Source organism: Pygocentrus nattereri, chromosome 2 (genome assembly GCF_015220715.1).
Source record: "Pygocentrus nattereri isolate fPygNat1 chromosome 2, fPygNat1.pri, whole genome shotgun sequence".
NCBI classification, from domain to species: domain Eukaryota; kingdom Metazoa; phylum Chordata; class Actinopteri; order Characiformes; family Serrasalmidae; genus Pygocentrus; species Pygocentrus nattereri.
This window is the reverse complement of record NC_051212.1, coordinates 32,960,630-33,014,010: the sequence shown is the minus strand read 5'-3', so window position 1 is coordinate 33,014,010 and position 53,381 is coordinate 32,960,630. Positions and strand designations below refer to the sequence as shown.

At 36.9% G+C, this 53,381-nt stretch overlaps 4 protein-coding genes, 1 long non-coding RNA gene and 1 gene segment (V, D, J or C); all 6 read left to right on the top strand.

Moving 5' to 3' along the window:
- Positions 1-10,302: 10,302 nt before the first annotated feature.
- On the top strand, positions 10,303-10,615 carry LOC108414663. Its single transcript, XR_001856896.1, has 3 exons — positions 10,303-10,333; positions 10,422-10,474; positions 10,592-10,615. It is a non-coding gene; the product is annotated as an uncharacterized LOC108414663 (long non-coding RNA).
- Positions 10,614-13,244, top strand: LOC119264817. The segment is given in 5 exon segments: positions 10,614-10,631; positions 11,070-11,388; positions 12,416-12,523; positions 12,654-12,688; positions 12,867-13,244. Coding segments are annotated over 5 exon segments (612 nt in total).
- Positions 13,245-16,567: 3,323 nt separating this feature from the next.
- On the top strand, positions 16,568-27,043 carry LOC119262224. Its single transcript, XM_037533299.1, has 7 exons — positions 16,568-16,705; positions 16,860-17,210; positions 17,313-17,663; positions 18,556-18,663; positions 18,782-18,816; positions 19,331-19,438; positions 26,973-27,043. The coding sequence occupies exons 1-7, from the start codon at positions 16,639-16,641 to the stop codon at positions 27,000-27,002; spliced, it is 1,050 nt and encodes a 349-aa protein (XP_037389196.1). The 5' UTR covers positions 16,568-16,638; the 3' UTR covers positions 27,003-27,043.
- A 281-nt stretch (positions 27,044-27,324) lies between these two features.
- LOC108414665 lies at positions 27,325-30,416 on the top strand. Its single transcript, XM_017687562.2, has 7 exons — positions 27,325-27,485; positions 27,570-27,633; positions 27,751-28,098; positions 28,202-28,552; positions 28,702-28,809; positions 28,926-28,954; positions 30,129-30,416. The coding sequence occupies exons 1-7, from the start codon at positions 27,333-27,335 to the stop codon at positions 30,252-30,254; spliced, it is 1,179 nt and encodes a 392-aa protein (XP_017543051.1). The 5' UTR covers positions 27,325-27,332; the 3' UTR covers positions 30,255-30,416.
- A 4,012-nt stretch (positions 30,417-34,428) lies between these two features.
- LOC119264816 lies at positions 34,429-40,028 on the top strand. The gene is made up of 6 exons (XM_037543828.1): positions 34,429-34,442; positions 34,783-35,014; positions 37,524-37,842; positions 38,154-38,261; positions 38,378-38,406; positions 39,898-40,028. The coding sequence occupies exons 1-6, from the start codon at positions 34,429-34,431 to the stop codon at positions 40,021-40,023; spliced, it is 828 nt and encodes a 275-aa protein (XP_037399725.1). The 3' UTR covers positions 40,024-40,028.
- A 6,397-nt stretch (positions 40,029-46,425) lies between these two features.
- Positions 46,426-48,892, top strand: LOC108414666. The gene is made up of 6 exons (XM_017687563.1): positions 46,426-46,489; positions 46,599-46,952; positions 47,083-47,433; positions 47,752-47,859; positions 47,978-48,012; positions 48,618-48,892. The coding sequence occupies exons 1-6, from the start codon at positions 46,447-46,449 to the stop codon at positions 48,741-48,743; spliced, it is 1,017 nt and encodes a 338-aa protein (XP_017543052.1). The 5' UTR covers positions 46,426-46,446; the 3' UTR covers positions 48,744-48,892.
- Positions 48,893-53,381: the final 4,489 nt, after the last annotated feature.

Here is a 53,381-nt window from a genome sequence, read left to right as displayed (position 1 = left end):
TGCCATCCTGAAAATTACTTTTGTGTTGCAGTGCTCAATCCAAATAGACTGTAGCAAAGAAATGTCTAGTGGGCTTTAACTGTATTTTGTCTGACCAAATAACATTTTTTCAAAAGAGTTCTGATTTGTCTAAATGATTGTGAGCAAGTTTTAGATGCACTTGTTTTTTTGACATGTTTCATTGACAGGGAAGTTTAAGGTCTTTGCTAAGACTCTGTAGCTATTTCTATTGGAATGCTGCTTTATAATGTTAAGAACATCAGAAAGCCCTTTCAGATGCACCAGCAGCTGTCACACTTCTCAGGCACTGGCTTCTCCCACACATGATACACAGCATCTTCTGGTGTATCCAGAGTCTGTTGCACCTGGTGCTATTGCAGTCCACGGCAGTTGGGGATCCATCCACAGGCACTGGCACTTCACTCACGAAAGCTGTTAACTCGACAGCACACAGCACACCCTGCTGGCAGCTTCTCCCATGGGGAACAAAGGCCACACTGCCAGGGAGGTCTGGCTCTCTGCCTCAGCTCTGCAGCGAGCACTTGGCTCAGGCCCCCTGCCATGACTAGGATAATTAAGGTAAGATAAGATAAGATAATCCTTTATTAGTCCCACAGCGGGGAAATTCACAGTATTACAGCAGCAGCAGAGTAACAGGAGTAAGGCACTCAGTAGTAGAAACGGGAAACAGTGTAAACCTTATCAACATTATAAATAATAAAAATTAAAGCTAAATCTCTAGACTATTTACAACAAAATAAGGATAGTAATAAAATAAAATAAGAGTTGCATAGGAATCTGTATTGCACTTAGCCTATTGCACAATGAAGAATGTTCGCATTCTGAATGTAAGTGTATATTGTATTGTATGTGGTCTACTGGGAGCAGTGCTGGTTGTACAGTCTCAAAGCAGCAGGAAGGAAGGACCTGCGATAGCGCTCCTTCACACACTTGGGGTGAAGGAGCCGGTCACTAAAGGAGCTGCCCAGTGCTATCAGAGTCTCACGCATGGGGTGGGAGTCGTTCTCCAGCATGGATGCTAGCTTGTTCAGCATCCTCCTTTCTCCCACCGCCTGCACTGGGTCTAGAGGAGTCCCTAGGACCGAGCCGGCCCTCCGGATCAGTTTGTTCAGTTTCTTCCTGTCTGCAGTGGAGATGCTGCCGCCCCAGCAGACCACTCCACAGAAGATGGCTGATGCCACCACTGTGTCAAAAAAGGTCCTCAGGAGTGGCCCCTGCACTCCAAATGACCTCAGTCTCCTGAGCAGGTAGAGTCTGCTCTGTCCCTTCCTGTTAGGTGCAGCTGTGTTGTCGCATTGATCTGTAGGTGATTCCGCAGACACCAGTCCACAAAGTCCTGAATCAGTTCTCTGTACTCTCCGTCGTCCTCATTTGTGATGCGGCCGACGATCGCTGAGTCATCAGAGAACTTCTGTAGGTGGCAGTTTGGTGAGTTGTACATGAAGTCTGCAGTGTACAGGGTGAAGAGGAACAGTGCTAACACTGTCCCCTGTGGGGCCCCTGTGTTACTGACCACCATGTCAGACACACAGTCCCTTGTCCTCACATACTGTGGATGGTTGGTGAGGTAGTCCAGGATCCAGTGTGTTAGGTGATGGCCCACCCCTTCCTGTTCCAGCTTGTCCTTCAGGAGCCCAGGCTGTATGGTGTTGAAAGCACTGGAGAAATCAAAGAACATGATTCTTACAGTGCCCCCAGGCTTCTCCAGGTGAGAAAGAGAAAGAGCTCCATAATTAAAAACAACATTAAAATCATAATTAAAACAATAAATGAAAGAGAGTAAATTATTAAATCAATTAGAAATTAGGATAGTTAAATAATCAAATTATAAACCAAAAGTTAGATTAGGATTGAAGAGTGCTGTTACAGAGGAAAAAGGGGCTAGAAACACTAACAGTGCTTAAACTGCTTTAAGTGCTTTAAGCTTCCTCTCTTCTTCGCCGCACACCTTTGAGTTTGTTAAAGTGTTACAAGATTTCATCAAACCTGGTGTCCACATCCCACTTCTGACACCAGTGTAGTGGAGGGCGCAGAAGACATGGAAAAATTGTGCATACAGGTTAATGCTCTTTTATTTTGAAGAGACAGAGAAATGCCCAGCCCAGCACTACCCCTACACAAAACACAAGAAGGGGGTAATGCAGAAGGCCACAATATACTTACTGAATTGAACTTATTTCAACGTGTCAAACATATGTAGTTTTATTTGCATTTGTAGTAATTATAACATTAATATTACATTTTTTTAAATTAAAACAATCAGGTGATACAATCTACTCTCTACCTGCACTGTACACTTTATATATAGATCACTGTTTACATCTCTTTTTGCACCACTAGTACTTCTGCATTTACTGTACTGTACTGCAATTCACCAGCACATTTCTGTCTATATATTTGATACACTTGAATATCTGACTGCACATTTTGTCTAGTCTTTTACTGTCTTTTGTCTTTGCACTGTTTGCTATTTATCTTTTATTACTGCATTGGAAAAGTAGTAACACCCGATAGTGTTCTGTTATACTGTACTACCCTGTATTGTATAATGACAATAAAGTTGATTTGAATTGAATTGAATGCAACCAATGCTTCATAGTAACCCATCATAATTTTTCGTTTTTGTTACAAATGCTAATCATTCTGATTGAGCACTGGACTGAATTTTATGTCCTTTTTCAAAAGTTTAAGATCATGACTAAATCAAACTATAATATGTATCATTGCATGACCAGTCACATCACAGATTTCCATGAGAAAATTCAAAGAAAAAAATCTGACATAGTATGTGTTCCCATAAAAAAGTTTTGTTTGCATTTATTAACTATTAACTAAACTACTTCTAAACTAAACTATTACCTAAAATGAGATATTGTTAGTAATGTTGTAATGTTGTATTTATACACATTTCAGCTGGGTCAATAGGGTTAGAGTTAGGGTTATCAGTCAATTTGTAAACAGTTAAACTCAGTATTTCAAATAAAATATGAATTAGAACACAATGGAGCAACTTTTAACATTAAAAAGTAATAAGAAACAAAGTGTTGCAGAGCTTTGCAATTTTTCTGAGATTAACAAAGCTGTATAATCTGTTTACTTGCTACATTTTACAATTGGAAATAAAATGCTTAAAATGTCAATAAGTCAGAAAAAAAATTTTTTTTTCATTCTTTTTCCAACAATATACACTCATTGGGCACTTTATTCAGTACACCTCCTTGTCTCTACATTCACTGCCCACTTTAGCATTTGGTCTTACCATATGCAGTTTGTAGTACTACAGTTACAGACTGTAGTCCATCTGTTTCTATGCATACTTTTAACCCAGTTTTACTCTGCTGTTCAATGGCGAGAACAAGTTTGAAATTGCAAATAACCCTTTAATTATGCGAAGGGTTCTTTGAAATTTCATGGTTTTATATAGTACTTTTTTTTCCTAAATAACCTTGAAGAAACACATTTTAAAGGGAGTAGTATAAAACAGTACAATACTATATCGTGAAATAGATACAATTAAACTCAATATATATAGAACTCAATATATATAAGGTCAGTCTGGAAGACATTATTCAAAAACCAGAGTGATACTATAAACTACACAGCAGTAGAGTCCTCATGGCCTGTGGACAGAAGCTGGTTTTAAAGCAGGTGGTGTACACTGTGAAGCTATGAAAATGTTTAGGAGAGAGTGGAGAACAATGCAGTGCAGATACCTTTTGAAGTTGTTGTAACGGTGTTTATGCAGAAGTCTAAGATCCTTGATAGGTTGCCAAACCACACTTTGATGAATCCAGTCAGAACACTATCTATGGTGCAGCAGTAAAACACTATCATAGCTGTTGCTGTCATTTTGAAGATGGGTCTACTTTTGGCATCCAATAGCCTTTTTTCTAAGAGGTTTTGATATCCTGTTTGTATTGTTGTTTTTGTTATTGAAACCCTGAAGCAGTGAAATGAAATGATTGCCAAATGTAACAAAAATTTCATTTCCAAATTGATTTGAGTGGTTTGTTTGGATAAGCCAGGTGTGTAACCCAACAGTAGTGATTTGCACAATAAGCTCTATTTTTACACACTGATGTGAATGGACAGGTCCCAGTTCAACTTCCTGTTATGGGAGCCCGTTAGCTTTCAGCAGAGAGTTATAAAGCTGCTCTTGAAGAGGTTTAAGTACAGAGTGATGCATGCATCTCAAATGACTACTTCCTACAAAAACTGTAAGTGAAAAAAACAAATCAATATATATGTATGTATAAAACTGAACATATAACTGAATCCTAATCCTAAAACTAATACTTTTTATGTTTTTCATCAGGTGAAATTTGGCAATGATTCAAATTTTTGTAAGAGTTTTGCTCTCTACCGCATTAGGTACTGCTTAAATGTGTTTTGTTATTTGTTTGTTTGTTATTTAAGTTCATTTTCTGTGGTTTACTTGAAAAGGACACAGATGCATAACAGTAAAGATTCTAACTTTATTTTATTTATTTTTTAGGATGTACATCAAATGTAGACATTTCTTCCTGTCTAGATGGGCTGAAGGTTATTCAGAGTGGGGAAAATATTAGAATAACTTGTGCTTCTTCAAATTCCTATGTGACAGCGATTGCCTGGTTCAAACAGACTCCAGGAGAAAAAGCTCTTCTCATTGCTTCTGCTCTTGATTCTACTCCACAATATCACAATGATTTTGACAAGAGTGGACGCTTTATTGCAGCGAGAGAACAAAGCAGTTTTACTCTGAATATCTCAAATGCAGAACCATCTGATTCAGCCACATATTACTGTTCTGTTATGTATTACACAGATGTTGCATTATTAGGCTGCACAGTCTTAGTCCTCAAAGGTAGGTGTTAGTCTACTACGATCCACTTTTAAGTAACATCATTTTGAAATCTACATTTTTCTACAATTCAAACATTAGTGTACACCTCATTCAGCATCAATCATCAATTACTTTCATCTTTTTAGGTTCATCTTTAAGTGTCTCTGCTGTTCTCCAGCCTCCTGTATCAGATCCTGTTGAACTGGGAGGAGATACAACTTTGCAGTGTTCAATACTCACAGATGTGTCTGCAGGAGAACACAGTGTGTACTGGTTCAGACATGGATCAGGAGAATCTCATCCAGGAATCATTTACACTCATGGAAACAGCAGTGATGAGTGTGAGAAAAGCTCTGAGACTGATTCTCCTACACAGAGCTGCGTCTACAAACTCCCCAAGAGAAACCTCAGCCTCTCTGATGCTGGAACTTACTACTGTGCTGTGCTCATGTGTGGAGAGATCATCTTTGGGAACGGAACTAAACTGGACTTTGAAGGTAAGAACAGATACTTCCAATCCCCTAAAACAGCATCAAGATAAAAAAACATATACGAATCTTTTTTGGAAAATGTCTGAGAAAACGTAATTTCTATTGAAAATGAATTACCACATACAGAATACAATTGATGTCGATGTAGATTTACGAAGCGTTGTGTGTAAAAGTTATTCTGGTAAGAGACGGGACAATGTAAGGGGACGAAGAATAGTGTCCTGTGCTCTGTGATATATATTCAGTATAGAATTAGTTAGAAGAGCAAGTAAAAATCAGCTTCCCACTGCAAAGACAGGTTTGTTCTGTTGTCTGTCATTGAAACACATTGAAATTATTTTTATCATTTTTGTTCTTAACCACATACATTATATTGCCAAACATATTCGCTTGTCTGCCTTCAGATGCATATGCAGTTGAGTGACATCAAATTCTTAATCCATAGGGTTTAAAATGACGTTGGCCCACAAGTCGGCGACCTCTGCGCAGTACGCGCCTCAGCATCCACTGACCATGCTCTATCCTTTTTCGTGGCCTACCAGTTAGTGGCTGAATTACTGTTGTTCCCAATCACTTCCACTTTGTTATAATACCACTGACAGTTGACTGTGGAATATTTAGTAGAGAGGAAATTTCACAACTGGACTTGCTGCACAGGTGGCATCTTATCATGGTACCACGCTGGAATTCACTGAGCTCCTGAGAGCGACCCATTCTTTCTCTAATGTTTGTAGAAGCAGTCTGCAGGCCTAGGTGCTTGGTTTTATACACCTGTGGCCATGGAAGTGATTGGAACACCTGATTTTAATGGTTTGGATGGGTGAGTGAATACATTTGGAAATATAGTGTATATTCCATAGTATATTACAGTAATGTTGTGGTAGACTTCGTGGTAAAAATACAGAAAACAATTTATAAATGATGAAAAATTTCCGAGCAGGCAGAGCAGGCGGCACGATGGCGTGGTGGGTAGGGTCCTCTCTGTGTGGAGTTTGCATGTTCTCCCTGTGTCTGCGTGGGTTTCCTCCCACAGTCCAAAGACATGCAGTCAGGCCAATTGGACGTGCTAAATTGCCCATAGGTGTGAGTGACTGTCTGTGTCTGTCTGCCCTGTGATGGACTGGTGACCTGTCCAGGGTGTATCCTTCCTTCCACCTGAAGACTGCTGGGATAGGCTCCAGCATCCCCCCGTGACCCTGACGGAGAAGCGGCTTAGAAAATGGATGGATGGATGGAAAAGCAGAGCAGGACAGAACTTTATTATAAGTGATAAATAAGCGATTATAATATTTTCTAAACTAATACTTAGAGACAGTTCCTCTTTAGGAGGTAACTGAATGGTCTGCTGTAGATGGTAGACTTTCTTGACTAGCCGGTGCTCCAAATGGGAATATTTTGTAGAATATTAATGTCAGAACTGCATACGTTGATAAATCTTTGGTGCAATTCTGTGTATGTGGCACACTTCTTCACTTGTATGCCCCCCTCACTTACAACAATAATGCAAAATCAGTGATAACAGTGTGTCATCAGTAATGTAGGATTTGTAACTTTATTAGTGGCTCAAAAATGATTGATTGATTTCAGAAAGTAGGAGGGGCATGCTAACTCCCCCAGTTTTGTGGAACAAAAATGTTGTTTTGTCTTCACATCACTTCACATAAACGTTTGAGGTCTATGATGTGGCCATTTAGTTTTATTTGATTTGGGATACTAGATTATTATATTTTCTTAAATTACTTTTAATGCTCAGTACATTTTTTCAACACCACATTCAAGAAAAAAAATTGATTAAATTACAATGATCTGCTTTCTTACTATAGAAAAAGGTGTTTTGGTGCCAGTCATTCTTGGTTTAGCAGCATTAAACATCATCTCCATGGCTGTGGTTTTATTTCTGTACAGAAAATTACACAACAGTCATCAGAAAGGTAAAAAACTGATATGATTGTTCAGTTTTCATTGTTAATTAATGATTAAGTTCATTATAATCTCCATGATCTAATAGCTGTGAATGATTTACTTTGTTTCTTTCTTGTTTCTTGAAGATGCTGCTAAAGGTCACACAGTCCAAGTAAATCAGGTGAATAATCAGGTGAATAATTATCTTTGAAAACTTTCAACTGTTGAATAGTAAAACCTCCACTTTTGCAGTTAAACGTGTTAAACACTGTTTTGTTTTTCAGGGTGAATGGGATGAAGCTTTGAACTACGCAGCACTGATGAGTTTCACTAATAAACCATCTAGAAGACAACAGAAGCTGAAAGACACTGCAGTTTACTCGCAGATCAAACATCCCCAATAAGCTGAATTACTGAACTGAAAAGAATCTTCTGACCCTTTGCTGATGTTTACTCATAACATCACCTGATGGTAGTTGGACATTTGGGTTGATGATAATGAGAATGTAATTAATGATAAATTAATTGGCCCCTTTGCTTTTCTGTGATTTGCATTTAATCACCCTTCATTCTTATTAACATTAAAGGTAACTTAAAGCATTTCCGACAACTGAATGGTCTGCTGTAGATGGTGGATTTTTTGACAAGCCAGTGCTCCAAATGGGAATATACTGTTAATGTATGTAAGAACCACATACAATGAGAAAGTTTTGGTGCAATTCTGTGTATGTGGTGCGTGTCTTCACTTGTACGGCCACCCTCACCTACAGAGGCAATGCAAAATCAGTGATAATGTGTCATCAATAATACAGGAGTGGTGCCTTTATTAGCAGCCCAAAAATGTTGATTGATTTCAGAAAGTAGGAGGGAACTCCCCTGATTTTGTGGAACAAACATTTTGTTTTGTCTTCACATCACTTCACATAAACATTTGAGGTCTATGATGTAGCCAATTAGTTTTATTTGATTTGGGATACTAGATTTATTCCTTATAGATATAGATTTATTTCCTTAATTGTATTTCCTCTTTTTTACTTGTTTGGAGCATTTTATATATATATATATATATATATATATATCGCTGTTATCGGAAGAAAACCCAGTATCTCCATTTTTAGTTTTTTCTGTTTTTGACGATTTTTTTCTTCAGTTTAGACAAATATTTTCCTTGTCCTATAAAGTTACCATTTTGGAGATCTGAGGTTTTGTTCCTATCTATCTATCTATCTATCTATGTATCTATCTATCTATCTATCTATCTATACTTCAAAACATGTCAGTTATAAAAGAAGTATAAAGGCTGTCATCTCCGAGTTGTGAGACAACTGAACCCCTCCCAACACTGTGACAACACCTCCCCCTGCTCTTCTGAAAATGAGAAAGAGACCACCCCCTGGACTGCTGCCATTTAACACATACAGAGCTGCTCTTTTAATTCAGGTCCTGATATGAGTTTCTCTTATGACTTCTGCAGTCTGTTTTGCTGGACCAGCATGTCTAGATATTTAACTTAAATAAAGCTTAATAAGACACCAATAAATAAAGCACCAGTTTGGTTGATCTATACTTCACCTCCTTAAACATTGTTTTGCCACAATGTATTACATCAAGCATTCCCTGCCCTGGTCCTGGAGCAGACACTGCCCTGCACACCTGTGATTTCTCAGAGCAGCCACAAAATCATATCCCTACAGCGCCCCCTAATCAGCCAGTCTTCTACAAAGTGGAGCTTCATCCTGCCTGTATGGGTGATTCCACCCTCACCATCACACGGCTTCTATTCTAGAGGTCAGTTTCCTGCATCTGGAGAATCTGCTTTTATCACGTATAAGAGGTTTAAATAATAAATAAATAAATGAATAAACTAATTTATGTTGACATATACATTACAACTAAACTAAATAGAATTGTGTTTCATTGAATATGAAGTGCAGCATGTTAATGAAAAGGCTTCAGTTAAAGATTAGTTCAGATGAAAGTTTTCACATATTCAACTTTCACATGACAACGTTTAGTTATTAATCTTAAGGCTTCACTAGTCGGTCACTACAGTGAAATATTTAGTAACTACTAAGAATCTAAAATGTAAGTGTATGGTTAGTTTATACGTGCAGTAATGAGAGCAGGACGGGCTGTTCAGCCACATCTCACTTCAGACTTTGGAGTTTTTTTAAAAGAATAGTTGTTAAGGTTCTGTTTAATCTTTTGATGTGGTTGGAAGTTTCAGCAGTTCATCCTCTACTGCAGGACATATGTGCCATCTACACTGTGGTCTCTGCTCTATATACACTCAGACATACGATTATAGATCACAGTAGGAAGTTTATATGAAGGGAAAAGCCTTTTAGGCAAAAGCAAAGCTAGGCTTCCTGAACCTCAGGGAAAAGTTTACAAACGTAAAAGTAAGCTGAGGTAAAAATGTCATGGCTTAGTGTAATTCTGGAACCCTGGAACAATTCCAACCCACAGCCCACCCCTGGAGACCAGAACAATCAGTTGTGTCTTTTTTGAGCTCTAAGCACATCTGTATAATTTCCCCACAGCTGTACCTGCAGGATCAGTGTTTACAGTGTCATCCTCAAACTGGAATTATATACTGAAACACAATTCAATGTTATATAGAAGGTTCTATGATGTCTTTTAGGAGATATGGATTTGATTGTGTGTTATACTGCTCAAGCCAAGTAAAATATTGCAAAGAACCATCTGGTGGGCCTCAGCAGTATTTAATATCTGCCTTTAGGAGCCTTTAGCAGTCGATAAATAAGCCTTCAGTTTTCTACACTGCTGTGTGTTGTGACATACTATTAATAGAAATGTTTGAAGAGAAGCTGTAACAAACAAACTGCAGCACATACAGAAAGTGTGACACACAACCGCAAAATATTTAACATTCAAATCTTGAGACAGTTCATTTGTAGTGATTTGCATATTAAGTTCTACATTTCTACACATTGATGTGAGTGGATGAGGCCTGATTCTACCTCCTTTTCTGAGAGCCAATCAGCTTTCAGCCCAGAGTTATAAAGCTGCTGTTGTATAAGTTTTGCATGCAAACGACATCTCAAACGGTTACTTTTAGCCTTCGAAAATTGTAAGTGAGCTGTATGTGTATGTATATTTTTGTCATTATCAGAAGTGTTTCTACAATATAACAGAATTGATATGTTTTTTCTTTGCAGGAGTTTGGCAATGATTCAATTGTATGCACTTGTTTTTGTCTCAACAGCATTAGGTACTGTTTAAGGTTCTTTATTTTTCAACATTACTGGACATTAATATCTTACTTGGCAAGCGCAGAGATTTCAAATAACAATACAGATGAATATTTTTTGTTTGTTTGTCCTTTTAGGTGGCACCTCAAATGATGCCCCATGTCTAAATGGACTGAAGTACATTCATCGTGGGAAAAATATTAATCTGAATTGCTTTTTTTCACCCGTTAATCCAGCAGCGACTGTGTGGTTCAAACAGACTCCAGGAGAAAAGCCTCTTCTCATTGCTTCTGCTTTTGGCAAATTACAAGTTAAATATTATAATGATTTTGACAAAAGTGGCCGCTTTAATGCATTTAGAGAGAAAAGCAGTTTTAATCTGAGGATCTCAAATGCAGAACCATCTGATTCAGCTACATATTACTGTGTATTTACATATTATGCAGATGCTACAGTATTAGACTGCACAGTATTAGTCCTCAAAGGTAGGTGCTAGTCTACAGTATACTACAAATCCTTCTACACTGTAAACCTTAAATCTACAACTGCATCTCAATCAATAATCACTTTTTTCTCTCTTTAGGTTCATCTTCAAGCCTCTCTGCTGTTCTCCAGCCTCCTGTATCAGATCCTGTTGAACTGGGACGAAATACAACTTTGCAGTGTTCAATACTCACAGATGTGTCTGCAGGAGATCACCGTGTGTACTGGTTCAGACATGGATCAGGAGAATCCCATCCAGGAATCATTTACACTCATGGAAACAGGAGTGATGAGTGTAAGAAAAGCTCTGAGACTGATTCTCCTACACAGAGCTGCGTCTACAAACTCCCCAAGAGAAACCTCAGCCTCTCTGATGCTGGAACTTACTACTGTGCTGTGCTCATGTGTGGAGAGATCATCTTTGGAGACGGAACTAAACTGGACTTTATACGTGAGTGCAGATCTTTTGAATCCTTTAAAGTAGCTTCAAACACAACTCAAATAAGAGAAACAGTATTCTGTTTTTGTAATGGTACAAATGTATTTTAGAAAAACTCTTTAAAAGACTTTACATTAATGCTATGTTAAAAATACAGAAAATGATTAAAGTTCAATAAGAGTTGCTAAAATTGTATTTATAAAGCAGGACAGGTCAGCGCTTCATTTCGGGATTCTGTTACATTAACTGCACATTTCATTCATATTTAGCTCACAGTTAATGCACTTTGTGAAAGCAGGTCACAGTTATATCTGTAGGTATCCTGGATCATATTATTCATTACACGCAATTTACAGCAGTTTTTTACGCTTTTCTGAACCGCCAAAAATGAAGTTTACATCCTGACACCCTGTCAACACACTGTGGCTACAAAATGCATGCAAGAACGTTACAATGGCAATTATAACTGCACAAAACTAAGACTTCCCATTCTGGTTCTCTTCAATTAGTGTTTTAAAAGTATCGGAATATTTACAGACATCTAGCATCTCATCAACAACTCAGTCTTTCTGAATGAAGTGATATTAGTATTTTATGAACTACTAAGTAGAAACAGTTTCTTGTATGAGATGATGCTTCTTTAGATGGTACATTTTTTTCATGCGCTCTAAATGTGGATGTTTTGTGGAATAATTAACCACAATAATTAACAATTACATGAGGGAATACATCTTAAATGCAGCAATGCTTTTCTTCACTTGCATGTACTCCCTCACTTGCAATGAAAATGCAATATCACTGACAACAACATGTAATCAGTAATAAAAACTACATACTGAGATTATAAATAACCCAAAGTATCGCTTGATTTTTAAAAATCTTGGATTTGCCCACTAATTGTCCTCAATTCATAGTCATTTATTTGATTATGGATTCTAGATACATCACAATTACGTTTAAGTATTTTTATGCTTTGTACATTTTTTTCTGTATTGCATTCATTACAAAGATATTAATAAGATCTGCTTTCCTATTGTAGAGAAAAGTGTTTTGGACCCAGCCATTCTTGCTTTAACAGCATCAAACATCATCTCCATAATTGTGGTTTTATTTCTGTATAGAAAATTACACCAAAGCCATCATGAAGGTGGGATTTACCTCTGAAATGGATATGATTATTTAATTTCTATTGATAACATATTTGAATTTTAAAAGTATTTTATAGCCATTAATGTACAAAATGGCTTTGACTGAGTTTCATTTATCTTTTCTTGAAGATGCTGCTGAAGGTCATGCAGTCCAAGCAAATCAGGTGATTTACTCATTTTCTGTTCTGCTAAATTCTAATGCGAAATTAAACTCCCAAGTCTTGATTTGTAAAAGAAAGTTCAAGATTATATTAACATACATCTTCTAAACTCTTCTGCTAAACTTTTATTTTGCTCAGTTAGTTTGCAGTAAAACCTGTTAAACACTTTTTCCTTATTCAGGGTGAATGTGATGAAGCTTTGAACTACGCAGCACTGAGTTTCACTAATAAACCACCGTCATCCAGAAGAACTAGAAGACAACAGAAGCCTAAAGACACTGAAGTTTACTCTCAGATCAAATTTCCCCAATAAAACTGAACAACTGAACAGAAAATAATTCTCTCACCTTTTACTGCGGATTACTCATAAAATATCAACTGAGGATATTTGGGTATTTGGTTTGATGCCGTGCGATCCAGTCTTCTTTAAGTTTCCAACCAAAGACAAAGTATTTGAGGATTAAAGTTTTGTACCTTGTTTATCCACATGTTACATATTTCTTGTCAATTTCCAATTGTAATTGTACGTCAGTGCTACATAATATCAGGTATGTACTTTCTGTCTTCTATGACTGACATTAGTGTGAAATTCATCAGCCTATTTTTAGTTCTGTGATGTTTATTATTAAACCAACCTTTATCATTAACATTAAATATGACTTTAAACTTTTCTAAGCAAAAATTGAGAATGTGGACAGAATCAATTGCTTTTTGACGCTGTTTTTTTTTTGACCGTCAAAATGATATCAATCATGTCAGAGATATACACCAATCAGGCATAACATCATGACCATCTCCTCATTTTTTACAGTCATTGTCCATTTTATCAGCTACACTTACTGTATAGGTGCACTTCATAGTTCTACTATTACAGACTGTAGTCCATCTGTTTCTCTGATACTTTGTTATCTATTGAAGAACAGGGTAAAAGGGGGCTAACAAAGTATCAGAGAAACAGATGGACTATAGTCTGTAATAGTAGAACTATAAAGTGCACCTATATAGTAAGTGTAGCTGATAAAATGGACAATGACTGTACAAAACGAGGAGATGGTCATGATGTTATGCCTGATTGGTGTATACATTAAAATGCAGGTGTAAATGCATTCAATACACATAAAAAAATTGAAATCTAACTTAAACTGCTTTAGACTGCGGTCTGAGTTTTAAAAAGTGTAAATGCATTTGTCTTTTCAACCCACACTTGACAACCAAAACTCCTCCCAACACTGTGACCACACCTACTCCTGCTCTTCTGCATATGAGGAAGAGACCACCCCCCGGACTGCTGCTGTTTGACACATGCAGAGCTGCGCTTTACTTCATTTCATAATGTGACTTCCTTCTTTGACTTCAAGTTCCACAGCCTGTTTTGCTGGACCTGCATGCCGAACAACTTAACTAGATAAAGCACCAGCAAATAAAGCACCAGTTTGGTTAATCCATACTTCACCTTGTCATTATTCACTGTCTTATTACAATATTTTACATCAGGGGTTCCCAACCCTGGTCCTGGAGCAGCCCCTACCCTGCACACTTTAGCACTTCCTCTGATGCAAATACACCTGATCCAAATAATCTCGATGTCAACAAGCCCTTCCTAAGCCAAGGAGGGTATGTTCTAGCAGAAAAACACAAAAGGTGTAGGGCAGGTTATCTCCAGGACCAGGGTTTGGAACCTTTCTTTTACATTATAGTAGACACGGCCCATCAGAAGCTAACTAGTTTAAAAGTCATCTGGTGAACGTCATGCATAGTTTTGACATTAGAGGCAGTAGCAAGGTTCAATGTGCAGGTTATGCTCAGCGTCTCTGGGACAGAGAACCAACGAGCAACTGAACCTGCAATTTGATGATGATATTTGTCAGAGCAGCTGTGTAATCACATCTCTACAGTGCCCCCTGGACAACCTGTCTCCTACAAAGTGGAGAGGTCTGTATGGAGAATTCCACCCCTCACCATCACACTGCTTCTATTCTAGGGGTCAGTTTACTGCATCTGGACAAATTGCTTTTTAACACTTCTTAGAAGTTTTAAATAGAAACAGTAATAAACTAATTAATCTTAAAATACACTAAAACTAACTAATCTTAAAATACACTAAAACACATTAACTATGACTGCATTGCAGCATGTCAATGAAACGTTTCAGTTAAAGGTTAGTTCAGATGAAACTTCACAGGTTGAGATGGCTTGTAATTCAATTATTAATCTTCACTAAGGCTTCACTAGTCAGACGCCCAGTGAATGTTTGGTAGCTACTTAGAGTCTAAAATGTTTGTTTATGGTTAGGTAAGGTATGTATATAGGAGAGCAAGACGGGCTGTTCAGACACATCTCACTTCAGAGTTTCCATTTTTTTAAAGAAGCTGTTAAAGTTCTGTTTAATCTTTTGATGTGGTTGGAAGTTTCAGCAGTTCATCCTCTCCTGCAGTAAATATGTTCCATCTACACTGTGGCCTCTGCTAAATGTACAGTCATATATGGGATGTAGTTCACAGGAGGAAAGTCAGAAAACTAAACATTTTACTTAACATTACATTAAAAATAATGTCATAATAGTAATGTGCTGTTGCTTTTAAAGAAATCAGGCTTCAAAGTTGCATTTTACTTAGAAGCACATGATGTGCTCAAATGCCTGAACAGATAAGCCTTGTGTTGGGAAAAGCCTTGCACAAAAAGTTTACAAATACATATGAATTCGTACACTTATTTCCAAGTTCCAGCAGCTCTCCTCACCATCCCATTTGTGATATAAAACAGTACCTGCGAGCAATACTCCATGTGAATTTCAGGTAAAATATCCTTACATTGTAAATATCTTAGCTTTTTTATTTATTTATAATTCTTTATTTTATTATTTTTAGTGAAGGATACAGTTTTTATTTTATATTTTTTATCTTATTTTTTGTTTAGTTTTAATATATATATTGTCTATATGGTAAAAAGTAACAAACTGTAAAAAAATCTTTTTTACTTATCTTAACAAAGATAATTAATAGTTAATTATATAAATAGATAATTAAGAGTTCATTCTCTTCTTGTTGCTGTCCCTTTGCTGCTGTAACACTGAGAATTTCCCTGTTGTGGAACTTATAAAGGATTACCTTATCTTATCTTATCTTATCTTATCTTATCTTATCTTATCTTATCTTATCTTAACTTATCTAAGAATCACATCTATAATCCCATATAAAATTATTGGCCGTATGTAGTTCTAGGCCAGTGGAACCATTCACACCCACATGCATGAAACACCCACATGCATGCACCCTAATGAACACACGCACTGGGGGCAGTGGGCACACTTGCCCAGAGCGGTGGGCAGCCCTATCCACAGCGCCCGGGAAGCAGTTGGGGGTTAGGTGCCTTGCTCAAGGGTACTTCAGTCATGGACTGTGAGCTGAGGGGATCGAATCGGCGACCTTCCAGTGCCCCCCATTGTTATGTTATGTAGAAGGTTGTTATATTACTTTATTTAAGAGTTATGGAAATGCTGTTGTGCTATACTGTTCAGTCCATTTAGAGTATTGCAATGAAATGTCTGCTTTATTTAACAATCAAACTTCAGCAAAATTCAAATTACCAAAATTATATTTTTGTTGTGGCAGTTTTCTTTACTACTATGTTTATTTTCATATATGAATCTAATGTCAATAGATGTTTGAAGATATACTTATTTAAAATTCAAAACTAGAGTTCATTTATGATGATTTACATATTAAGTTCCACATTTCTGGGCGGGGCAGGTAGGTGGGGCCTGATTTTACCTCCTACTGTTATAGAAGCCAATCAGCTCTCAGTACAAAGTTATAAAGCTGCTCTTCTATAAGTTTTACACACATATTTACAAATTCTCTTACTTGAGTGAGAACTCAGAATTAGTTACTTTTCAGCAACACAACATTGCACATGTTAGTATTATAAGTAGATGTATTGCGATTTTTCAGGGGATGCATAACTTGAAGAGTTTGGCAATGATTCCATTTTATGCATTTGTTTTCCTCTCAACAGCTTCAGGTACTGTTTAAGCTTTTCTTCATGTTTTTAATGTTTTATACTTGTAATGAAGTTCAATTTGCTTACTTAACTAACTTCGTCACACTTTACAGCTCTTCATGATTTTTTAAAGTAGCAGTACAGTTTACCTCTTTCTTATTGTTTTGTCTGTTAGGTGGCACATCGATGACTGACTCTCAGTGTCTAAATGGACTGAAGTACCTTCAATGGGGAGAAAATATTCATCTGAATTGTTTTTTTTCATCTGCTGACACCGGAATGATTGCATGGTTCAAACAGACTCCAGGAGAAAAGCCTCTTCTCATTGTTTCTGCTTTTGGCAATTTACAAATTAAATATCACAATGATTTTGACAAGAGTGGCCGCTTTAATTCAGCAAGAACAAAAGACACTTTTAATCTGAGTATCTCAAATGCAGAACCATCTGATTCAGCTACATATTACTGTGCATTTGCATATTATACAGAAGCTACATTATTGGACTGCACAGTTTTAGTCCTCAAAGGTAGGTGCTAGTCTAGAACAGTATGCTACAAATCCTTCTACACTGTAAACCTCAAATCTACAACTGCATTTCAATCAATAATCACTTCGTTTCTCTCTTTAGGTTCATCTTCAAGTCTCTCTGCTGTTCTCCAGCCTCCTGAATCAGACACTGTTGAACTGGGAGGAGATACAACTTTGCAGTGTTCAATACTCACAGATGCGTCTGCAGGAGATCACAGTGTGTACTGGTTCAGACATGGATCAGGAGAATCCCATCCAGGAATCATTTACACTCATGGAAACAGGAGTGATGAGTGTAAGAAAAGCTCTGAGACTGATTCTCCTACACAGAGCTGCGTCTACAAACTCCCCAAGAGAAACCTCAGCCTCTCTGATGCTGGAACTTACTACTGTGCTGTGCTCATGTGCGGAGAGATCATCATTGGGAATGGAACTAAACTGGACTTTGCAGGTAAGAGAAGATGTTTACTTGCAGTATCAAGATTTTCATTACTTCTCTATGCTGGAATTACACAGTGTTTTGAGACTAAAATGATGAAATTAGATTATGATGAGGGTTGTAACTTAATGTCTCGTAGTTTTTAATGCTCAGTCCCATTTATATTATTATAATTATTTTTTTTTTGTGGCTGTCATACAAAAACCTTGTAAATCCATTTTTGTGTTCTTAACAGGGAAAACACCAGTTACCCCTTTCATTGTCTTCATTGTCTCACAGTAAATGGATAAATAGAAATAGTGAAAAATTACTTGCTAAAAAACCTTGGTACAGTTTTGGAGATTTATGTAAATTTCATGATGAGTGGACTAAAAGAAATTACTTAAAATGACCTGGAAAAAAGTCTTATTGGTCAGATTGGTTAGATTCAATTCAAGAGTTTTATTTTAATATGCACAGCAGAAACAGGCAGTTACACTGTACAATGAAATTCTTACTTTGCTGTTCCTCCATTCACCAAATAAAATCTTAATATAATCTTAGAATAAAATAAAAGAAAAATAGAAAAAAAATGATATATATTTAGAGTTTTTAGAGTTATATATATATATATATATATATATATATATATATATATATATATATATATATATACATAACTCTAAAAACAAAAGTAAAATAATAGTAAAAAGATTGACTTACATTAAAAGTAAAGTATGTAAGTATGATTTTTCCTTCTCCTGTAAGTTGTCATTTTGGAGATCCGAAGTTTTCTTCCAGCAAAAGCGATCTATCTATCTATCTATCTATCTATCTATCTATCTATCTATCTATCTATCTATCTATCTATATATATAAATTAATTACATAGTTACAATGATTATAATTTTCTTCATTATTATAGAGAAAGATGTTATGGACCCAACCCTCATTGGTTTAGCAGCGTCAAACATCATATCCATGGTTGTGATTTTATTTTTATGCAGAAAATTATACAGCAGTCATCATAAAGGTAGGTTTTTCCTCTGAAACTGATATTGCATATCATTTTTACTATTAATTATTTATCTTTGCAGGCCGTATGAATGCAATACTGCATGTTTAAATGGTTTGCTTGTCATTTGTTGAAGATGCTGCTGAAGGTCACACTGTCCAAGCAAACCAGGTGATTAATTCACTTTATTCTAATTTCTCCAAATTAAAGGAACTTTCTCATTGACTTGCCACTTTTAATTGTCATGTGTTTTTGTAAAGAAGCATTACAAAATCTTAACAAATGTATACGTTTTTAGGTCATATGCGGGTTCAGGACATATTATTTGTGTTGATATTAAAAATGTAATGAATATAAATTGTAATGTGTGATGCCTTGGGATTTTAGATTCACAATTGCCTTTAATGTACAGTATATCAGTCATTTCGCTTAAGAATACTGAAACCCGATATCAGATTTATTACACGTTACGCTGCTCGCTATGTATAACTGCTTGTAAAAATATTCTTTCTTACATTCTTTTAAGATTATTCAGCGAAAAACAAAAAGTCTTAGACTGTGATCCATTCTACACCATATCAGCCATTCACATTACGAAAACTGAAGACTGATTTATTCCACATTCTGAAATGATCTGTTGCTCATTGTGTATAACTGCAACATGTGTGTTTGTGTGGTCTGTCAGGCTGAAGACACTGATGTCTTGAACTATGCAGCTCTAAGCTTTGCTCAGTCGTCCTCCTCAAGAAGAAGCAGAGCAAAGAACAGCAGTGATCAGCCTGTGTACACACAGGTAAAGACCCATCAGTAGAAACAACGTCAGAGTTACAATCAAACCTGGAAATGTGACATTTCACAAATGTTATCTGATGTCATAATTTATATAAATCACTGTACCTCTCTACTTGCCATTTTCACAGTGAAAAAAAAGCTAAGTTATTTCTTCTAGTTTCACTTTACAGATATTTCAATCTATTATAAATATGTTTTTTTGTTTGTATCTATAATGATTATAATAAAATTAGCTGATTTCAGAAGATGGCTTTGAAAGAATCAAGTGTGGTCAGGTTTGCGTTAGGATGCTTTCCTATTGAAGCTTTGACATAAACTACAACATTGCTCATTCCATGTCAACTCATCTAGGGCCTGTCCAGTCATTTAATGGGTTTTCTTGAATAAATTCAAGGGGAAAATGAAATACAACGATATTATAACAACTGTGAACACTGTTTGATTTGAAGTGTATTAACATGCATGAATTAAAATAGATGTTAGAACATTGCTGTGAGGATTTGTTTGCATTTAGCAGCAAGAGCATTAGTTAGGTAAGGTAGTGATGGTAGATGATTAGTTCTTGGTCACAAACTCTATTTCAACTCATCCCAAAGGTTCCATCACACTAGAGAACACAGTTGTACTGCTCCACACCTCAGTGCTGGAGGGCTTTATACCCTCTAGACAATGCTTGGAACTGGGCATGGTCACCTTAGGCCCATGTGTATCTGCTTGAGAGTTTCTGGGGCTTTTCTATGGAGATTATGCAAGCTATGTGTATGCAACTGAACACCTGTCAGCAGTGGGTGCATCTTAAAGTAGCTGAATCACTGATTAGAAGAGGTGTCTGGATGCTTTTGGACACCCCCTTGCTATCTTTTCTATATACATACATTCAAGCTGCCCTTCATTTGGTGTAACATACATTATACCACATGCTTAATGTTCTAAGGTCAGTAACACTACCTGTGGCTTGGCTGATTTTACTATGTGCTGTGTCTTCAAGAAAAAAATACCTGTGCTGGTATTCATCCATCACCATGATGAACATGTACAGCATCAGAAACACTGATTTGAGAACTGTATAACAAAAGAACTGTATTGAGAACACTCCAGAGAACACGTCTCCACTGCTCTAGAGTCCAGTGGCGGTGCTTTACGCCACTGCATTCGACGATTTGCATTGTGCTTGGTGATGTAAGGCTTGGATGCAGCTGCTTGGCCATGGAAACCCATTCTATGAAGCTCTCTATGCTGTTCTTGAGCTGATCTGAAGGCCACATGAAGTTTGGAGGTCTGTAGTGATTGACTGCAGAAAGTTGGCGACCTCTGCGCACTATGTGCCTCAGCATCTGTTGACCCTGCTCTGTCACTTTATATGGCCTACCACTTTGTGGCTGAGTTGCTGTCATTCTCAATCACTTCCACTTTGTTATAATACCACTGACAGTTGACTGTGGAATATTTAGTAGTGAGGAAATTTCACGACTGGACTTGTTGCGCAGGTGGCATATTATCACGGTACCACGCTGGAATTCACTGAGCTCCTGAGAGCGACCCATTCTTTCTCTAATGTTTGTAGAAGCAGTCTGCAGGCCTAGGTACTTGGCTTTATACACCTGTGGCCATGGAAGTGATTGGAACACCTGAAGTCAATGATTTAGATGGGCGAATTAATTATTTTAGAAATGTAGTGTACAAAGCACTGAACTCAAGGGGAAAATCACCTCTAGCCATAAGAGTTACCCTCACGTTAACCAACTCATAACATAAAACACCCACACCCCAGACACAATACACCACACATTTACACCAACAAACAGCATTTAAACAAAACATTACTGCCCCCTTTGGGAGGGTGTATGTCTATCATGGCCTGTTTCATGGCTACCTGTGCTTCTCGGGGGCAGCGCCAGCCAGTAGTGAGTGACTACAACATCATTAATTATTTGAAGTTATTTCTGAAATAAAGACTGTATTAATTTTAGCCTTATTTTTTTGTTTGCATTTGCATAAGAGGCCTCCCAGAATTTTAGTCACACACAAAAGCTGCAAAATGCACCTTCAATGGTTTGGGTTATGTGGACAACTGGTCCTCATTCTGGGAGCAGCCAGCGCTCTACCGGAAGGATGGGCTTCACCCTAGTCGTCTGGGATCCATTGTCCTCTCACGGAACATCGAGAGGGCCATCCACTGACTTCAAAGGGAAGGCCACATAAGTAGCGTCAAAAATAGAAACATTACTGCTAGAAATAAGTCGTTTGTAACTTCATTCATATCAGACCAGTTACACCAGTTTGCAATGACCGCACCTTTGGTCTAAAACTAGGACTGCTTAACATAAGATCCCTTACATCTAAAGCCATTATTGTAAATGAAATTATTACAGATCACGATTTCGATGCTCTGTGCCTCACAGAAACGTGGATTAGACCCGATGAGTACCTTAGTTTAAATGAAGCCACTCCCACAGGCTACAGTTATGCACATAGCCCTTTTTTAAGCTGCTGGGGTGGAGGTACAGCAACCATTCATACTAAAACTTTAGGCGTGAGCCAGAAAGTAGGATATACATTCTCTTCTTTTGAAGTTCTTTTACTGAATATACTCGATCAAGGAACAAATCTAATTTAGTGGTAATGTGCATTCATCACCATGTTATCATGTCAAGTGAACTATAACTTCCTCCACAGCTGGCAGCTTTATCAGAAACCTTCCTCATTTATCAGGTTCTGTCAGCTGCCCATCTAATCCCACCGAGTTAGACATTATGACCAAATTCCTAGAGGATACTTTTCAATCTACCCTAGATAGTGTGGCCCCATTAAAAAGTAAAATAGTACAGCAGAAAAAATGGGCTCCTTGGTATAATGATCACACTCAAGCTTTAAAACAGACTGCCAGACAACTAGAGCGAAAATGGCGTCTGACTAAGTTAGAAGTGTTCCAGTCCACCTGGAAGGAGAGGCTTATAGACTATAGAAGAGCTCTTACTGCAGCACGCTCAGCTTCTCTCCTCTCTCATAGAAAACACTAAGAACAATCCTAGATTACTATTTAGCACAATTTCTAAAATAACAGAGAACAAAAAAGTCACTGAACCCCAGATGCCATCAGTCTATAGCAGCAATGATTTTATGAATTTCTTTAGTGATAAAATAAAAAAAATTAGGCAGAAAATTCTGAACACACAGTTAAACTCCACAAACCTGCTTTCTCCAAATGCCAGTCTAGACCCTGAGGATATTACAGTCACTGCAGAGAAGCTAGAATCGTTTACCGTACTTCAAGAAAATGAACTAGTTAAAATAGTTTCTTCTGCAAAATCATCTACCTGTATTTTGGACCCAATCCCTACAGGTCTACTCAAGGAAATCTTACCAGAAATAACCAAGCCTATTCTGTCAATAATAAACTCCTCTCTTAGCCTTGGATACATCCCAAAAACTTTTAAACTTGCAGTAATTAGACCGCTGATTAAGAAAGCGAACCTCGATCCCTGTGAACTATCAAACTATAGACCCATCTCAAATCTCCCCTTTATATCTAAGATCCTGGAAAAAGTGGTAGCAAAACAATTAAGCTCTTATTTGCATAGGAATCATCTACATGAAAAATTTCAGTCTGGTTTTAGGCCACATCACAGTACAGAAACAGCACTAGTAAAAATTGGAAATATGTCTTTACTAGTCCTGCTTGACCTTAGTGCAGCATTTGACACAATAGACCACTCTATCTTACTAGATAGACTAGAAAACCTTGTAGGGGTAACAGGAACAGCTCTTTCCTGGTTCAGGTCATACCTCACTGATCGATATCAGTTCGTTAAAGTAAAGGGTGAATCATCTGTCCTTGTAAAAGTAAAGTATGGTGTTCCACAAGGGTCTGTTTTAGGACCTATATTATTCACAATATATATGCTACCATTAGGCACCATTATCAGTAAACACGGCATAAATTTCCACTGCTATGCCGAAGACACTCAGTTATATATATCAAGCAAACTGGATGAGAAAATTAAACTTGGCAATATTGAGGACTGTGTAAAAGATTTAAAAGAATGGATGTCAAGTAACTTTCTGCTACTTAACTCAGATAAAACAGAGGTCCTTCTTCTTGGTCCAACATATGAATTTGCACATGGTTATTTTGGCATGGTTTGAGTATTACCTATAAAATATTACTTTACTAAATTCAATGTTCAGTAAAGGGGGTGATGTGTATTGTTGATGTGTCTCAATACATGCATCTCACCACAGCACAGTAGTACGTTCCAGCATCAGAGAGGCTGAGGTTTCTCTTGGGGAGTTTGTAGACACAGCTCTGTGTAGGAGAATCAGTCTCAGAGCTTTTCTTACACTCATCACTCCTGTTTCCATCCATCAGAGCAATCAAACACAATCTCTAAACTTGTGAGAGAAACCACAGACAAATCAACAGTGACTATAGATGAGGTACAGAGTTCATTGGCTGTAAGTAGACCAAAGGTGCACTATATATATATATATATATATATATATATATGTCTAAATAAAATAAAATTGGCCTGATTGGAAAGCTGGGAAAGAATGGGAAAGTTACAATAATACAGTGCCCTCCATAATTATTGGCACCCCTGGTTAAGATGTGTCAAAAGCCTTAAAATAAATTCAGTTTTTATTGTGGAAACATACTGTCACACTGAAAATTGTAGAAAAATGTAACCTTTAACTCAAGTAGAGTTTTAGGGGGAAAATAAAATCCCTGACTAAGAAATAATTTTTCTTCATAAAATCACCTGTTCCACAATTATTGGCACCCCTAACAATTCTTAGGAAATAAATGTAATTAAAGAATTTCTGTCACTTCTACAGTAGTTTACGAAGTTAATCAAAGTATGTAGGAACATTCAATTAGCAATTCACAACTTCCTGTTTCCCTGGGGTATAATTATGACGTGACACAGAGGCCATTTCTCTTCAACATGGGAAAGACAAAGGAACATAGCATTCAAGTAAGGCAGATGTGTGTTGACCTTCACAGGTCAGGCAATGGCTACAAGAAAATAGCCACTCACCTACACCTGTCCGTATCTACTGTCAGAGGAATTATTAAGAAGTTTAAAACAACTGGAACAGTGGTAAATAAGTCTGGACGAGGACGCAAGTTTATTTTGCCACCACGCACAGTGAGGAGGATGATAAGAGAAATAAAAAGTTCTCGAAAGCTCACTGTTACGGAACTGCAACAAATGGTAGCATCTTGGGGTCACGAAGTCTCCAAAACAACCATCAGACGCTATCTACACGCCAACAAGCTGTTTGGGAGGCATGCACGGAAAAAACCTTTTCTCACTCACAATCATAAACGTAAACGTTTGGAGTTTGCTAAGCAGTACTGGGACTTCAACTGGGACCGTGTGCTTTGGTCAGATGAAACAAAGATAGAGCTTTTTGGCAACAAATGCTGTAAGTGGGTCTGGCGTAACATAAGAGCTGAGTATGCAGAAAAGCACCTCATGCCCACTGTGAAATACGGGGGAGGATCAGTGATGCTGTGGGCCTGCTTTTCTTCCAAAGGCCCAGGGAACCTTGTTAGGGTGCATGGCATCATGAATGCTTTGAAATACCAGGACATTTTAAAACAAAATCTGGTGGCTTCTGCCCGAAAGCTGAAGATGGGTCGTCACTGGGTCTTTCAGCAAGATAATGACCCTAAACATATGGCAAGATCTACACAGAAATGGTTGACCACACACAGAATCAAGCTCCTCCCATGGCCATCTCAGTCCCCAGACCTTAACCCCATTGAAAACCTGTGGGGTGAGCTGAAGAGGAGAGTGCAGAGGAGAGGACCCAGGTCGCTGGATGATTTAGAGAGATTGTGCAAAGAGGAATGGTCGAAGATACCTCTTTCTGTGTTCTCCCATCTTGTGAAACATTATAGGAGAAGATTAGGTGCTGTTTTGTTGGCAAAGGGGGGTTGTACAAAGTATTAACATCAGGGGTGCTAATAATTGTGGCACACATTATTTGATGTTAAACAATTATTTCTTAATGTGGGATTTTTTTCCTACTGAATAAATGCACTTGAGATAAAGGTTGGATTTTGCTCTTTTTTCCATCGTGGTCCTATATTATTTAAAAAAACCCTCAATTTATTAGAAGCTAAAGAACACATCTTAACCAGGGGTGCCAATAATTATGGAGGGCACTGTATAAAATGGCACCTAAATGTTGCCAGAAGGCATCAGAGTGATAAAGCTAAGACATAAAAAATATAAGAATAATGCTTTTAGTCTTAAGTTGAAGCTCAATGTGCAGTGCATCTATCAAACCACCTGTACTTTAAGAGAAACACCCAAACAGTGAAACACGTATCATGCTGAGGGGATGGTTTTAATCAGGAGGCTCAAGTCAGACTTATTGTGGGGCCTATTCCAGTTTATTATAGTCTAATACCATATGCAGACTAATACAGTAAAACACACACACACACACACACACACATTATCTTATCCTCTTGGATTGTGGGGGTGCTGGAGCCTATCCCAACAGTCATTGTGCAGAAGACTAGAAACACCCTGGAGAGGTGACCAGTCTATCACAGGGCAGAGACACACACACATTCACACCTCAGGCCTATTAAGCATCTCCAATTGGCCTGACTGCATGTCTTTGGGCTGTGGGAGGAAAGCCACACGGACACAGGGACAACATGCAAACTGCACATATAACATAGCATAACATAGTGTAATACATATAAAGTAAAATACTATGTAAGTTGGGGTAATACATTGTACAGTGTAATGTAGTATATACAACTGCACTGTGGAAGAGGCTTTTCAAAAACCTTGTACACTATGAAGCTAAAGAAGCATTTGCCATAGGAGAAAGCACAGGGCCAGTGTTTAGATACATAAATATCTTAGAACTGAGCAAAGTTAGTAAAGATGCTTTTTCAAGCACTTCTAAGACTCTGAGATCCTGAACAGTCAGGTTGCCATACACTTTCTATGGTGCAGTTGTGTAGAAGAAGACTAGGAACACATTAGCTATGAAGCAAGCAAGCAAGCAAAGTTTATTTATATAGCGCTTTTTACAAAAGGTGTTGTCACAAGGTGTTTTAAATAATCTTAGTAACTACATAACAATGATACCCATGTTACATTATTCTATTATTTACATCAGGAAACATTTGACTGCAATAATTATTTTTGTTATTCTTGTTATTTTTATATATTTATTTCATTTAATCACTTTTGTTGATGAAAGTAGTGTCTAGTGGTGTGTGTGTGTGTGTGTGTGTGTGTGTTTTCATGTACTATGTAATATGTTATATGATATATAATATAATATATATATATATATATATATATATACATATATATATATATATATATATATATATATATATATATATATATATATATATATATATATATATAATATATATATAACTCATGTGATATGAGTCTATTGTATGAAGCTAACAGGTTGTTTTTCTGTGAGACATTTATGTTCTACTTCTATTGCTTTTCCTGATAATACAACCCATTTTTTGCCTTATTTAGAGCAATTTCAAAGGAATAATCCTGAAATGAAGGCTAGCAGATGGTAGCAGAGAACTGCAGGTAGAGTTTACACTCATCATTATCGTTCATAAGTATCATTCACAAACATGATGCCTTTTGTTGCTCCTTTTTCTTATGCCCACTGGTGTATTTGACCCTGTTTTAATAGTAATTTGGATCATGGACCACCAAGACCAAAACCTGCCTATTTCAAGTTCATTACTACAACGAAATGGGCTGGATCTTGGCTGTATTTACTCATGTTTATGTTCTGTCTTTGTGTACTAGCACAGTTAAGTGGTATGGGTAAACTATGCTTGTAATCCAGCAGTAGTGATTTGCATATTAAGCTCCTTATTTATGCACACTGATGTGAGTGGCTGGTGCCTAGTTGATCTTTCTGTTACGGGAGCCAATCAGCTTCTGCCAGAGAGCTATAAAGCTGCCCTTGTAGAGGTTCAAGTACAGAGCCATGCATGCATCCTCAGTGACTACTTCTGTCCCATAAAGACTGTAGGTGACCTCTACTATTTTACTATATAATACTAAATATATAAATGAATTCTAATACTAATGCTTTCTTATATTTTTCCTCAGGGGCTACATTACTTGAAGAGTTTGGTAATGATTCGATTAACAGTTTTGCTCTTAACAGCATTAGGTAGTGCTTAAGCACTTTTTCCCCTTTGTTTTTCAAACGTATGGAATGTAGTGTGTCATATACAGAATATGTAACAATAGAGTTTCACATTTTCAATTGTTTGGGTTTTCTTTTTAGGCAGCACATCAAAGGTAGACATTTCCTGTCTAAATGGATTGAAGGTCATTCAGGACGGGGAAAATATTCGTCTGAATTGCTCTACTTCATATTCTTATGTGTCAGCGATTGCCTGGTTCAAACAGACTCCAGGAGAAAATGCTCTTCTCATTGCTTCTGCTCTTGGCTCTGCTCCACAATATCACAATGATTTTGACAAGAGTGGACGCTTTATTGCAGCAAGAGGAGAAAGCAATTTTACTCTGAGTATCTCAAATGCAGAACCATCTGATTCAGCCACATATTACTGTTCTGTTACATTATATGCAAAAGTTGCATTATTAGGCTGCACAGTCTTAGTCCTCAAAGGTAGGTGTTAGTCTACTACAGTCTGCTTTTATTAAATACCATTAATTTTGAAGCAGATATTTTTTTCTGCATTTCTGCACTGAAATTGTAATTGTCTCTTTAGGTTCCTCTTCAAGTCTCTCTGCTGTTCTCCAGCCTCCTGTATCAGACCCTGTTGAACTGGGAGGAGATACAACTTTGCAGTGTTCAATACTCACAGATGCGTCTGCAGGAGATCACAGTGTGTACTGGATCAGACATGGATCAGGAGAATCCCATCCAGGAATCATTTACACTCATGGAAACAGGAGTGATGAGTGTGAGAAAAGATCTGAGACTGATTCTCCTACACAGAGCTGCGTCTACAAACTCCCCAAGAGAAACCTCAGCCTCTCTGATGCTGGAACTTACTACTGTGCTGTGCTCATGTGTGGAGAGATCATCTTTGGGAATGGAACTAAACTGGACTTTGAAGGTAAGAGCAGATATTTACAGTTTGTTTTAATAGTCTCAGTCATGCAGTCACAAAGCTATTCACAGTTGTTAAAGAGATAATGTGAAATTATTGTATTTGTTTGTTTATTAATCCAATATTTTGTTTAAATCATGTCTTGATCACTATAGAGAAAGATGTGTTAGACCCAACTCTTCTGGTTTTAGCAGCGTCAAACATCATGTCCATAGCTGTGGTTCTATTTCTGTGCAGAAAGTTACACAAACACCATCATAAAGGTAGGATGTACACATATAAGACTGAGATATGGTTGTTTAATTCTTATTTCTGTTAAATGTGTTTTGCTAATTTTTGTAATAATATGTTTGAGTGATTTCATTCTAATTTATTGAAGGTGCTGCTGAAGGTCGCACTATAAACCAGGTGATTTGATCACGTCTTTTTCTTTCTGTTTACCCTGTCAGACTTAGATGACTGTCATTTGCCATTCCGATTATATAATTTATATTAAGATTAGAAACGGAGATGTGATATGTATCATCTTCAGAATTATCACTGCATTCAGTGTAGAGCAGAGTGGAGCACAAGGTAACTAACACCAGGTCAAATGTGACATATATTTTAATATTACATATTTTGTTGATTTTGTCCTCCTCAGAGAATGCATTCAAATATGGCATGTTGCTGTGAATGTTACAGCACAATTTCTACTTAGTTTCTGAGTTTAACAAATTGATAAAAAATAAAACCTAATATATGAAAGATGCCAGGCGGGATACACCCTGGACAGATTGCCAGTCCATCGCAGGGCACATTTCTGTTGAATGTGTTTTGCTCATTTTTGTTATTATAATGTAATTTGAACGATTTACGTGTTATTTGTTGAAGATTCTGTTGAAGATCACTCATTGCATGTAAACCAAGTGATTTTTTTCACTTTACTATCTTTCTTTTTTCTGTATATCTTGACAGACTCACTGCCAACTGATTAAATAATCAGTGAGTCTGTCATATTAACACTGGAAAGTGTAACAGTTGTAAATTGTTGAATTTAACTGAACATTTCTTTTATGATATGTTTAAAAATATAACATACAATATGCTATGAATTTTATTTTTTTAATTGTCTTTTATTTGTTATATTTAACAAACAATCTAAATATTTGTGCACTAAAATATGCAGAAGTAGAAAAATGTACAGGAGTGTGTTCGCTATAGAGGTTGTGTAACTTATTTTCATTTATAAACTCAACAGAATGCGTCACTTGCCGGAGATGCCCATACTTTTGCATATAATTCATACCTTTATATTTGAATTACCTCTTTGTGCCTGCAATATAGCACCATTTTAAACCACTCACAGTTAGAGCTAGTCAGGCTAAAGTCAAACTTTTTGGTTGAATTGTTGAGGAACAGTAAGTGCTGGAAACTAGATTACTTGTGAAAAAGGAGTCTTGCTCAAATGATTTTGAAATAATTAAACAAAGACCAAAATGTGTTTGTTCGTGCCCTGCTCAACACTATATCAGTTATTCCAATTAAAAATACTGATGCTCATTATGTATTACTGCTGTGGTGTGTTTGTGTGATCTGTCAGGCTGAAGACACCGGCGTCTTGAACTATGCAGCTCTAAGCTTTGCTCAGTCTTCCTCCTCAAGAAGAAGCAGAATAAAGAACAGCAGTGATCAGCCTGTGTACGCACAGGTAAAGACCCATCAGTAGAAACAACATCAGTGTTACAGTCAAACCTGGAAATCTACTGTCATCATAACTACACTGTAATCTGTGTTCATTTCTCACAGATTCATGTAGAAAATCATTATTACTGTAAATTATTCATGTGTTCATTTTTAAGTTTGTGAATAAAGCATTTTATTTCATCCAGCTTTATGTTAAAGTTTAAGTTATTGAAGCTTTATTCTATTTTAAATGCATGTATTAATAATTAAAACATTCAAATTCACTGAATTTACCTAATGGCTCTCAAACAAGTGTATGACCAGGTTGTTATTCCACTCGTCAGGCTTGCTTTAGGATACTTTACTTTTGAAGCTCTGTGACTGCATTGATTGTTTTTATAATTCATACATGTTTTTTTATGTAGTTATATACATATTTTATATTATATATGACATAATATATGGATGTCCATGAAAAAAAACGAGGAAGAAACTAATTTCATTAATGTGTGCAGAAATTATAAAGGTGTGCTGATACTGAATTGGTCCTAAAACTGTCTTTTTAATTTAATTGTTGACAAAATATCTGAATTGAGTCAAAATATTAATTGGTTAAAAATGCAGCATTAAAAATAACATTTTACTTCAAATCAAATTGTTACTGTTAAAAATGCCATTTTTTCGTGCAGCCTGATATCTGTTGTTTTGAGTAAAAGCTTTACCCTCATTTTACACCACCATCATCATGTTGGAGGGTATAATTTTATACACATTAGGCAATTTTTTGTCTTTGCTCTTTGTTTTGGCTTTTTTTTTTCAGATTTACCAGTATTTTACCATCATCAATATTACATATAAAAACATGAAGAAACTTGTAGTTTCACTGGTCATTTTGGAAAGTAATATTTATGTTGTATACATTGACACCTGGTTCTTTCATCACCACTGTAAAGAAATTTAAGTTGGTAATTTTTTGTACAATGAACCATTTCTCATCAAACCAGAAAAAAGTCAAAAAGACTTTGTTTACATCACACAGATTCAATTTTTCAGAAATTTAAATAATTAACCTGAATAACAAGTAAAGACGTATTATCTACATACACTTTACTTTAATGGCAGATATTCTAAAGTATTTCTATTATATCTGAGTTGAGCTTGAAGCTGTTAAAACAGATTGAAAATATTTGATCTTACTTACAAGATCTACTTTAGATCTGTTTTAGATTATCACTTTGTCAGAGGCGCAACAAATAAAGGATAAGCATGTTCCATGGATATGATACTCAGTATTCCTCATCACATATACAGAGAGAAATGTTTGCACACTCTCCTCAGCTCTGGAAATAAGAGTTTGTCTCAAAGATATCTAAGGTCTCAGTGTTGTGGTATGATAACCATCTACTGGCTGAAAACAAAAAAGTAAGCACTGTGTTCAGACACCAGAAAGTAGAAGCTGCATCAGAGCAAAGTGCAGTTTTAAAACTGTTCTTGTGAGAGAATGCACAGACAGATCACTGGTCGCTCAAGGAATTCATTGGCTGTAAGTGGACTAAAAGTGCAGGGGCCTAGAATATGAAGAGTCTTGAATATAAAGCTGGAAAAAATACTTTTCATATTGCATTATTCAATGATGGCTACATTGTTCGCTCATATATGCACATATGTATTTTAATCATTTATTTTGTTTTATTTTATTTTTATATTTGGGAATGTTCTGACCAAGCTGTAAAGTCTGAAGACTTATGATATGCAAAACTAAAATTGGATTATTTCAGTAGTTCTAGACACAAACTTGAATTCAATTGATCTATTACGTATGATAGCTTAAAGTAAAGTGAAATTTATATTTGTTATTTTTTAGGAGAAAGGTTACTGTGTTGACCTGCACCGCTTGCATTAAGACAGTAGCATAATGACTTGCAATGCATTTTCCAAACACATTGTGTCCCACTATGGCATGATAAAAGGTTATAACCTATTGCTAACAGCAGTACAGACATTTACGGCATTTGACAGACGCTGTTATCCAAAATGACTTACAATTTGATCATTTTACACAGGTAGGCGAAGGCAGTGTTAGGAGTCTTGCCCAAGTCTTATTGGTATAGTGTAGGGGGCTTGTCCAAACAGGGGATTGAAGCCCAGTCTACAGCGTAGAAGGCAGAGGTGTTACCCACTACACTACACCAACCAGCTGAGAGATCTATACAAGAAAGACCAAAAAAAAAAAAAAACACCAATAAACTTAAAAACACAAACTCTGTCAACCAGCCTAAGCTAAAGCATACTGCCAATGTGGTTTTGGCTTTTTTTATTCATTATATTCAGCTTTAAAGTAGACAGTTCTTGTTTCTTTGACTTGTTCTGACATTTTTATTTGTGTTGTGTGGCCATCCTGTACTCTGTCAAAGTTTCAGGCCTCACTGTTAGAGATCTTCCAAACACAAGATGCTTAATGTAAGGCCAAAGTAATGGAGGATAGCTGAATGGTTGCTAAACAGTGATTGGAGTAGAAAATAAAGCGGCTGTTTATTTGTAGAGTGCAAGGACTGTTTGGTTAAAATGAATTAATTTTTTAACTAAGTAACATTAACATTACATTTAAGTAGCATTTTCCATTGTTCTCCTGGCTGTAGTGGACTCCAGCTATCTCTTCAGAGTTGTTGATGTTAAGGACTCTTGCTCCCTCTGCCTTTGGACAAGCCCTTGTGAATTCAATATCCCAGTTAAATACTTGCACTGTGTAACTTGGGCCAATGCCTCATTTTTTTTGTTTGAGATGAAGCCTTTCCAGTGCAAAAAAATCTTCTTGGCCCAGGCATATCCCGAAAGGACCTGAAAAGGAAAAGATTAGACTTGTTCCAAGCATGGAGAATAGTTGGAAATGCCTTTGGAATCCTGACTGGAGGATATAGGAGTGAAACCAGAACATATGGATGCAATAGTAAAAGCAACAGTAATTCTACACAATGTTTTCAGGTGGACCACCATATTTGAGGTTTTCCTTGGAAGGCCAGGGAACACCCAAGCTCCGACAGCAATTTCCAGAGTCAGCAACAACAACTCTTTGGATCTTCTGGGCCAAAGCACTGTTGAGATTAACATTTACCCTCACCTAATACTTTGAATTCAGTTCATGAAGGCCTTTCTAATTAGCTGATGAGGTGAATCAGGTGTGTTTAACTAAGCAAAGAGTCTGCAGTGTTTTGGCCTGCCAGGACTGGAGTCTGGCACATATGGGCTAATTGGGACAGTTTATTTCAGAGGCTACCTCTTCTTAGCTAGTTTAAACTCTGGTAACTACAAACTTGGAAGACCAAAATCTGCTTCCATGTGTCACGCCTCAGGCGGACTCCATCTCCCAGACTGCATCGGAAGATCACATGACTCAGGACAAGCGCCCGTGTCACAGTCTCCTGATTATTGAACACATGCACCTGTGAAGGTTGATCTACTTAGGAACTATGTAAGACTGGGCTATAGTAGGGTTTGGTGTGAGGTATCACTTCTCTACCAAGAATATACTGAGCGGTTATCTAGATTTCCTGTGATTGCATGTTATGACCCTTTTTTTCTCGTTTATACCAACTTCGTCTTTAGTCTCACCGTCTTGTACATTTGCTGGCAGTTTTTGGCTTTTCCATGTTTAGACTTGGAACTTGTTTGTAGACTACGAATTCTGTCTGTCCCCGAGATATTGTATGCTTCATGTTTGCTGTGATTTCAGATACCAACCCTAGCCTATTTTTTTGACCATTCTCTTCGCCTTCGGATAATAACCATGCCACTAAGCATTGCGTTTCTTGTAACAGGTTCACATGTGGCAAATGCAGAAAGGAGATGTTGTGGCAGTGCCAGGTGTGTTCAGACAATTTGTAATGTAGCGCACTACTGCACAATGACTGTATGTACATAGGATTATTAGCATAGTTTATATTTCTGTATAGTTTACTGTATAGTTTACATTTAGTTCTATTTATGAATACTTTTGTTGTAATATTGTTGCATGCTTATTTTATCTTTGTATTACCTATTTTTATTACTATTTCATTGTACAGGGAAACAAAGCAACACGTTTCTTTACTGTACATATACCAATAAAGCTAACTTGAATCTAAATTTCTGGTAATGTTGACATTTTTTTTATGGGCAAACTGTGCCAATGCCAAACTACCATTTGGCAGTTCTTTGGGAATTAAAGGTATAACTGCCAAATGGCAGAGGTCTGGTAGTTCTAGTGTTAACCCTGATTTGCCTGTCCCTCCGCGTTCGCCTCACCCCTGTCAAACGTAACACCATGCTAAACTGTTTCATGATAGGTCATGATAGTTTTTGAGCTTGTGTTGTACAGCTTTTCATGTTCAGGCATAAATAAAACCAATAAATAAATAAAAATAAAAGCTTTCTCATATTGGAGGAAACTAATAGACATGCCTACTGCTCTTCTATTGGCAGTGCTAAAACTCAGCTGAAGCACATCTCACAAAAGTTGAAACCATTTGAACTTTACATTACCCTCACCAGCTGAGAATTTTTGCTGCACCAGGTGGCGCCATCTAATTGTCCAGCGGTTCTGGAGCACTCTTTGAAGCGGCAGGTGGCAATGACGATGCTGGTATTGGCGCTGGTGTTGGCATAGAGGTGCTCTCTGGAGGCACCTGCAGTGCCCAGGTGTCAGACCATAGCAGCCAATCTGGCCAGGGAGAGTCTTCATCCTCCAACATATTCATGCTCTATCCAGGCCCACCTCCCTGCCTTGTGAACTTGGTCCAGGAGAGAAACAATGGGGTCCAGTATCAGGTGTGCGCCAGGGACATGACGGGAGGGGCGGGACTATGAAGGGAGGGGACATGAATTCAATGATTAAGAGTTCCAATACTTTAGTCTATTGAAATTGTGTTATGCTTATGGATGAGTGGTTGATAGAATTTTGGCAGTACACTGCCCGTGGGAGAACATGGACAAAATGCCAGTAGCTTTGCGGAATGAGGACTGGGGATGAGGATCAGTGAAGATGATCTGTAGATGAGGATCTGTACTGATCCTCATTTGTGCATTCTTTTTGGCCTTAGGCCTGGGTATGGTAATGAGAGGTCAAACTGACTGTTATCCTTTGTCTGCCCATGAAGACCTTCCACACCCTTGATGTAAATAAAGGTCCACAATCTGAGACAACATCCTATAGAGTACCAAAGTAGTGAAAGACGGTGGCATGATGAGGAGGTTGCTGATCGGCCTAGGTTTTACTAAAGACTTTTAACTGATCATGATATACAGGGAGTTTGTGTGGTTGTTGCAGAACTTGAATGTCCTCAAATGAGGGTAGAAGCACAAGGACATATGAGACATGTATTGTGCCATGCATTGAGCCAAGGCCAAGAAATGGAGGGGTTAAGAAGCTTCAGCCAAGGAAGTCCTGAAATCAGTTTGTGCAATATCGCTTGATGCATTGCAACAGAAACAGTGTTTTGTGTGGCTCAGATGTATCAGAGACCAGTCTTTGTGGGCCCAAACACTGCAGACTTCAGCACACTGCTTGATTAAGCAGACCTGATTCAGCTAGGCATCTAATCGGCAACACATTCATGGACGAACGTCAGAGCTAGATGAGGGTACATGCTAATCTCTGCAGCACTTTGACCCAGAAGGTCCCCAGTTTCACATGCCTAGTCTAGTTGCTAGTAAAGACTAGAGGAAGATTTACATCTTACATCTACAACAGTATAGACAATATAGGCCCAATCGTCTGACTGCTTGAGAGTCGATGAATGTGGAGCTTAAGTTGCCAAATAACTTATATTTCTCCACTCTAAACTGTTTACTTCAAGGTAATTATTGCAAAGAAATGTGATGCGCCTCAGCTGTATTTGATCATATTTGTTTAGTATTATCATGTGTGCTTACTAATACACACACACACACACACACATCCTTTAAGCCTCTTATCCTTCTGGGTCGTGGGGGGATGCTGGAGCCTATCCCAGCGGTCATCAGGTGGAAGGCAGGATACACCCTAGACAGGTCGCCAGTCCATCGCAGGGCAGACAGACACATTCACTCACAACTGTGGGCAATTTAGCATGTCCAATTGGCCTGAATGCATGTCTTTGAACTGTGGGGGGAAACCAGAGTACCCGGAGGAAACCCACAAGACACAGGGAGAACATGCAAGCTCCACACAGAGAGGACCCTGGTAACCCAATCTGGCCCTACTTGCTGTGAGGCGACAGCGCTAACCACTGCGCCACCGTGCTGCCTGCTTACTAATACAGTCAATTAAAAATGAAATTACCACCACATTTTGTCAACTATTTGTCAGTTATTGTCTACAGTAATAGAAGTAACAGTATTTGAAGAGAACACTCGTTACATTTTCAATTTTGGTAGGTTTACATTGTTGTGACTTTGGCTAAATCAGGTTTGTAAAACAGCAGTGGTGCTTTCCATATTAAGTTCTATATTTATACCCACTGATGTGAATGGTTGGGGCCCTATTCAACTTCCTGCTATGGGAGCCAATCAACTGTCAGGACAGAGTTGTTAAGCTGCTCTTGTAGAAGATTTAAGCACAGAGTGATACATAACTTTTTGATCTTTTTAGTCAGGAGAAATATTGGTTGAAGAGTCTGGAAATGATTGGATTTTATGTAACAGTTTTGCTCTCAACAGCATTAGGTACTGTTTAAGTGTACTTTTTTCCCTTTGTTTTTCAACGTTAATGAAGTTCATTTTGTGTGCTTTACTTGGAAAGTGTGCGCATGGATTGCTGTGTAATATACAGCATTAAGATTATATATTAACAGAGTTTTACTTTTTTCTGTTTTTTTTTAAAGGCGGCAATATAGACATTTCCTGTATAGATGGGATGAAGACCATTGAGGACAAGGAAAATATTAGTTTGACTTGTTCTTTTTTACAGCCTTATGTGTTAGCAGTTGTATGGTTCAGGCAGACTCCAGGAGAAAATGCTCTTCTCATTGCTTCTGCTTTTACTTCTTCTCCAAAATATCACAATGATTTTGACAAGAGTGGACGCTTTATTGCAGTGAGAGGACAAAGCAGTTTTACTCTGAGTATCTCAAATGCAGAACCATCTGATTCAGCCACATATTACTGTGCAGTTGCAGATTATTCATACACTGCATTAATACACTGCACAGTATTAGTCCTCAAAGGTAGATGCTAGTTTACCACAGTCTTCTATAAATCCTGCTACATTGTAAACCTGAAATCTACATCTGCATCTCAATCAACAATCACCTTTTTTCTCTTTTTAGGTTTCTCTTCAAGCATCTCTGCTGTTCTCCAGCCTCCTGTATCAGACCCTGTTGAACTGGGAGGAGATACAACTTTGCAGTGTTCAATACTCACAGATGCGTCTGCAGGAGATCACAGTGTGTACTGGTTCAGACATGGATCAGGAGAATCCCATCCAGGAATCATTTACACTCATGGAAACAGGAGTGATGAGTGTAAGAAAAGCTCTGAGACTGATTCTCCTACACAGAGCTGCGTCTACAAACTCCCCAAGAGAAACCTCAGCCTCTCTGATGCTGGAACTTACTACTGTGCTGTGCTCTTGTGTGGAGAGATCATCTTTGGGAATGGAACTAAACTGGACTTTGCAGGTAAGAGCAGATATTGTTTTAATAGCTTCAAGACAAATCCAGACATAATGTAATTATTTCAGAATATCTGCCACACCATAGAAGTGTATGCAGAAATGATATAAACAGTATGACATGGAAGTTTTTTACTTCTGTAGTGCAGCTGGATGTGTATTTATGGTTGTATGAAGTCACAAAGCCATTTCTATTTGCTTTAGAATGTTTAGAAAATTAAAATTCATATATTTTGATGTTTTTTTAATAAATAAAATATATTTTTTAGTTCAATTTGTGTTTTTTTAAATAAAAATTAGATTTCTTGATTATTACAGAGAAAGGTGTGTTAGACCCAACTCTTCTGGTTTTAGCAGCGTCAAACATCATGTCCATAGCTGTGGTTCTATTTCTGTGCAGAAAGTTACACAAACACCATCATAAAGGTAGGATGTACACATATAAGACTGAGATATGGTTGTTTAATTCTTATTTCTGTTAAATGTGTTTTGCTAATTTTTGTAATAATATGTTTGAGTGATTTCATTCTAATTTATTGAAGGTGCTGCTGAAGGTCGCACTATAAACCAGGTGATTTGATCACGTCTTTTTCTTTCTGTTTACCCTGTCAGACTTAGATGACTGTCATTTGCCATTCTGATTATATAATTTATATTAAGATTAGAAACGGAGATGTGATATGTATCATCTTCAGAATTATCACTGCATTCAGTGTAGAGCAGAGTGGAGCACAAGGTAACTAACACCAGGTCAAATGTGACATATATTTTAATATTACATATTTTGTTGATTTTGTCCTCCTCAGAGAATGCATCCAAATATGGCATGTTGCTGTGAATGTTACAGCACAATTTCTACTTAGTTTCTGTTTAACAAATTGATAAAAAATAAAACCTAATATATGAAAGATGCCAGGCAGGATACACCCTGGACAGATTGCCAGTCCATCGCAGGGCTGCTCGCCAGACACCTGCTTAAAATGAACTAGTTTACATGAGTGCAATGCACCTTAAGAGTTAAATCATTCAAATATTACTGATGTAAATGAAGTGCATTTGCTCTCTATGCTACATTAGTTAGCCTGAATCGAGTAGCATTGCAGTGAACAGCAAGTTTTGTTCCCTGTCAGAAAAGTGCTTCTGTGCAGTTGTAAGTAAATTATGCTTTATAGTTTTGCTCCTCGTCTGTCTCATTCAACAACAGTCTCTGTAGCTTAGTGACAGCAGGAATCAGGTCCAGTGCTAATCTGAGGAGCTCACATTTGGAGTTTTACATCTAAGGAAAGTCTTTTGTTTGGCTGGTTGAGCTGTAGTTGAATGTCCTCTAAAGCCAGACATAAATTGTATGACTTCAGAAATCTTGTTCTTTGATGAGTCACACTGTAAGTTTGAATAGAGTGCATTTTTATACTCACACTGTGAAAACACTCAGTCCATGCTATGTGAAGCACAGCCCCTCAAGACAGCACTATGAACAATTTCAAATAAAGCTGCTTCGTTCCAAACAATGCTGCACACCAAGTACTGAGCAAACATGCTGAGAAACTGAGCTACAGCAGCGCAGTTAACCACACTGCATGCTGGTTAACCACACTGTAAGGCAATCTCTACAGCCAATTTTGCAAAGATAGTTAAAACTATGTTTATACCTTGCATATTTAGTCAAACAGAGTAAGGTCAACATATTAACTTTGGCGTTTATTCTCTGATTTGCTACCCTATGTGTCTCCACCTGTATTGTAGATGTGTCTGTGATTGTGTATGTGTTTAAAACATGTTAAAAGCACACTGTGTATTTGTGGTTTATGCTATATATTGCAATTTTGTTATCTTGCTATTTGCTGTTCTGACATATTTAACACATACATATGCCTCTTTTTACTCATTGTATTTATTATGGTAAATATACTTATGTATTTTCAAATGCTTTTAAAATTATTAGTGCCCTGCTCTACTATGTATTAGTCATTCCAACTAAATGCTGAAGTCTTATTTATTACAGATTCTGAAATGCTCTATTGACTGTTGTGTATAACTGCTACAAATGTGTGTGATCTGTCAGGCTGAAGACACTGATGCCTTGAACTATGCAGCTCTAAGCTTTGCTCAGTCTTCCTCCTCAAGAAGAAGCAGAACAAAGAACAGCAGTGATCAGCCTGTGTACGCACAGGTAAAGACCCATCAGTAGAAACAACATCAGAGTTATGATCAAACCTGGAAATCTACTGTCATCATAACTACACTGTAAATGTGCTCATTTTCCACACATTCATATGGAATATCATAATTACTGTAAATCACTGTACATCTGTATGTGTCACTAGGAATAAAGCATTTTCATCAGCTTTACATTGTTGAAATGACCGTTACAATTTCAGTAAATGTTTGTCTACTGTGAATAGGATTTAATTGTGTCTATAATTATAATAAAAAAATTAAAGTTTGCTGACTTCACATAATGGCTTTCAATGGCTTTTCTGGAGCCTATCCCAGCGGTCTTCATGTGGAAGGCAGGATACACCCTGGACAGGTCGCCAGTCCATCGCAGGGCAGACAGACAGACACAGACAGTCACTCACACACTCACACCTAGGGGCAATTTAGCATGTCCAATTGGCCTGACTGCATGTCTTTGGACTGTGGGAGGAAACCGGAGAACCCGGAGGAAATCCCATTAATTCATACGAAATTAAAAAGATTTATTTTTGTTTTTAGATTTACTTACATTTTTAAAGCTTTCCCCACTTGATTCTGAATTGCTTCTTAAACACTGAGTTTAATTGCTGACAGAAAGATTGAATTGAGCTTTTTAAATTTGAATTGAGCTTTTATTTTATATTTACAATTTAAAGTATTTTATCACTTCAGTTTAATTTAAATTTAGTGGATGGAGTTTATTTATTGGATGGTTACATTATGCAATTTTCCAACTTGAATGATCCATTCTGGTGAAACCGTGGGGGTGAAAGCAACCAGACATCCAAAGAGTTTAATATTTCTAAAGACTTCCTCACATATTTTTATATAAAGCCCAAACCCATTTCTACATGTAGCACTGTACATGTACATGCACTTAAACACAGAATATACATAAAATGACAAAAGTTTTTTTTATTCAGTGTTTCTTTCAAAATCAAGGGTATTTTATTCTTGTTGTCGCAGTAACAGCTTCTAACCTTCTGAGAAGGCTTTACACTACTAACTGAAACTAACAGAACTAAAATCAACTTTTGTGTAGCAAAAAAAAAAAAAAAAACAATTACATCAATTTTACGCTCTTACATATCAGAGTTGAAAAAAAAATCAACTGCATGGGTCATAGTGTGTAGTAGATCTTCACGGATTACACTGTGTCTGTGTTGGGCTTGATGCTATTAAAAACAGTCTGAAAACTTACTAAAGACCTTATAAAATCCAGTTTCTTTTCAAATATTATCAGGTTGTCAGTGTCACAAATAGAAGACAATAAAGCATGTTCAGTGGCCATGTCACAGTTCTCGGTTTTCATTCAAACTCACATTCTGTTACAGACTCGTTCCAAAATGTCACACGATTCCACGAATCAATCACAAGCCACCCACCCTTTCTGTGTATGTACTGATCTGTCATTCTGAGCTGTTCTTTGGTTGATGGCTGTCCTGTTTATGGCCTTGCTTCGTTTTCTTGATGATGATTCTTGGCTTTGTTCTTTTGGTTTAGTCTACCTGTGTACTTTACTTTACTTTTTGGTTAAGCCCTCGTTTGTTTATCTGACTCTCTTATCGTCTGCCCATGAATTGTGTTTGGTTAATCTTGTTGCTTGTCTGGTGTTTACCCTAATATTTCAGTTCATTCTCCTTTTAATAAACCTTTGGTTTATCTGTGAGTGCCTAATTCATCAACGCAGCATCGTCATAGACACAGAGAGGCCCGTATGTTTAAACACTCTCCTCAGCTTTGAAAATGAGAAATGTTCTCATCAAGCTATGATGCCCCTCACAGCATTTTACTTTTTTATGAGTATATCAGTATGAGCTCCAGTTTTCTTTCTCCCCTTGGCATGCTGTAGTCATAGGGTAGCCCAGTGCTAGTCTCACTCTTCGGTTAATTGAAAAGGCAATTGACACCAGACATTAAAGTCCTGGGCAAATTATCCTAAAATAATTTCTTTAGGGAAAGATATTTACACAGTCTACAGCTTTACATAATCAGCTAAGCATGCTACATGTTCAGTTAGCTAGCTCCTTAGCTAGGCATCTAAGCTAAAACACGATAGAGATATCTATAAAAGCACTTTAATAGCAGGGTACAAACATTAGCATTTAGTAATGTATCGACTATAAAACTCATTCTTTTTAACCTCAAAGAAAGCTTTCTGAATCCTTCCTCACACACTGTACCAGGATTTTAGGATTACACCTCAGACTATATTGAGCTCCTTCTGACATCGGAACATTCTAGAGAGGGGGTGGCTAAAACTTAAATGGATGGAATAGAGGTTTTTCACAATGGGAATGAGTAATTAAAATTCACGACAATTTACTTTTTCTTTTATTATACACATATAACATAATCTTACCTGAAATGTACATTAAAAGAAAAAAAAACAAACAGGACAGTGCAGCTGAAATTACTTCAAAATGTCAGCTACATATTAGCCTAGCCTGTGTGTTTTGAATGTAAGCAGGGCTTGAGAGGTAAATTCTTATCAAAGTACTTGGCAACACTCCAAGACTTTTGTCACAGCACCCACTTTGGGAAGGTTGGCCTAGAGGAAACATTCTCATTCAGATATTGCGTAATAGCTTTGACTGATTTACTACTGATTTTTTATTTTTGTTTTTGGATGAAGAAGCTGCTGAAGGTCACACAGCCCAAGTGAATCAGGTGATTCAGTTTCTTCTAACTTCTTTCTTCTAAACCTAATCTATGGAAACTCTCATGATCAGGATTAAGTGCTCCATGTGAACTTTAGAATCACTCTGACCTTTGAATTGTCACCACTTTGTACTTCACATATGCCTGTGAAATGTGATGTTTACTGTGCTGGTTGTTGGATCTTCTAAGTCTTCTGCTAAACTCTCATTTTATTCACCTAGTTTTGCAGTTAAGGGTCTTGAACGTTGTTTTTTTCTTCAGGGTGAATGTGATGAAGCTTTGAACTATGCAGCACTGAGTTTCATTAGTTAACCACCGTCATCCAGAGGAACTAGAAGACAACTTTAAGAAGCTTAAAGACACTGAAGTTTACTCACAGATCAAACATCCCCAATTAGCTGAATTACTGAACTGATTGCTTACAACAAATATAATCAACTAATGATACTTCAGTGTTTAGTATGATGCAATATTTACTTTACTTAGTTTTTTTTGCCAAAGACAGTCAGAGCAAGATGCTTAAAGGTTTTTTTGGTATGAAAATGTTGTAACTTGTTTTCTTTCCCATCTGATTTTAAGTCTAGAAAGATAACCTCAAGCATTTCTAAAAGGTATTGTGAAATGGCCGTAGGCCATTATTTCACTTTCTTCTATCTTTGCTTGTGGGGTCTAAATCTTAATAAGATAAAGGTACTGTACAGGTATGTTTTCCGTTTGTCCAGGTACAAACAATATAAATGTATCCTTAAAAGTACAACAGTGGTTCTAAGGTCCAACCATACCTTAAATAAGTTTTACTCAGGTAAATAGTGCGTATTTCTACATCTTCATAACCAAATGGTTTAAAACAGAACAATAAACTAAAAAGTCTGGAGACAGACAGGGAGTGTGGAGTCAGTACTACTTAGAGTATATACTTTCAATGGATTATGGTGAAATTATGTTCTTTGACTATGGATACTGAGATATACCCTTGAGGGGACGATCCCAGTGACAAGAAGGCTACTGCCCCAGTGAGAGTTTGGGATTTCTGAGTGCAGTTTCAGCCTGAAGTTAAGCTCCTCATCTGCACAGTTTTATTGATGACTCTCTTCATAAAACTAAAGTTATTTTCAGCTACTACTATGCTGTAAATTTGTTTGTCACTGAGGTAATTTAAGTTTGACATCATTTACAAGGAAAATACACCACTAATGCAGATGAGATCAGCAATGTCAGTAACATTATTAGCAGATGACATCTTCAGCAGACTGAGTAGAGCTGTGGATCGATCAGCCAGCAGAAAACTAAAAGCTTCAGGAAACTAAGACGTAATGCAGGAGATGTAACATAACTGTATGAGAGGCTAAAGTCATGAAGGAGTTTATGTGTAAACCAACTGATGATGTGCACAGAATAATGATTTAAATGCTGCTTTTTGGGGTTCTTTTTCATGCTGTTCACAGCTGGTTGTTTCATCTGTCTTCAACATCAGGATTGTATCATAACAGGGATATATACATATTCTTAAAAATACATCCAGGATACATTTAAAACAGATTTAATCTGATCACTCAAGCCATTTTAGGAAATTGTCTATAAAAAAAAGTAATAAAAGTGTAAATTCATCTGTATCTCCAAGACATAACTGACCGTGAAGACCCATCCCAACATTGTTATGACTCCTCCTCTGCTCTTCTATGGAAAGGGACCTCCCCCTGGACTGCTGCTGTTTAATATAAGCAGTGGTGCTCTTTCAGTCCTGTGACCAGCCCTGCATACTGAGCTAAAAAAGACAGAAAATAAAGCACCAGTTTACTTCACCTCATCATTATTATTCTAAGTGGCAGGCAAATTTTTTATTTTCAAGATAACAGCAATGTTTTGAACAGAACATGTATAAACGCAGGCAACTGGCTGCTCATGTTATGAGCCCATTTGTATATTTTGCACTAATATAGCATTAATATAAAATCAGATTTTAGTATGACAAACTGGGGATACAGTCGTCTACCACCTATAGAAATACATGTGGTTAAAATCGTATCTGAACAGAAGTCACAACAAACATCCATGGTCCATAAATCACATCATGAATTTTCATATGAGCATCTTATCTGACTGTCTCTTGTAGCCAGCAGTGGCACATTTGAGGCAGAGCACCAATGAACATTTGAACTTGCATGAGAGTGATGTGATTTCTCAGTGCAGCTGTGACCACAGCACATGCACAATCACATCCCTACAGCGCCCCCTGTCCAGCCCATCTTCTACAGAATGCATCCTGTCTACATGGGGAAGTCCACCTCTCACCATCACACTGCTTCTATTCTAAGGGTCTTTTATTACTTCATAGAAACAGTAACCAACCTAATAAATATTTAAGAATGGTTGTTGTAATATCAAGTTGTGCAGCGTGTCAATGAAAAGGTTTCAGCGAAAATAAAAGTTCATCAAAGGAATTCACATGTTGAATCTCTGCCTGGCTTATTATTCAGTGATTAATCCTAAAGTTTGATTAAACCTTAAAATGAACCATTGAAACTAATATGTAAGTTCTATATTCATGATAGCAACAAAGGGAGGAAGAAAAGACCGACCTCTTGCTTTGGTTTTTTGTTAAGTTTTTGTGTAGGTCTGTTTAAGCACCATCATTTGATGTGGTTGGAAGTTTCAGCAGCTCATCCTCTACTACAGTATGCGTGGGCCTTTTACACTGTGGTTACTGCTAAACATATACTTACATGTGAAGTACAGTTCAAAAGAATAAAGAAAATACATTTCTTTTTATCAAAATAATATTGTTGCCTTTATGGAAAAGGAGGATGCCGTGTGATGAGAAAAGCCTCATAAACAACAGCAAGGCTAGATTTCCTGAAACTTGTGAGAAACGGTCAAAAAGAAAAACTGAAAAGAGACCTTGTGCAAAAATGTATCTATAATCTATAATAATGTGTATAATTCCTCATCCACTGTAGTTCTGGAGCCCTGGAATTGTTTGGGCCCCCCACCCACTGTACAGACCAGACCAGCTGATTCTTTAGCTTATGAGCAGTTTAACAGCAGCACCTACAGGTCCAGTGTTTACAGTGTCATCCCAAACTGTGAAATTATGTACTAAAATACAGTTGATTACTATGAAATTATATACTAAATGTGCTTTATTACTGTGATTGTTACTGTGTGTGACTGTTATGCAATTGAGGTTTTATTACTTGTTTTAGGAGTTATGGAAATGGATTTTGTGTTAAACTCTGCAATCCAAATTGATTATAGAAATGTCTGGAGTCCTCAGCTTCATTTTATAATAAACCTTTAGGAAAAATCAATTCATCACCTTCATTTCTTACTGTGTTAGTGTTTGAAGAGAAACTGTAATGAATATTTAAAATTCACATGAATTTCAGCAATTTTATCATGGTAATATCATTATAATTATGTTACATTAAAATGACTAAAATTCAATTCTTTAAAGTTCATTTGTAATGGTTTACATTCTAATGATATACTTCTGGATGGGGCAAGTGGGTGGGGTCTGATGCTACCTCCTGTTATGGGAGCCAGTCAGCTTTAAGCACAGAGCTATAAAGCTGCTCTTATAGACATTTGCATGCCTTGAAACTTTGGTTCTTCAAAAACAGTAAGTGAGCTCTCAGAATTCACTAAATTCCAGCAATATCAGATTGCACATATTAATGTCTGTGAAAGTATAATATAGCAGAATATACATGTATCTGTTTCTTTTTAGGAGATAGTTTACTTGAAGACTTTGGCAATGATTCAACTTTATGCACTCGTTTTTGTCTCAACAGCATTAGGTACTGTTTAAACTTTTCTTTAGTTTTCAACATTAATGAAGTTCAGTTTGTTTATTTTACTTTAGAAGCACCTAAAACAGCAATACTTTCACTGTTTTTTTTCTATTAGGTGACACGTCAAAGATTGATATTCCCTGTCTAAATGGATTGATGTACATTCACGGTGGGGAAAATATTAATCTGAATTGCTTTTTTTCATCCGTTGATCCGTCAAAAACTGCATGGTTCAGACAGACTCCAGGAGAAAAGCCTCTTCTCATTGCTTCTGCTTTTCACGTTGTAAAAGTTGCATATCATAATGATTTTGACAAGAGTGGACGTCTTGAAGCTTTTAGAGGAAAAAGCAGTTTTAATCTGAGTATCTCAAATGTAGAACCATCTGATTCAGCCACATATTACTGTTCAGTGACGGATTATACGGATAATGCCTTATTATCAGACTGCACAGTTCTAGTCCTCAAAGGTAGGTGTTAGTCTACTACAGTCTGCTTTTACTAAATACCATCAAGTTTGAAACTCAAATATTTCTACATTGTAAATCTGATCTCCATCAACATCTCATTCAATAATCAGTAATATTTTTCCCTTTTTAGGTTCATCTTCAAGTCTCTCTGCTATTCTCCAGCCTCCTGTATCAGACCCTGTTGAACTGGGAGGAGATACAACTTTGCAGTGTTCAATACTCACAGATGCGTCTGCAGGAGATCACAGTGTGTACTGGTTCAGACATGGATCAGGAGAATCCCATCCAGGAATCATTTACACTCATGGAAACAGGAGTGATGAGTGTAAGAAAAGCTCTGAGACTGATTCTCCTACACAGAGTTGCGTCTACAAACTCCCCAAGAGAAACCTCAGCCTCTCTGATGCTGGAACTTACTACTGTGCTGTGCTCATGTGTGGACAGATCATCTTTGGGAGCGGAACTAAACTGGACTTTGTAGGTAAGAGCAGATATTTACAATCCTTTTTAACTGCCTCAGGCCAAACATAGATACAGTCTAATTATCTGTGAATATCTGCCTCCAAATAAGACTAAATTGTATGCAGATATATAATGCATATAAAATTTTCTTGTTGTGCCGTAGTGTTGGTAGACATAATGGGGTGCAGTCGAGAAGCCATGTAGAAATGTGTAATTTATGAATGCAAAATTGCACAAAATAGATGTTTTACAGCAAACTTCGCATTAGTTCATTCGGCATCACGTTTGTCAGAAATTCCGATTCAGTGATAAAGCTCTGATTTCTTCTTTATTATAGAGAAAGGTGCTTTGGACCCAACCGTTCTTGGTTTAGCTGCATCAAACATCATAATTATGGCTGTGGTTTTATTTCTGTGCAGAAAATTACATAACAGTCATAAAAAAGGTAGGATTTACACATGACATGACATTTCAGTTCATATTTCTGTGAAATAACAACATTCATACATTGTTATAGATATATAATTTATATATTTAAATGGTTTATGTATTATTTGTTGAAGATGCTGCTGAAGATTACAGAGTTCAAATAAATCAGGTGATTATTTCACTTTCTTCTATCTTTTCTTGTGGGTTCTAAACGTTAATAAGATAGAGGTACTGTACAGGTATGTTTTCTGTTCATCCAGATATATAAACAATATAAATGTAACCTTAAAAGTATAACAGTGGTTTTAAGGTCCAACCACACGTTAAATATGTTTTACTCAGGTAAATAGTGTGTATTTGTACATCTTCATAATCAAATGGTTTAAAACAGAACAATAAATTAAAAAGTCTAGAGACACTGTCTGGAGACAGTGTGGAGTCACTACTATTAAGAGTATATACTTTCAGCTTTCACAACGTACTGCTTTTAAATGGAACATTTTGCATCAAAGTTGAGCAAATAAAATAAATGCATTTAACTGCAGTTAACTACACAAAATCATTTTATTAAATACAATTAATTGTAATCATCTGATAACCCTAATATGAATTTTAGAGATTTGATCATGTTATAAAGTGTAATATGTGATACACATAAACCTTATAACTACTGTTCCCAACTACAAATACTAAAGACTGATATATTCCACATTCTGAAATGCTCTATTGCTCATTATGTATAACTGCTACATGTGTGTTTGTGTGGTCTGTCAGGCTGAAGACACCGACGTCTTGAACTATGCAGCTCTAAGCTTTGCTCAGTCTTCCTCCTCAAGAAGAAGCAGAATAAAGAACAGCAGTGATCAGCCTGTGTACGCACAGGTAAAGACCCATCAGTAGAAACAACATCAGAGTTACAATCAAACCTGGAAATCTACTGTCATCATAACTCCCAAAACTCTGTAAGCAGTGTTCATTTCACACACATTCATCTAGAATTCCTTAATTACTTTGTCACAGTACCTCTGTATGAATGTGAATTTGTTTAATTTTCCTCACATAGCTGAAATTACTTTCAATCTATTTAATTTCTCTGTATTTTTTCTTATTATGAACATATTATTGTTTGTACATATATTGCTAAGTAATTATTAAAATTTTCTTCACAAACACTTCACTTTATTTATTAATTCACAATATTATGCCTTTTAGGTTTTTGACCCTAACTATTAATAATGACCAAAGATCCAAAGTTTCCATGAAGTCTATGAAGATGACCAAATCAAACTACAGTACAGAACATTCCACATCAAATCACATAAGCTCTATCCAGATACATAATGAATTTAGAGAAAAAATTAATTTAGAGTCATGCAACTATGCAGTTAAAACTGCTCCGATTAGTTTTTTCGTTATGAATTTTTCAATTTTGCCCCTACGGCTTCTGAAAATCATCTTAAAGTTAGCTGATTACAGAATGGCTGAACTGAGTTTTAAACTGTTTATAAATACAACGGTAAAAATATAGTTTTTATTTAAATACCCACAACAGTCTATAATTTTTATATTGTGATTTTTTTATTGTGCCTCATAGTCAAGTTTCATATCTTTAAACAGTATTTAAACCAGAAAGGAGTCTTATCACATAGGAATGTAGGGATACTACATAAAACCTATTTTTCTGCAGACATTTTGTATAATTTGACCAAAAACAAGCATTTTCAAAGAAATAAATCTGCTGCAGATATTAATAAACATTAATCCAATTGATTTCAAGTAAAATATTAATTTTATTGCTGCATTTCTACATATTAAATACAAAACCTGTTCCTGTAACCATTTTGTAAAATGCAATAAAAGAATCTGTGATTTGTTTATTCTCTTACCTTTATTTAACTGACAAAAGTCCAAAGAAATGTTTTGGCTGACTAACTTGATTGTATTTGCTTGATTGATAATATAAACAAATTTTAAATTTGGGGCCTACAGCACAGTCATTAAAAGTTGAGGCTGAGGCAAAATAGGAAGGAAAAGTTTATAGAAGACTCAAGTTATACCATTTTGAAACATTATACAGTAAGCAGGTGAACTGGTAACCAGTAAGGCTATCATGATTAAGTATAAGAAAACCCTCCACCAAAGGCTCAGTCTTTACAAGCTAAGACCATCTACTATACACAGTGTTGTGAAAAGGTTCAGTGTGTGGAAAAAAGCCAAGAACTACTGTTGTATTTGCATGACTTTGGTCCTCAGTTGGCATTGCATTAGAAACTGTCATGCTACTGTGTTAAATGTAGCAACAGGGGCTCAAGCGTACTTTGGAAAACTGTTGTCACTTAACACAGTCCACTACTGTATCAGGAGATTACACAAGGTACAAAGCCATACATCAATTCTATGTAGAAACACCGGCGAGTTCTCTGGGCCCAAGCTCATCTCAGATGGTCTGAAGGACAGTTGAAATGTGTGCTGTGGTCAGGTGAGTCCACGTGTCAGCTTTCAGTTTTGGGAAATTTGAGTATTCTCCATGCCAAAGATGAAAGGGACCATCCAGACTTTTATCAGTGAAATGTACAAAAGCCAACATCTATCATGGTATGGTGGTGCACTAGAGCCCACAGCATGGGTGGCGTGAATACGTGTGAAGGAACCATCGACACAGAGGCGTATGTTGAGATTTCAGAGAGACATTTCCTGCCACCAAAATGATGTATTTTACTGTGAGCTGAACCTCATTTATGGGAATACATTTTGCAAACCTGCAACAATGCATATCCTCAGTTCCTACATTAATGCATAGGTCACTGAATGTTTTGAATAGTATGAAAATGATGCCACTCATACGCTTATCGGCTAATGGTAGGCATGACCCAGGACTCTCGCTGAAATAACGTTTCAAGACATCATAGATTGTTTCAGCGCAAATATCTGCATCAGAAGTATAGCTGCTCTTCAGCCCCACCTTGACAATACTCTTCGCTTGACCTAACAAGTGGTTTAGAATCTCATCTACCTGTTGAGCGTTAGTACAACCACGCTTGTCTAAGAATGTTTCCATAATTTCTATCCATTCTTGTATGTTGTACTTATCGGACCCATCACCACGGAACATAGGTGGCTCTTTAACGTCAGATTTGACAACTACGTTTAGTCTGGATAGGTCAAGGGTAGTGCTAGAAGGCTCAGCTGTAGGTGTTCCTGATGAATGTGATGACAGTGAATGTGTCTGGATTACTGGACTCTGACTGGCTAGCAGGCGGTTAAATATGGAATCACCTATTTGAGTCCCTAACTCTCCAATTAGTTCAAGCAATTGCTGCGTAGTGTTATCATTACTAGCAGAAGGGGTTGAGGACATAGGCTTAGCAGGTCCCTCATCAGTAGTACGTTCTAGATCAAAGGGGTCACCATAAGCTGGCACTGTGGTCTTATTCTGTGTACTCTCTACCGTCCTAATCAGCCCTCTGCCCCTGCCTATGATTGGTGTACAAACATCATACAATTTATGCTCCTTACCCGCCATATCTTTAACTGTGTGAACTTTGCGTATGAGGTAATGAACAAAATAACTAAGGAAATAAAATCAGAGGAAAAAAAAATAGCTCACAAATTGTAGCTGTGCATCGGAAAGAGATTTGCAATATCAATAACTCGTTTATCACAAAAAAAAATCACAGGGTGTATTCACTGGCCTCCCAGTAGATATCTCTGCTGTCACGCTGTTGTCCCCGGCGATCGGCGGTGGCTGATCAAGGGCAAATCCGGGTCACGGCACCAGAATTATGTAGCAGACTTGAAACACCCAGGAAGTGGAGATCTGAAGGTTTATTTCTGTACAAAAGTAGCATGGGGCAGTAGTAAGCTCAGGCAGCCAGAATAGCTCTCTCGCACTCCCCATACAAGCATCCACTATGCTTCTAACAACCTGGGTAAAACTGCCGCATGTGCTTACTCTGGGTGTCACAGTAATTGAGGCCCCAGCTACAACGTGCAGGAGGAACTAAAACTGTAAGAGGAAATGTCTCATTACTTAACTACTAACTTTTCATTACACAAGGACATTAATTAGAAAACTGAAATAAAGTTTTAGTGAAGTTCACATTACAAATCCCAAAATTATTACAGCAAAAAAAATTAATTAAAAAAAGCGAATAAAATAAAAAAATAATAAAAATAATAACCTCAGCTACATGAGCATGAGACCATTAAACTTAGGTGTTTCTATTATTTTTATACTATAGTTATATTTTTTATAATATTTTTAATATTACATATTTTCACAGTTAATATTTCAGTGGTCATTCTGTAAAAGTTTAAACTCAGTATTTAAGTTGTGATTTCAAATCTAAGAATAAGAATTTTTTGAGTGACTGCGTTAATTAAAGAGATGTTGAAACATTACTGTGAGGATTTGATTGCATTCATCTACAAGAGCATTAATGTGGTCAGATACTGATGTTGGGTGGCAATTATTCAAGCTGTATTTGTGACTGAACTACTGTGTCAGCTATAGGAGCACCTTAAGCTAAATTCACAGAAGAGAACAGAAGAATAAACAAAACAAACAATACAAACAGACACACACACACACGCACCAAACTGCTACTTTCACCTATTTTAAGTGAGTGGTGTCTGTTTCAAGTGAAATTTCAAAAAACAGAAAATGTTGTTAACAAAATATCTGCATAATGTCAATATTGTGATTTAGTTTTTGTTTGAATTTAATTATAAAATTAAAAGACTGTATCAAGTTAGGCCTCTCAGAATTTTATTTGCACAAATTATCTTTAAAAATGCAAAGGCAAAATAATAAAATGTGCAGGTATCTGTTTACAGTTAGAAAACAAAATGTATAAATGTGTCTTAATTGAACTTTGCACAAATAAATGGTACTCATAACATTCCACCATCACTAACTGTCATATGCAGAAGTTGCACAAACACCCCAGTCAAATGACATCTTGTTGAAAATAAGTAAACACATCCTCACATCATCTTCAGAGAACACACTAATATATTGGTTTTGCAATATTTAGTGCAATATATATATTTTCTGGTATTATATGCTAATTAACATATGTTGAGAAAATAAATCTTCAATATTAAATAAAGCTTAGAAAATGGATGGATGGATGGATGGATATTAAATAAAGCCTCATTTTTATTCAGCACACAATAAATACAATGGTAAATTATAGCGCTTATTAAAATGTGCATAATGTATTTACTGTAGAGGATGTTTACTTACTTTCACTCAGAAAATCGATGTAAATTAAAGATTCTCAAAATTAAAATGCCATGTATTATGCAGCATAGATCATAAATAAAGGCCTAAGCACATTGGAGTAAGTGCTCTAAAACAAGCTTCCTCTGTAGGGCGTAAGAGAGAAGAAAGACACTTTATAGGGAACGAGTGAACTTGTGAACTTCTCAAGGCCAAAAGCCGAGATGGAAAAGTCCCAGCATGCGCCTGGCACAATGTTTTTTTAAAAAAAATGATTCAGACTAGACTTGGAGATAATGGTTTACACAAGACCC

Excerpts from the sequence above, each read along its gene's own strand:
- LOC119262224 (XM_037533299.1), top strand. The coding sequence starts at position 16,639 with ATGCATAACTTGAAGAGTTTGGCAATGATTCCATTTTATGCATTTGTT. Across the intron at positions 17,664-18,555 it reads AACTAAACTGGACTTTGCAG|AGAAAGATGTTATGGACCCA; the intron begins GTAAGAGAAGAT and ends TCATTATTATAG. Across the intron at positions 19,439-26,972 it reads ATCAGCCTGTGTACACACAG|AGCAATTTCAAAGGAATAAT; the intron begins GTAAAGACCCAT and ends TGCCTTATTTAG.
- LOC108414665 (XM_017687562.2), top strand. The coding sequence starts at position 27,333 with ATGCACACTGATGTGAGTGGCTGGTGCCTAGTTGATCTTTCTGTTACG. Across the intron at positions 27,486-27,569 it reads ACTTCTGTCCCATAAAGACT|GGGCTACATTACTTGAAGAG; the intron begins GTAGGTGACCTC and ends ATTTTTCCTCAG. Across the intron at positions 28,553-28,701 it reads AACTAAACTGGACTTTGAAG|AGAAAGATGTGTTAGACCCA; the intron begins GTAAGAGCAGAT and ends TGATCACTATAG.
- LOC108414666 (XM_017687563.1), top strand. The coding sequence starts at position 46,447 with ATGATTCAACTTTATGCACTCGTTTTTGTCTCAACAGCATTAG. Across the intron at positions 46,490-46,598 it reads TTTTGTCTCAACAGCATTAG|GTGACACGTCAAAGATTGAT; the intron begins GTACTGTTTAAA and ends TTTTTCTATTAG. Across the intron at positions 47,860-47,977 it reads ACATAACAGTCATAAAAAAG|ATGCTGCTGAAGATTACAGA; the intron begins GTAGGATTTACA and ends TATTTGTTGAAG.
- LOC119264816 (XM_037543828.1), top strand. Across the intron at positions 35,015-37,523 it reads ACAATGGGGTCCAGTATCAG|CCTCCTGTATCAGACCCTGT; the intron begins GTGTGCGCCAGG and ends GCTGTTCTCCAG. Across the intron at positions 37,843-38,153 it reads AACTAAACTGGACTTTGCAG|AGAAAGGTGTGTTAGACCCA; the intron begins GTAAGAGCAGAT and ends TGATTATTACAG.